Raw genomic sequence first — 53,428 nt, 5'->3', positions numbered from 1 at the left:
TTTTTAATTTTGTCTCTCCTAATAAAGTATGCACACAGTAATAAATATCACAAATGATAAGCGCCATAATATAAATAAACAACACTACACATCCTATAATCTGATTTCTGTCTTTTAGTTTATTAAAAAGTGAAGCACCAAACACTAGTTTGTGTCATTATCCAGATGTACATAAGCATGATTACACAGTTACTAGGAGCGGGTTTTGATTATCGATTAAAATCGATTCTAGCTTGGATAACGTGATATCGATTCATTAAAATGCTGAATCGATTCTTAATATAAATATTACTACATTTCAACAACCACCAAACAGCTAAAACAGTAAATGAGAGCAGGTACATGATTCTGCATAAAGCCGTAAACACAAGGCCGCTGACGGATCAGAATCAGTGAGATGTCGCCTTTCTCACCAGAAAGCACGGACACGGTCGGGGCTGAAAGCCGACAGCTCACTGATTCTGATCCGTCTTTGTGCTTTGTGTTTACGCCTTTTTTGCGCTGATTCTGAAGCTGCAGGTTTTATTTCTCTTCAAACAATATTGACCGAACCAGCAGAAAAAGAAGATCCAAACTATGCTTCACATAAACATCGTCATGGATTTCCTCTAACTTTTGCTGTTTTGCTTTCACCAGGACATAATAACACTTCATGCACAGCTATCTCTCTTTCACACACACACACACACACACACACACACACACACACACACACACACACACACACACACACAGTATACTTCAAGAACAGTTTCCCGTCTAAAAATCTGTTTTCTGCATTATTCGCTTGTTTGTTACGCATAAGACCTCCGTTGTTTGTCAGCCGCTGTTTTTCCCATTTAAATACTTCCGAAAAGGAAACCTAATTTCTGCCGTTCAATAAGCTACTAAAATAATTGAAACTTTTTAACATTATGCAAAATTGCAAAACGCTAAGGTGTGTCTCTAATAAAACCTCTATTTGCTCTGCTTCACTTCAGCAGCATCAGGTAATGTTCATTTGTTGATTGATGGTTTTCTTTCGGTTTTGATCTACTGCTGAATATTTTTTTTATAATCGTTTTTCTGTTTTAGCCTCAGCTACATTGACACAAAGGCATCTGCTGTGATGCTCACACATTGGATAAAGTCTCGAAAGTGTCAGCTTCCTTTTTATAGTTATACAAATATGCAAATGTACAGATCTATGATCTGAATTATACTACTGACTGACTGTCTGAGGCTGACAGTTACACATTCATACCAAAACTCTGTCCTGATAGTTTCCACTTTCTCTTTTGTATCACACATACTGAGACAATATTCGGGATAAATAACCAAGAAAACAATTAATTTATTCAGTTTAGAGGCTTACACATCATTATAATCACAGAGCCCGCTTCACTTGAATTGTCCACTTGATGGCGCAGTAGAGCAAACGAATCATCACAATGCTTCGAACCATGAGTCGACCAATTGGGTGGAAAGCTTCAGTTCATCATGAGGCTTCATCTCACCATCATTAATATTATATTATATATTATATATATTGTGCCATCAGCTTGTCCTCGATCACGGTTTCCTTCCACATATATCTTTGCAAAAACTGCATAAAAAGCGCTTGCAGCAACAAAAACATAATATTCCAGAAACACGCTTTGCCGATCCGATCAGCTGTTCATAACACTTCCTACATTGGAACAGATGTCAGCGCGAACTTTTGCATGTCCGCATTACCTGCCCGAAACCGGAAGTGATGTCATTTTCGCGGAAATGTAGTTTTTTTTTTTTTTTACCATCGTGGCCTTATGAGCCTATACTGGTGTTTTTAAAAGTTATCTTTGACTTTATGCCTTTCTGTGTCGTTTCTGGGATGCTTAGGACTCATATTGCACTGCTGGAAATAGTTTATTTTGATGCATATGCTGCTTTTTTGCAAATTTGCAGTATAATATTTCTTTTCGTTTTTCCTGCAGTGTATAAAAATTGGTGTATTTCAAAAATAAAACTATGAAGACACTCAAAATAAATTTCCTGTGGTGGGAAATTATTTTGTGCAACGTTTTTGTATTTACAGTTTTGAGGGATAAGCCTCTTAAATTTCTCTAACTACAAATATATGTTAAAAAAGCAAAAACCATTTTCAAATTTTTTTTGTAGTTTATTGCACTTTTTTGCAATTTATGTAATTACTATGCACTTAATGCAGACATATTATTAAAATCTGGGCTATAATCGTTGTATTGATGTATAGCAACTTGAAATGCTCCCAAAAATGGCTCCACAGCAGGTAAAAATATAATATAAGCTCTGGCGGACTTGGTTCTATGGTAGGTCTTAAAGGGTTAAAAATAATTGAAAGTAGTGTGGTCACAAAATGTTTTACAGTTACAGTTATTGTTAAAATTATGTTACACATAATTTTAACAAATGGTCCTGCATAATAGTGTGTATGAAGTATATAACACAGAATAAAGTATGTCTGTGTGCATACTGAGCTGCGCTGTGTGGAGTTTTATCATTTGCAGCAGGCACCATGCATTTGAAACTGTTGATGAAATAAACTTTAAAAAAAAGAAACTAATTATGTTTACGTGGACTGTAACTGAAACAGTTTTTCAGAAACATCTGAAAAGAGATTATATATCCACAAACAAACTAGCATGGACTGTGGTCTCCTCCTTATTACTGTGAAGTCCTTAATTTCAGGTAATTGGATGAATTAGCTAAAATGTGAGAGACGGTTGCATGTTAAGCAAGACAGGTCGTTACTGATCCAAAATTACTTGGATTCTAGTAATGTGCTACGTTTACCTTTTAGTTAATTTCTAGGTTTACCTTGCATTTTCTATTAACAATTGGATTCCTGCAGATTTAGAAAACAGCAGGTGTTATACCATTTTTTTTTTTTGTTTTAACATGAAAATCAGTAATTGCATCTCACCTCTTCATAAGTCTCATGAGAAGACAATTTTCCTTTCCACGTCTTGATGTGTACTGCATCTGCAGAGGCATTGCTTCATTACTCTAGTAACAAACCTCCATTGAAGGATCAAATCCTTCTTCCTGAAGGGTTTGAGGCCATGTTGTTAAGCAACAAAGATACCAGATTTCTGACTGCTGACTCAACTGCACCATTGCCATAAAACAGATTTAAATTATTTAGTTAAAACTGCAACAGTCATGAAAGGAGTCACATGATTAGAAACTCGTGAACTTCCTCCATAAGAAAAATATGCTGGTAATTTACCATAGGTTAACTTAAACTTTACAGCTGTAACTACAACATTAAACAACATATTTAATGAAAGGAACTGCAAGAACAAACATCTGAACTCAAATGATGCTGCAGTGTAGTATTTTGGAGCAATTCTTTCATTCTGTTATGTCTTCTTTAGCTGCAGAGGAAATCCAAATCACTCCTTGTGGAAGAAGCTAGGCTGAGGAGGAAACATCCCTTTAGGACTGATTCCTTCAACATCTGTTTCTCGACAATGCGATAGCACTATCATACCACACCAATGATGGTCTTAAAAAATCTATAACTTGAAATAAAAGCATTAAACATACTAACCAAACGTGTTTTTTTGATTTAGTTTACACCAAACACTCCACTGGATTTAGCAACATTGTGTTTCCACAATACTGATTGGAGACCAAAACAGCCAATCAGAATTTTTGCAATTGCAATTTTTGCAAGGGTTCACTGAAAGATATGTATTAACTCTTAAACTATTTTATTCGACAAGTTGAGAATTTCAATTAAAATAAGAATTTTGGTTCTCCAGTGTAGTTTTGAAGTGCTGAACATTTTCTGTGATAATGTCAGTAAATATGTAGTTAAATGCACAACTCACGAGTTTCTACCTGCTCTGAAAAGGTGGTGCAAAAATACCCCATCAGTGTTGTTTCAAACAGTCCAGCTTAAATTGCAAAACTTAAAACTAATCTTAGACTAAAACTAATCTTAGACTAAATCTAATCTTAGACTTATTAAACACAGTCAACTCTGTGTTATCAGTGAGGACACTGGACCTTAAAAGCAATTAAAAACTAGGACAAAATTCCTTAAGTACTGTTGGGGTTGAAAATTTGAGATTTTTGATTTCAATTATTAAATAAACCTGTTGTAATTGTTTTATTTACAATGCAATTGTGCTCATATGAGTTGGCACTCTGTCTTTGGAAGGTCAAGAGCTTTGTTCGGCGTGACTGTCCTTGAGGGTTATCCTTGGTCTGTTCACGTTCCAGCGCTGTAAATTGTAATTTCACCCGCTAAAGCGAATTAAATCTTTTTAAAAGACAGATATTTCTCCAGGAATTATTCTGAAAAATCTGAACATTACAGTACATTCAAACTTATATATGAGATCTATCCTACATATGGATGATTTCAGAGATTTCTGCCTATGACAGCTTAGATAAGCTCCAAGTCCCCTGTGTCTTTACGTTTGAGGCCCAGAGTTAAGATTTATGTGAGTAATAGGTTCTTATCTCAAATATAGAGACATGCTGAAGCTTTAGGTTATCAAACTTAAACATTTTAATCATGGCAGCAGTTTTTAGAGGTTCTTTGTTCAAATGACATTTAATACATGTCAGTCTGCTAATGAGCCTCGTGTCAGCACTGAAGTGGAAGCTGTGGGCTGTAAAGAGTGGCTGTCCCACTGGGCAGTTTCATGTCACATGACTGACTTCCTCTTAAAAACAAAAGTGAACTTTCTTTATGTGCTTACAGCTGAAGAAAAATTGCTGAGTGTTTTTTTTTTTTCTTTGTTCAGTCAGCAGCAGATTTAAAGGACTTTGTGTTTGTTTGAGCTTTTTACAGGAGGATGAAGACGTTGCTGGTGATCCTGCTCCTCATAAATGGTAGGAAACTGAATGCAGATCAATCTGCACTCACACCACAGTTTAAGGCAGATAATCTCACTGTGTGGTGTTTATGTGATGATTTAAATTAATGCACTGTACAAAATACAAATGCAATGACGTGTTCCCTGAGAATCGAGAGAGGCTTCTGTCCAAGACAGAAATAACAGAGAAGTAAGAGCGACTTTACATTTACAGAGTAAAGATTCATGTTTCATGCTTTGTTATATTTGACTTTGACTGTACTTGAGATTAATTACATATTTTTGCATTTAAGAAAATCTTTTCTTTAAAACTTGCAAACACATAAATACAACGCTGGGTTTAGTTGGGTTTTGGGCAGATATTGGTTTAGTTAAACTTTAAAATATTGTTATTTCTAAAATAGAAACGAATTCATTTTGAAAGACCTGTGTTTCTTCAGACAAAAGTAGTTCATGTGTGATTATTCGGTTAATTGATAGATTACTCAATTACTCAGTTTTGGTGCTTTGCGGTCAGGGTGGAGGTCCTGTCAACTGGAATGGCCCAATCCCCAGTTGACAAATCTGGCTATAGTAACAGGGAGAGTCACCCCTCTGATGGGGAAGGACCTATACTGGTGTGTGATGCTGAGAGATCCTGGCTGGATGTAGTCAGGCTCACCATCACACAGCTGTGTTGATCTGCTGTGGTGAAGATCGAGCTGAGCATGAAGGCAAAGCTTCATCCGGTCTATGTTGCTCACAGCCTTGAGCTCTGGACAGTGACTAAAAAAATTAGCTTGCTGATAGAAAAGAACAGAGCTTCCTCTGAAGGGTGGCTGGGCTCTCCCTCAAGCAGGAGGCAGGTGCGTGGTTGCTCCCAAGGGACTAACAGCAGAGCTGCAAATTCTCCACATTTAAAGGAAGCAGCTGAGGTGGTTCAGCCTCCTGACTGGAAATACTCCTCAGACGGAGGCCCTGGGACAGATGTAAGACACAGTGGAGAGATATATCTCTCAGATGGCTTGGGAATGCCTCGTTGTCCTCCACAGGTGAGCTTGAGGAGGTGGAGAGAGATCTCAGGGCATGTGTGCTCAGAGTGCTGCCCCGGCAATCTGGAGTCAGACAGTATTCTCAGTGCGAAGGTTTCTGAATTTTAGAACACTTTAATTTTAAGTCTTGGAGCTAGCTAGAAATGCTAGTGAGCGAATTCCTTAACCTGCTAACTTCCTGCTAACTCCCTAACCTGCTGAGCTTCATGCTGGAAAATGACATGTACAAAATAAATGGAGTATTTCTCTGCAATTACAAACTCTGTGTGAACAATGTTGGTATCAAAATAAAGCTAACACAAAGATTTAATCGGAGGTGAAAATATTGCTCTAGATGTTACTGTTTCAAAGTTATTAGGACAAAGTACTCACAGAAAAAGTAGTAATTTATTTAATCATTATATATTTTTTAGCAGATAAGCCTCAATTCACATTTTAATCCAGAAAATCATTAATCAACATGTAAACATCGTCGGTGGAAAGATTTGTTCTTTTCTTCAAACTTTTTTTTAGTTTTTAATTGTAATTGAAACCAAATATAGAGAGGGCCTAGCCTAACAAATAAAACAGGAAAAGACCGAAACCCATTTATTTCAACAAAGTAACTGTATTCTAAATACCACCGTTTTAAACGGTAACTGTAACGGAATACAGTTACTCATATGTTGTATTTTAAATACGTAACAGCGGTACATGTATTCCGCTACTCCCCAACACTGTCAGTACACTGTGTTTTATACGGTTGTCCAGTCTTGTCCCTCCTTCCTCCGCCTCCCACTCTTACCCCACTATTATTACTTCTAACACTTTTCCACTTCTGTTGTTTTCTGACAGTTTCTCTTCTCGCCGCGGTCTAACTTCCTGATGAGTCACTTAAACACTGATATTGAAAATATAGAAAACTCATTACTCATATTTCTTTGTTTAAAATTCTGATTTGTTTTTAAAGCATTTATCATTTCCTCTGTTCTTACTTGTCTGTAATCTTTATTTCTGTCCAAATTATTAGTGTTGTAATTGGCATCACAGACTGGAGAAACTGGAAGATGGTCACTGATGTCACTAATGAGAAGTCCACTTCCTGTTTTATATTCAATGTCATTTATAAAAACGTGTCTGTGAGAGCTGCAGGATGTGATGTGGTTCTGCTAATCTTAGAGAACAGGTTCACACAGTATGTTGTTTTACTACCTGGAGATTATTACTTAGGTTTAAACTGTTATACATTTAACACATCATCAATCGCTGTCATCACCACGTTCAGTTTCAGACATTTGTCCACATACTGAGGCCACTGCTCCTCCACCTTTATTTCTCTGAATTATACACCTGAGTTCATAACCCTCCAGTTCAAAGTCTGCTCCTTTATCCATATTAATCAAAGTGTCAGATAAGGCAATGACACCGAGTGGATATGAAAACTGGTTTAGATATTCCTTGATATGATTAAAATCTATAGACCTCTACAGTTAAATTGGAAAACTGACCATTTATTCTCAATTTGAATCCCCTGTTTGTTCATTTGTATAATAGCAGCAGTCATTATTGATATTAGAGAAGAAGCTGTTTTCTTGGTGTATTTGATATTCCTGTGTGTGATCCGTATACAGGGAGTGCAGAATTATTAGGCAAGTTGTATTTTTGAGGAATAATGTTATTATTGAACAACAACCATGTTCTCAGTGAACCCAAAAAACTCATTAATATCAAAGCTGAATGTTTTTGGAAGTAGTTTTTAGTTTGTTTTTAGTTTTAGCTATTTTAGGGGGATATCTGTGTGTGCAGGTGACTATTACTGTGCATACTTATTAGGCAACTTAACAAAAAACAAATATATACCCATTTCAATTATTTATTTTTACCAGTGAAACCAATATAACATCTCCACATTCACAAATATACATTTCTGACATTCAAAAACAAAACAAAAACAAATCAGTGACCAATATAGCCACCTTTCTTTGCAAGGACACTCAAAAGCCTGCCATCCATGGATTCTGTCAGTGTTTTGATCTGTTCACCATCAACATTGCGTGCAGCAGCAACCACAGCCTCCCAGACACTGTTCAGAGAGGTGTACTGTTTTCCCTCCTTGTAAATCTCACATTTGATGATGGACCACAGGTTCTCAATGGGGTTCAGATCAGGTGAACAAGGAGGCCATGTCATTAGTTTTTCTTCTTTTATACCCTTTCTTGCCAGCCACGCTGTGGAGTACTTGGACGCGTGTGATGGAGCATTGTCCTGCATGAAAATCACGTTTTTCATGAAGGATGAGGACTTCTTCCTGTACCACTGCTTGAAGAAGGTGTCTTCCAGAAACTGGCAGTAGGACTGGGAGTTGAGCTTGACTCCATCCTCAACCCGAAAAGGCCCCACAAGCTCATCTTTGATGATACCAGCCCAAACCAGTACTCCACCTCCACCTTGCTGGCGTCTGAGTCGGACTGGAGCTCTCTGCCCTTTACCAATCCAGCCACGGGCCCATCCATCTGGCCCATCAAGACTCACTCTCATTTCATCAGTCCATAAAACCTTAGAAAAATCAGTCTTGAGATATTTCTTGGCCCAGTCTTGACGTTTCAGCTTGTGTGTCTTGTTCAGTGGTGGTCGTCTTTCAGCCTTTCTTACCTTGGCCATGTCTCTGAGTATTGCACACCTTGTGCTGTTGGGCACTCCAGTGATGTTGCAGCTCTGAAATATGGCCAAACTGGTGGCAAGTGGCATCTTGGCAGCTGCACGCTTGACTTTTCTCAGTTCATGGGCAGTTATTTTGCGTCTTGGTTTTTCCCACACGCTTCTTGTGACCCTGTTGACTATTTTGAATGAAACGCTTGATTGTTCGATGATCACGCTTCAGAAGCTTTGCAATTTTGAGACTGCTGCATCCCTCTGCAGGATATCTCACTATTTTTGACTTTTCTGAGCCTGTCAAGTCCTTCTTTTGACCCATTTTGCCAAAGGAAAGGACGTTGCCTAATAATTATGCACACCTGATATAGGGTGTTGATGTCAATAGACCACACCCCTTCTCATTACAGAGATGCACATCACCTAATATGCTTAATTGGTAGTAGGCTTTTGAGCCTATACAGCTTGGAGTAAGACAACATGCATGAAGAGGATGATGTGGACAAAATACTCATTTGCCTAATAATTCTGCACTCCCTGTAGTTTAATGTTTTCAATTCTGTCTGATGGATGCAGCTGTTTCTTCCAGATGTAGCTGAGTTGATCCTTTCAGTGTGTTTCATAAGTGATTTGTGTGGTTGTTTGTTAACTCATTTAGAGTCTAGATCATGCTGCTGACTGATATTTTTGGGGCTCCACCATGTTTTTGATGACCAGCACCTTAGCTTCCTCAGATGATCTGTTTAGTTTAATGAATATTTTACAGTTTGTGATTTAGGTACTTTGAATTTTTCCCAGTTTCTTATGGTACAGTACTTTTTTGTGGTTATTTCAGTGTTGTATTTAAGTATTTAAGTCTTTAGATATGAGATTTGTTTTAACTTTTAAGAACAAACTTAAAAATTCAAATTACAAACATTTATTAGAATTAAATATAAAGTTTCTCATTATTCAATTCAATAAAAAAATTTTAATTCAATTTTCTTTTTTATTTTTCTTTCTATTTTTTAACTTTTAGAAAAGAAAAAAAACTAAGAAACAAAGTTGTGTCTTTGAAAAATGACAAGTGTCATGGTGTGTGTTGTGCAGGCAGGAGAAGAGGACCCACACGGTGGACTCATTGAGGCAAAACATGAACTTGAAAGCAGCTTTATTGCTGACCAAGGAAAACCAAACGGAAAACCTAAACTGGAGATAGAACCGAAATACACAAGAAAACATCAGGAAAGACACAGCAGGGCCCTATTTCAGGAAGCCGGTTTAGAAAACTCAGAGTGAAAAACGATACTCAGGGTTGAGTAACCCCGAACTGTCCAACTCGGAATATTCGGTTTCAGAAAGGCTGATAACAATTAGTTCAATCAACGTGGAGTTGCTTTAACCCCAAGTTAAGCGCGCGCACGAGGATACATAAAGCCCTGATTAGTGGAGCACAGATTAAGCGAGTCACCATGGAAACGGAGGGAAAGAAGGCGCGGTCAATGTATTTTACAGCGCTTGAGGCCGAAATTCTGATGGCAGCATATGCCAATAACATGCAAATTTTGCAGAAAAAAAGTAACACAGCCTCAGCTGCAAAAGAAAGGGAGCATGCATGGCAAAACATAGCCGACAGAGTCAATGCGTGAGTGTTAATTTAAACATTGATCGAGGGATTTCCACCCATTTAACACGTTATTTTATTATATTTTATTTTTTATTTTATACATTTTATTTTGTGACGTGATTTGAGCGCAGGTGCAACCCAACAGGCCCCAAACGTTCCTGGCAGCAAGTAAAAATGAAATATAAAAATATAGTCCAAACAGGTAAGGTGTAATTGTATTATGAGCCATAGTGCTTGGTCTGTTTGTCCGATGTAAATCAATTGCAGTTAGAGGCTACATTAATTTTCTTTCTGTAAGCACTTATTGAAATTATCTGAGCACATTACAAGTACATATTTGCTTACTCTGTATGCTCAAATGTGACCCGTTATAGCCACTAGAAAAAAAGCGGAGGCCCGAAAAACAGGTGGGGGTCCTCCACCACCACCACTCACAGAGCCTGGTCACTTGGCTTCCACATTTGTGATAATGTTGGCAGCATCACATATGATCTTCACAGTGCAGAGAACACAAATTAGCATCCATTACTATAATGAAATAATTTGTTAGTTTGAAATGCTACAGGGAACTATGTACCTGTACATTAATGCTGTGGAAAGACTTCCTGTTCACATAGTCTCCTTCATTTACTGAAGGAGCAATGATTGGAATGTGAGTGCCATCTGTACAGCCAATCACGCCTGGGAACCGTGAAAATAAATGTAAAATTTAAGTAGTAGTTCAAGTATCACCACATCATGAATTAAGTTTTGTTCATCCTGATACCTGCAATTTTGTGGGATCCCTCTTTGATAAATCTTGTGGGTCTGTGACCGGGGAACACCACAGACGAGTGCAGGAGACGTTTCAGTGCAACTGTAACATTCCTGACTGCCCGACAGACGGTAGCCTTGGAAACGTGCTCAGCTTCACCAATATTATACAGAAAGCTCCCGTTTGCAAAAAACCGAAGTGCAATACAAATAATATGTACAGAACTGAGAGGATGTCCACGATGTGTCACATGAGCAATATTAGGCCTGAGGATGTTATTCAAATAACTTATAGATTGTGCTGAGAAACGGTAACGTTCACACAGGAAATCATCAGGAAATGATAAAATGTCCAAACGCGCTCTAATTACTCTCTCCCGGCGGAGAGCTCTGCGGAGAATTTGGGCTTCAACATCTACTGGCTCTTCAAGGAAGGGGCACGCCATGTCTGACACTTCCTACTGTCAGGTTTCCGACACAGAGGCGGAGAACGTCAGGGTTAGTTGAAGTAAACCTGCTAGGGGGCAGGTTAGCTTCACGGAGTGTGTCGTCATAGTAACTCACTCAGGATTAATCTAAACTCGCTTTGTGAAACCAAAAACCCAGAGTTTTCGTTAACTCAGGGTATACTTACTCAGAGTTTGCACTAAACCGGCTTCCTGAAACAGGGCCCAGGACAATGGACCCAGGAGGGAGAAATGATGCTAACAACAGGACAACAAGTACTGACTGACAGGGACTAAAATACACTGGCAGGTACAGGAACAGGTGGACAGACAGCTGGAAGTCATTAGGCTAGACAAGACAAGGAAGTAAAGCAGAATACACTAACATGAGACAAGACCTTCAAAGTAAAACAGGAAACAGGACCAGAGTGACATAAGGAGCAAAGGAATCCACAGGCTCGGAAATACAAAACAGACACCAAAAAACTAGCAACCTTGAACAATAGAAGAAAACAGCCTAAAAACAATAATACAAAATCTAAACACTGGGCCACGGGTCCAGGACCGTAACAACAAGTGAGTCAAACAGCTGCACATCCTCGCTGCAGGTGTGAAGAAGGAAATCTCAAATGCAAAACGATGTAAATGTATAAAAATGTTTTGACAAACCTTAAAATCCTACTGTCAGTTTTGTAAAGCTTAAAGTTTAATTTCTAAATTTAAGTTTCAAATGACAGCAGAATATTAATCCCATAGAGCAGCAAACCGCAATCTAGCCATGTTGTTTCTCCTCTAAATTTAATTCTGTCATTTGCTGTAAAAAGAAAAAAATAAATAAATAAATATTTTGAAGGCTCAACAGGAAATGATCAGGTTAAGAGGACCAAACTTTTAATGCATCAACAGCTGCATGTTGTTGTTATCAGGACTTTAACTGGAGATGAAGATGTTGCTGCCACTCCTGCTCCTTGTACTCGGTAAGCGCGCTCTTTGAATGCAAACACAACGACACAACTGTTTGTGCTTTTAGACAACATAAAGTCTAACATGAGTTTACTGGATGTAAACTGACTCTACTTGACTTTATTCCTTATAACCCCCTCTGGGACTTCATGCAGGGCGCTCACAGGGTTACAGCTGAGTTCATATCTGTTTAAGACGAACTATCTGTGTGTTCCAGACGTCTGTTTCTTACTGATAGAACCACAAACCTGCCAGAGAGTAGTGACGTTTGACAAGATTAACGACTATGGCAAAAAAAAAAGAAAAAAACTTGTCCAATGATACAGATGAAAATTGGTTGTGTTGCCAGTTGTGTGTAACATTGTCAGTGGTGACACTTTTATGTGTTGTAACACTAAGATGTTTATTTACTAATAAACTGTTTGTTTTCTGTGTGGTTGTGTTTCTGCCTCATTTGAAGTTGTTGCATGGTGAGGTTATTTGTTACAAATTGATGGACTGCGGTGTCGTTGTTAGCCCTGCTGTCTCATTACAGGAAGGCGTCTGAGCTCAGATCTGCTTGTATCTGTGTTCATTTTCACCCAAATGTAGAAATAAATAAGAGATGGTTTCCTCCTTTCACCTCAGTGTTGTTCAGTCATCCATCAGTTTTCTTTAACATCTTTGATGTCCTTTCAGTCAGTGTTTGTTGGAGAGGAAGAATCCATGGATGTAAACTGACTTGAAACTGACTTGGAGTGTAGTGACGTTTGACAAGATTAATGAAAATGGCGCAAATAAATAAATAAATAAATAAATAAATATATAAACAGGGTTGGGCAAGTTACTTTGAAAAAGTAATTAATTACAGTTACTTCTTCAAAAAAGTAACTGAGTTAGTAACTGAGTTACAAGATTCTAAAAGTAATTAATTACTTGAAAAGTAACTATTGCATTACTTTAAAAAAATGTTTTAACCCTCTGAGGTCCAGGGTATAATTGGCCATTTTTTGATTTTCCCTCCACATTTCACCTTTAAACTATTTACTTTGCCTTGTTTGGTATCGTTCTTTTCAGCACAACCTCACATGTCTGAATTTACAGTAGTTTTTCATTTTGACATACTGTTTTGGAGGAAGGTTCAGAGGAGGTTGGAGATTGTTACCATCAGGGCTCATCCGGTCAGGATGAGAATGAACAGTCAGCAATCATTTGCAGGTTTTGTCGTTTTATTGAATAATGGGTAAAGGAAAGACACACATGGACTGCTATCTCTGAAGGGAAAGTAAAGTATGATTTAAGTAACTCAAAATAATACAGGAACTCATGAGACTCAAACAGAAACTCACCTCGGCTGCCGCCCCATGTGGGAGTGAAGAAAGAGTGAGCTGTATATGAGTGCAGTCCTTATATAACGAGTGACAGGTGAGTGCAATTAAGGCAAGCACCACACCCAATCAAAGGTGAGGAAAAGAAACAAGGAGCATCTGGTGAAGTGAATGTGCTGAAAGGTGAGCCTTTACAACAAAGTATTAACACAATTGATCTAAAATCAGACAAAAAACATAAAATCCGAGTAGAAGTTATATATTTTTTACTGTAACAACCACAAACATGTTTAATGAATCATATTTCATAACTTTAAATGCAAATATAAATTGTCAATTTTAAAATCCTATGCACAAGTTTTGCAAACAACAAAGTTATTTGCATCCATTTACCTTTTACCTTGATTTTTTAAATAACCATTTCAAACTATTTACAGAACAATCAGCTGTTCTTCAATAAGATGCCACACAAATTATCTGTGCCACTCCAAAAAAATAATTTCTGTCCACTATAAAGGAAACATCACAGCCTGATACCTGCAGGTCTGACAGCAGCAGGTGTATCACTCCTGTTTCTACCTGGGGCCCGTTCTTCGTACCTCGCTAAGTAAGTTAGCTGGATTTGATTGTTGACGATTTTGCGTGATCTTGGATCGTTCGGTTCCCCGAAGCTCATCCGGGACTTGCTGTCATAGCAACAGAGCCGTAAGCGTAAACCTGCTCGGGAGCAGGTTTACTTTATGTAAACAGGATTAGATCGCGGCCACGCAGGTATGTCCGCTTCATTTATACGAAAGCAACAGCGATATTCCACCACTGTTTCACCATAAATAAATAACATCAATGTAACTAAAGATAATGCAGCACTTGATCCATTTATTGATGTCACACAGATACATACAGGTCATTTCCTAAAAAAGGGAAATGAACTATTAACATTCTATTACATGTATGTGATTATTACAGATGTAATTCATATTTCAGAGTAGTAATTGTAAATTACTTCGTGTAATCAAGATGGGAGACCACGGCTATAAAAGCGAAGGTGGATTTGGGAAGCCTGTCGCAGCCGTGTCCTGTCCGTATACGCGAGCAACCCATTGCGGAAGGTGCAAGATTGATAAGGAGAGTCCTCAGAATTCAGCGTATATTGCGGGACAGACAGGATCCTTTAGCTCAGCGCGACAGTGTGCTCATAGAGAGATATCGATATTCCCGTGAGGGTATTATTTACTTAACCAACTTGTTGACGAGGGGGTGCAGGACCACCACCTGTCTTTTTTTCCTCTGCCCTTTTCTTGGTTGCTGTTATGAACAAACTAACAGAGTATTACAGGCCAGTATTACCTTGCCAAGAGACTAAAAGCAATCTAAGAGATAAATATTACCATTCTGTAGAATACTCCTGTATTCCACTTTTACTTGTTCCCATGTTCTTGTGGGTCCTGTTGTGGCTCTAATGTGAAAGGGGATATAATATAACATATTATAATATAATATAATGCCATATGATATTGGACAATATAGTGTCATATGATAGATCTACCCTACCGCCTACTGGTGTTGGCCAGAGGGGCCGATGGCGCGATATGGCAGCCTGGCTACAACCGTAGCTGCCTCCACCAGTGTGTGAATGTGGGAGTGAATGAATAGTGGTATCGTAAAGCGCTTTGGGTGCCTTGGAAAGCGCTATATAAACCCAATCCATTATTATTATTATTATTATTATTATTATTAAATTACTTACGAGTTTAATTTGTCAGCAACTTTCTGCCAGCCCTCTCTCCTTGCTTTTGCAGCCTTTGCAGTGTTCCCTTGCGTTTTAATTAAACTCTGAAACTCCTGAAATCCCTCACTCATGAGTTCTTGCTCTGCTGCCGGAAAATACCGAGCACGCCCCTTCGACATTTTCGCCGACCAATCAGCGGGTTGCCGATCAATGTTTCTACTATTGATGCGTAGCCCCTTTTACGACACCCAGTGATGTCACATTACTGCGTCCAGCTGTACTAATCGTCAACAGCAGGTGTGTTCGGGGAACCGGATTAGCGAGCTCACGGTTAGCGCGATGGTTTGGTCTTGGATGTGTCATTTGATCTTGGATGTAGTAAGCGACGTACGAAGAACGGGCCCCTGGAGACAGCAGTCGCCTCATTGTTCTGACACACAACACAAAACTATCCACAACACTACACACTAACTACACAAGACAACACATTAACTACACACCCCAAACACGCTAAACGTCACAAATCTCTCACGTCTCAAAACTCGCTCTCTGTCACATTGTCCATGGTAACACTTTTATGCGTTCTAACATTCATGTTCATTTTTCAACAAAATGTAGATATAAATAAGAGATGGCTTTCCTCATTTCACCGGTTGCAAAATAAACTTTTAGCACATTTTCAGGCGAGAATGTGGCTGTGTAAACTTCAAATATCTGAGCCGACCGACACATCGTCTTCAAACCCCGTGGTCTTTCACTACTCGGGTTAAACATGATATATAAGTCACTTTGATATCCTAAGATGTTATTGTTTGACTTTTTTCAGTGTTTTATTTGTGACTGAGTGCATCAGTTTGGCTGAGATTAAAGTTATTAGATTAGATTAAATTAAACTTTATTAATCCCTCGGTGGGGTTACTCTGGGGTTTTCACACAGCTGAATAAGCGTCAAACAGAAAACTGATTAAACAGAAGAGTGCGATGGTCGAGAATTTACGCCAGCGTAAATTCTTGTTATTTAGATAACATGGAGCAGATGGCACAGTTTCACTTCACCAAGAGAGAGAGCTCGTGACGTAATTCTGAAGGCCGTCACAGTCGCTCACTTCCGGCCTACCCGGCTTTCGGAGGACCCAGCCTACTTAGACCACGAAGGCCGGGTCGTCAGGTGGATACAGCATCTGAATTTGGACAGCCCCGACTGGGGCACAGTAATAATGGTGACATTTAACTTACAACCCCCCCCCCCCCTTTGAATGTCTCCCTAATTCTGAGGTTTCAAGGTTGGCAAGTATGGTTAGTGCTTGTTGGATAGGAAAAATCCATGTTTCAATACTTTTCATAAAACATGGCTGAGATTGACGATACATATTCTACAACTTTCTGAAACTACTTTATGTGGACCCAATGAAAAAATCCACTGCATATACATAACAAGTATTTTTTGTTGTGTGTCCTTGTGTCTCCTTCCAGTTTCCCAGCATGCCATCTCCACAGTGGTGGAGGTGTATGAGGGGGAATTATCTGTCCTGTTGCCTTGCAAGTACTCAGGTTTTATACCTGAAAACCCCACAGTGATGTGGACTCGCAATGATCTCAACCCCAAATCTGTCCACCTACGACGAGAGGAAACAGATGATCTTAAAGGGCAAAACCAGCGTTACAGCGGGCGCACATCAATGAGGCCTGATGCTCTGGACACTTCAGACTTCAGCCTCACTCTGAGAAAACCAACAAAGACTGATAGCAGCATCTACACCTGCTCCATCGGAAATGAAAGAAAAGAACTGAAACTGACAGACATACAGCTGCATGTCAAAGGTAAGAAACTCAACACCTGTTATTATAAAGGTCAGAGGTCAAACTAAAGAGTAACAGAAAAGATCTTTCTAGTTCTGAAAAAACTGATAAAATAGTAAAAATGTTTTCTAGAAGCAACCACTCTGAAACACCAAAGAAGAAAATAGAATCTTATTGGTGTTTCTACTAAATCTGGATGATTTGATCCAGAAATTCTTACATGTGCAGGAAAACCAGCACCTCACCTGCCTAATAGCGAGAGACAATAACAAACCAATATTCTCTTATTTATGTGTAATTACTATAACAGTAGTACTGTGAAGACCTGGCACAGTTTTGGCTCACGAGCTTTCCTGATATTTTTTCATGCAGAATAGAGATTTTAATGACTCGACTATTGATATTTTTTACTGGCAGCAGAGTGAGAGGTCAGTAACACAGATGCTCAGATCTCAGCTCAGATCAATTCTATGATTAAAATCAGTGTGACTGCTTGTTGAGTCTGTGTTTCCACAGGCCCCGCTAGTTTAGAGAGTTATTCCTCATGAAGAAAACAAGACAGTAAGCGATCGATCGATCTGGGAGGCCCCAGTTGGTGTCTCAGGAATGCACTTCGAATCCTACCACCAAATGACCCCTCTGCTTGTTGCCTTTTATTGAAAACACCGTTGCAACACACACAACAGTTTACACAAGCACCTCCCACCGTAAACCCCCCCCCCCCCCCCCCCCCCCCCCCCCCCCCCTTGGTTACAAAAGACAAGGCACTGTGTGTGTGCTTGAACCAAGCAGTAGGATCAAATTATTAAATTCAGTTCTTTGCATTCTTTTGGCAAGGCTCAAAGTGGTCTAACTCAAAAATGATCTTTATTTTGCATTCCCGCAAATGGGGAGCTGTTAGGCGCTCTCATGCACCCACAGCTCTGAAATAAATCACAAGAAACACAATGACAACATTTAACAATTTGACTTAACACTGCTGCTTCTTTAGTTACAGAACATCTGGAAAATACTCTCACCTATTCATTTTTTCCACATTTTGTTATGTAACAGCCTTATTCCAAAATGGATGGAATCAGTTTTTCACCTCCAAATTCTAAAACATTTGCTTAAAATTTGTCCAGGTGTATTTAAAAAAGCTAAAATTAACAGATGTACAGAAGTACTCACAGCCTTTTCTGGGACACTAAAACTTGAGCTCAGTTGAATCTTGTTCCCTCTGATAATCTGTCAGATGTTTCTTGATTGGAGTCCACTTGTGATAGATGCAGTTGATTGGACATGATTTGAAAGGCACACACACCTCTCTGTATAAGGTCCCATATTTGACAGTACATGTCAGAACACAAATCAAGCCTTGAAGTCTGCAGACATTAGTCAGCTCCAGTGTTGCTCAGTGGAGAGAGGAGAACCTTCCAGTAGGAGAGCCATTACTGCAGCACACCCGCAATCAGGGCTGTATGGTACAGCAGCCAGACTGAAGCTGCTCCTCAGTCAAAGGCACATAACAGGCTACCTGGAGTTTGCCAAAAAGCCCCTGAAGGACTCTCAGATCATGAGAAAGAAAATTTCTCTGCTCTGATGAAATCTATATTGAACTCTTTGGCCTGAATGTCAAGTGTCATGTATGAAGAAGACCAGGCACCACCTGGTCAAAACTCTCCCTACAGTGAAACATGATGGTGGCAGCATCATGCTGTGGGATATTTCTCAGTGGACAGAACTAGAACATTTCCTAAATGCACCAACGCATACAGAGACCTTGTTAATAACAACCTCCTCCAGTGCCCTGGATCTTGGACTGGGTGAAGGTTTATCTTCCAACAGGAAAATGATCCTAAACATAGAGACAAGATAACAAAGGAGTGGTTTGGGACCACTTTGTGCTCTTTGTTCTTCAGCGGTCCAGCCAGAGTCTAGGCAAGAACACAATCAAACATCTCTGGAGAGATTAGACAATGCCGTTGCACTGACACTCCTCATTCAGCCTGATGGTGCTTGAGAGGGTCTGCAAAGAAGAATAAAGAAAATGCATAATAATAGGTGCCAAGCTTGCAGCATCATACTGAGAAAGATGCAAGGCTTTAATTGCTGCCAAAGTTGCTTCAACAAAGTTTGCGAATACATGTTATTCTAATTTTTTATTTTTAATATATTTGCAATAATGTAAAGCATTACCCTGTCATTGTGAGGTAAATGAATCATGGGAATCCCAGGTATTGTGTGTGTAGAAATTTGAGGTGAGAATGAATGTTGGAATAACAAAATGTGGAACAACTGAATACTTTCCAGATGCAATTTTAGTTTTTTTGCTTTACTGTCCTCTCAGGCGAGCAGGTGGAGGTAAAGGTGGAGGAAGGGTCAGAGTCTGTGATCCTGCCCTGCAAAACAAAATCTGACCTGCCGGAGGACACCACAGTGGAGTGGACTCACTCTGACCCTGAACTGATGGTGGCCCAAGTGCATTCAAACAATAGTGATCACCCGAAACAGCTGGACAACCTTTACTGCGGCCGTGGAAATATGAACAAAGACCTGCTGAGAACTGGAGACCTCAGTCTGACCCTGAAATACCCCACAGAGAGAGACAGTGGAGGATACATCTGCACCATCTACAGGGACAAAGACATCTTGAGACAGAAAGTAGTGCTGCAGGTCAAAGGTCAGACATGTAGATAAAGACCAAGGGTCAGTGTTAAAACAGCACATCAGAGTTCAGAAATCATGACATTATTTTTGATATTGGTCCACAGAACGGTTTCCATCCTGGGCCAAAGCTCTCCTGGTTCTCCTGGTTCTTCTTGTGGTTTCTGGAGGACTTTTATTTCATTACCGGCACTATTTCATGTCAGGTGAGTGTCTCCTACTACACTACCCATAATGCCGATGGTCAGCAGGTGTCCTCTGGTGGCTCCTTGACTGTGGCTCACACAAACTTGTTCCAGAAGCTGAAAGAGTTGAGAGTTACAAACAGCTGATACAGAGAGCTGAAGAGAAACTTCCAGGTTTGTTCCAGAAGTCAGAAAACCTCCTTCAGACTCAGTCATTGATCAGTGAAACAGCTCCACAACATGACTTTACTAAACAGTGTGTGTGCTTCACTGCATTGATCTGACACAGAGGCTGCATGTGTACTTTATTTATCCCTGTAAAAGTCGTACTAAGAATAAAATCTCTTTCCAAGAGAGGCCAGCAGAGTGCAGCAGATGTGAAAACAACCAATACAAGTGAACAGAAATGTGAATAATATATAATAAGTTTACATTGTTGTAAACCAAGTATTGTTTCAGCATTTTGCTGTTTTCTAATAATATTACAAGTATGCAGAAATGGTCCCAATACAGAAATCTGTGGAAATCCATGCCTAGTTTTACTTTTTGAAGAAAACTCCTCATTTACATGAACAAACTGGAATCTATCAGATGTGATTCAAACCACTGCAGTAAATTTCCTTTAATAACTCTGGTGTGTTCTAGTGTTTGTAGTAAAATGTTGTGGTCTACACTGAGGTCTAACAGGACAAGCACAGAAATAAGTCCACTGTAACAGGTCATGAGGAGAACATTAGTAACCTTCACTACAGCTCATGTTGTGCTTTGTTGTCCTCTCAGTTTACCAGGTGGGGGTGGATTCAGGGGTGGAGTCTGTCTTGTTGCCCTGCAAAGCCACAGTTTGGCTGCCTAAAGATGCTAAAGTGGAGTGGAAGGACAAAAACAACAGGAAGGTCCACGTGTATGAGAACGGCTCTGACCAGCCTGAAGAACAGGACGATAAATACAAGAACCGAACAAAGACGAAGAGAAACTTACTGGAACCTGGAGACCTCAGTCTGACCCTGCAATACCCCACAGATGGAGACAACTCCACCTATACCTGCACCGTCTACAACAGGGAGGGAAACATGCTGATGACGAAACAAGTGGAGCTAAAAGTCAGAGGTCAGTGCTGTAGATACAGATACAGGCTGCATCAAAGTGTCACATGTAGTTCTCTCACATCAGTTGGATTATATCTATAGCAGCAAACAGCAGCTGAGACACAAATCTTTGTCTGTGTTAATAAAGTTGGATCAGTTCAAATAGTTTGTTGCTCTGCACTTGAAAGCTGTAGTTTTTCTAATGCACCACCTTCATGTTTCCTTCATATTTGAATCCCCCTGTAGATACTGACAGGTAACCATGTCACACAGAGCTCAAGCCTTTGAATCCAGCTGTGATTGTTGAGTTTCTATTGAATGCCATCCATCCATCTTCATCCGCTTTATGGGTCGCGGGGGCAGCAGCCTAAGCAAAGAGGCCCAGACCTCCCTCTCCCCAGCCACCTCCTCCAGCTTATCCGGGGGAACACCAAGGCGTTCCCAGGCCAGCCGAGAGATATAATCTCTCCAGCGTGTCCTGGGTCTGCCCCGGGGCCTCCTCCCGGTGGGACATGCCCGTAACACCCAGGAGGCATCCTTGTCAGATGCCCGAACCACCTCAGCTGGCTCCTTTCGATGCGGAGCAGCAGCTGCTCTACTCTGAGCCCCTCCCGGATGGCCGAACTTCTCACCCTATCTCTAAGGGAGAGGCCAGCCACCCTTCGGAGGAAGCTCATTTCCGCCACATGTATCCGCGATCTCGTTCTTTCGGTCACTACCCACAGCTCGTGGCCATAGGTGAGGGTAGGGACGTAGATCGACCGGTAAATTGAGAGCTTCGCTTTTACACTCAGCTCCCTCTTCACCACGACGGACCGGTGAAGCGTCCGCATTACTGCAGCTGCAGCCCCAATCCGTCTGTCGATCTCCGGCTCCCTTCTCCCATCACTCGCGAACAAGACCCCGAGATACTTGAACTCCTCCACTTGGGGCAGGAACTCATCCCCGACCCGGAGTGGGCACTCCACCCTTTTCCGGCTGAGAACCATGGCCTCAGATTTGGAGGTGCTGATCCTCATTCCCGCTGCTTCACACTCGGCTGTGAACCGTTCCAGTGCGAGCTGGAGGCCCTCACCCGATGAAGCCAACAGAACCACATCATCCGCAAAAAGCAGAGATGAGATTCTGAGGCCACCAAAGCGAAAGCCCACCGCCACTTGGCTGCGCCTAGAAATCCTGTCCATAAAAATTATGAACAGAACCAGAGAAAAAGGGCAGCCCTGGCAGAGCCCATCACCCACCGGGAACGAGTCCGACTTATTGCGGGCAATGCGAACCAAGCTCTTGCAACGGTTGTATAGGGATCGAATGGCCCGTAGCAATGGGCCAGACACCCCATACTCCCGCAACACCTCCCACAGGACACCCCGAGGGACACGGTCGAATGCCTTCTCCAAGTCCACAAAACACATGTAGACTGGTTGGGCAAACTCCCATGCACCCTCAAGTATCCTTGAGAGGATAAAGAGCTGGTCCAGTGTTCCGCGACCAGGACGAAAACCGCATTGTTCCTCCTGTATCCGAGGTTCGACTAGCGGACGAACTCTCCTTTCCAGCACCCTGGCATAGACTTTCCCAGGGAGGCTGAGGAGTGTGATCCCCCTGTAGTTGGAACACACCCTCCGGTCCCCCTTCTTAAAGATGGGGACCACCACCCCGGTCATTCTTTCTATTGAATGGACTTTTTCAAATCCAGCTGTAGGCCTGTGTTTGTGAGCTCATTAACAGCTGTTTGTTTAGAGAGACATGGTCCTCACAGGACAGCCACTACAAACATATGATTTTATAGAATATGATGCATTACTGCAGATTCAACACAATAGAAAGGATTTGAAATGAGCTCAGCCTTAAACATGTGCAGCAGTAATATTGATCCACAGACACTGATGGGAACATTTTTCTGCACAATAAGTACTTTGACTTTTCATACTTTATGTACAATTTGCTAGTACTGCAGTTTTGTGTGTAGTGAGGTGTTTTCATGGTGTTTTATTGGTGCTTTTACTAAAGGAAGGCTTCTATCAAATTCTTCCAAATGTTGTCAAACTGAGCTGTGTGATGAAGTGAGTGTGACAGAAACACTCAGACTGTGTTTCTTACTTTGTTGTCCTCTCAGTCCCCCAGGTGGAGGTGGATTCAGGGGTGGAGTCTGTCCAGCTGCCCTTAAAGACCACACTTCACCTGCCTGAAGATGTTACAGTGGAGTGGAAGGATAACAATGCAAAGGTCCACGTGTATGAGAACAGCTCTGACCAGCCTGAAGAACAGGACCAGGTTTACAGAGACCAAACGAAGATGAATGAAGACCTGCTGAAAACTGGAGACCTCAGTCTGACCCTGAAACACCCCACAGATGGAGACAACTCCACCTACACCTGCACCGTCTACAGCAGGGAGGGAAACATCCTGATGATGAAACAAGTGGAGCTGAAAGTCAGAGGTCAGTGCAGTAGATACAGGTCAAAGGTCAGACTCATGATGGTGGTTCAGTCTCAGTGGGCTCCATCCAATAATGTTACAGTGTTAGCATGTCTGATGTTTGTGGCTGTTTTGGTTTTTATTTGATTTCCTCCCAAATGTAAAAGCTTCAGCAGATGAACTGTAGGAGCAAAGTTCATGTGTGAGACTTCATCTGAAAGGTAACATCTTCTAGTTTCTGAACATGTGTTTGTTTAGCATGTGGCTAAAACACAGGCTAAGCTACGTCAGCTCAAATCTCAGTAACAACCTTCTTTGGTCCTCATCTATAATCAGTCGTATCTGAGTCACAATAACTAGAAGATGATTTCTAGCAGAAGTGTGAAAATCTCCACATCCTTTCTCCATGTTATCATCCAAAGCTGTGTGAAGTTTCAGAGCTCTGCAGCTAACAGAGACTTTCAGTTTGCTGCTCTCTTCCTCTGACAGCTCCATTCTTAGGGAGCGTTAGTTCTGTTTCACTTTATTCCATTTATTCAGTCTGATGTTCTCTGATCTGTTTCTCTTGTTTAGTGTCTTAAAGGCTGCCAGTGCCTCTCTTTGCTTTAACCAACCTTTCTCTTCATTTCTGAACTTTTTAAGGACTTTAACTGATGCATCAACCTTTGAAAATGAAAAGAAATCAGTCAGATTCATGGCTGCATCAAAGTGTCAACGCCGCCAAGGATGGTCCCAAGCCCGGCTGCAAAAGGAGGGTGGTCCCCTGCCGAATCGACCAGAACCAGCTTTCTGGGGAAATGGGGCATGAAACTGTATAGATCCAAATCGATCAACGTCGCACATTCAAGATACTGCTCGAGGGACTCAGGATGCTAGTGAGAAGTGGACTACTGTCCAAGGTAATATTCGAATTTCACTGAAAGTGGCAATCAACATTGGTGTATGGAATGTCCGCAAGGGACATCACGTTGGCCAGAACGAGATCATCGTGCAAGAGATCCAGCGCTGAAACATCCAAATTGCAGCTTTGTCTGAACTTCGTCTAATGGGATCAGGTACTACCAGCATCAAGCCCTCTTCCTCCAATGAACCCATGACACTCTATTATTCTGGGGTAGAAAAGTGTTAAGCAAGCGACGGCTTCAACCAGTGTCCTCGCTTTCCAACCCATTTCAGAACGCCTTGCCACCCTAACCATCAAAGGAACGATCACGACGCACAACACCTCTGCCTATGCATCAACAGAGACCAGCTTGGATGCGGCCAAGGACAACTTCTATAACAGTCTTTGACTCATCTTGGACGCAACTCAAAAGACTGACCTCATCATTATTGCCGGTGATCTGTGTGCCCACGTTGGATCTGAACGACTTGGCTGGGAGGCTACCTTGGGTCATTCCCGCCATGGAGAGATCAACTACAACGGACTTCATCTTTTCTCCTCTGCTGCGACCAACAAAATGGTCATCGGGAATACCATCTTCCAGCACCCCATTAAACACCAGCTCAGCTGGAGAAATCCTAGTGGAAAGGATTCGGCAATGCAAGACTATGTGCTAATAAATGCCCGATTCTGATCATCCCTTCAAGATGTCTGTGCAATGAGGGGCTGTGGCTTTGATCACTACCTTGTTTGTGCTCAACTACAATTGAAACTCGAGCACATGAAGCAGACGCCATCCAAGTTTACAAATTTACATTTGAAAATTTGCGATAACGATATAACTGACGATATAATTTACACAAGATAAAATACTTAACAACTCCACAACTTTATTAGTGCAAAAAAAAACCCATCAGTGTATTTTCACTTAAAAAAGCAGCTGTTTTTTATGTCCATTAAAAGTTATATAAACATTTAACAGTGCAAATGCAAATTCCTCGCTGACAGTGTAACCAAAAGGCATTTCCAGTAGAAACTGTCCGACATATCCTCAGCATAACCATGTATAATATCCACAAAACTTAAAAAGAGGTTATACACAACACAATACAGTAATATTATGGTGAAGCACAGTATGTATCACTCCGCCAGGCCCCTGACTATGATAGCCATAATGCTCCGACAATCCATCAAGCTGTGCGGCTTCGTAGCTTAGCAATGTCGTACTAAAACATTTGACAGATTTCCGAGCGCTGTGTACCTCATAAATCGTTTCGGGGTCAGTAAGCACAACTAGAATTCATATGTAAGGCACACGGGATTATAAGGGGCACTGTCGATTTTCAGAAAAATCAAAGGATTGGTTTTAAGTGTGCCGTATTTTCCAAAAAACACAGTAATAACGACGGCCTGCTAGTATGCTCTACCAAACATTTTGCTTTGGTGTGTATCTGACGGACGAAAGCTAAACCAGTTCCACACCGCTGAAGTTGCAGCGTTTTTACAAACCAACTCTGGTTCATCTGTTTCATTCAATGATCTGCTTTCTCCCTTCTCATTCTCCGTCGCCGCCATGCTTTTTCCACCATGTGCGTATGAAAACAAAGGCACTGCACATGCGCGTTTTACCCATATTCTATTGCAATATTTCATTTCCTTATCATTGCCTAACATTATACCGGTATTACCGTGAACGGTATGATATGGCCCAGCCCTAATTCCAACACGCCTTTTTGAATTGTTTTGCACTGCTGGCTGATTCAGACAATGTGGATAAAGAAGAGCAAAAAATTGCTAAGGCCATCCTTGAAAGTGCCCGCCTACTCTGTCCCCCAACCCGGCACCACACCCAGTTATGGATATCCGACAAACGTCTCGATCTGGTAGCAGAGCGCAAGAAAGGAGAACTGGTAGACCTTGAGCGTTACCGGCTGCTCAATCAAGAAGTATGCAGGATGATGAAGAGGGACCGGAAAGCTTACTGGAACCAAGTGGCTGAAGACCTGGAAGTGGCATCGTCGAGACATGACTACCCCACACTTTACTGCTCATTGCGTCGTCTAAGCAGCAAATCGAAGTCCACAAATGACAAGATCAAGAAGGCTGATGCTACCTTTGTGCGCTCAGTAACTGAACACCTGCATTGTTGGAAGGAATTCTTTGATGGCCTCTACAATAATGACATGCTGCAAGGCCGAACTGAAGTGCCTCCCGAAATCGACCCCCCCCCCATGCACCAATGTCAGATGCCGAACCAACAATTGAAGAAGTTAAACATGCAGTCCATGCATGCTATCTTTTCCAAAAATGATGCTGGACCAAGTAACTGTGGAATCAATTAAAACAGCCTCCTTTCTCAACTTAATGGACTAATTCAACAGATCTAGAGAACAGATGAGATACCGAAAAGGTGGAGGAAGGTAATTACCATCTCACTTTACAAGAAAGGTGACACCCGAGAGTGCGAGAACTATCGTGGAATCAGCCTTCTTTCCATCACTGGTGAGGTCTTAATGAAAATCGTTCAGTCATGCCTACAAAAGCATCATGAGCAGGCAAGCAGAGAAGAGCAAGCCAGCTTTCGACCTGGGCGCCGATGCTGTGATCAGATCATCGTTCTTCACCAGCTGATTGAGCGAAGGGTTCGATGTGGACAGTCGACAGTGATTGCCTTCATTGACCTAAGGTCTGCTTTCGATTGCATCAATCAGACTGCCCTGTGGAGAATGTTGGAAGCAGAACATGTCCCCAAGAAGACCTTTACCCTCCTCAAATCAGCCTATCACGGCTTGCCTTTTGATGTAGCAGAACCCCGCCCACCGGAGAGTGCATGATGCACCCAAGAAGACTTGGATCAAGCAATTTGAAGACTATCTTAAACAACGACGTCTAACACTCGAGCAAGCGAAGGTGAGGGCAAGAGACCACAAGGCCTTGATATGCATCGTTGATCAAGATGGAGACCCTACGGCACACACAGTGACATATATGGCTTCGTGGACAACCTCCCCTGCCAAGTTCCAGCTAGGGACAAAAGACCGAGAAGAAGAATCAAAGTATCACATGTAGTTCTCCCAAATCACCTGGATTATATCCATAGCAGCAAACAGCAGCCAATATACAAATCTTTGTCTGTGTTAATAAAGTTGGATCAGTTCAAATAGTTTGTTGCTCTGCACTTGAAAGCAGCAGTTTTTCTAATGCACCACCTTCATGCTTCCTTCATATTTGAATCCCCCTGTAGATGCTGACAGGTAACCATGTCACACAGAGCTCAAGCCTTTGAATCCAGCTGTGACTGTTGATTTTCTATTGAATGGACTTTTTCAAATCCAGCTGTAGGCCTGTGTTTGTGAGCTCATTAACAGCTGTTTGTTTAGAGAGACGTGGTCCTCACAGGACAGCCACTACAAACATATGATTTTATAGAATATGATGCATTACTGCAGATTCAACACAATAGAAAGGATTTGAAATGAGCTCAGCCTTAAACATGTGCAGCAGTAATATTGATCCACAGACACTGATGGGAACATTTTTCTGCACAATAAGTACTTTGACTTTTCATACTTTATGTACAATTTGCCAGTACTGCAGTTTTGTGTGTAGTGAGGTGTTTTCATGGTGTTTTCTTGGTGCTTTTACTAAAGGAAGGCTTCTATCAAATTCTTCCACATGTTGTCAAACTGAGCTGTGTGATGAAGTGAGTGTGACAGAAACACTCAGACTGTGTTTCTCTGCTTCATCAAGTCAAATCTGGTCCTCAGAGACTGAATAAAGTCCTGTCCCACTAACAGCAGCTCCAACAGTCTGTTCACTGCTTTCTTCCTGTCAGTCTTCATCTTTCTGCTGCGTCTCCTCTTCACACTGACCACTTTCTATCTAACAGTGAGCTCCCAGTGAAGCAGCAGCATTCAGCCTGTTAGAGTCAACACAAATGTCTCCATCCAAGCTCATGTTGTGCTTTGTTGTCCTCTCAGTCCCCCAGGTGGAGGCGGATTCAGGGGTGGAGTCTGTCCAGCTGCCCTTAAACACCACACTTCACCTGCCTGAAGATGCTAAAGTGGAGTGGATGGATAACAATGCAAAGGTCCACGTGTATGAGAACGGCTCTGACCAGCCTGAAGAACAGCACCAGGTTTTCAGAGACCGAACGAAGATGAATGAAGACCTGCTGAAAACTGGAGACCTCAGTCTGACCCTGAAATACCCCACAGACTGGGACAACTGGACCTACACCTGCACCGTCTACAGCAGGGAGGGAAACATCCTGCTGAAGAAACAAGTGCAGCTGACAGTCAGAGGTCAGTGCTATAGATACAGGTCAAAGGTCAGAGGTCATGCAGGAGTTTATTCTCTAAAACCTTTTAGTTTGAATCTATTTTCAGTTCATTCAAATAAAACAAATTCTTTAATGTTTTGATCTATAAGCCAAAAATGTCAGGCGGAGCAACTGTGTGTTTAAATGAACAGACTAAGAAGACCATTAAAATGATCCTACCTTCAAAATAAAAGCCTCTGGCATGACGTGAGTTTGGATCAAATCAATAGTTTTGCTAGTTTAGTCCAAATCAATGTAAATGTATAAATATCAATAGTTTTAAAGCTGCTGAGATCATTCAAACACTTTGATCCAGTCATTTTGATGTTGTCAAATGTCAACCAACCAACACCTGGGTGGAGTCCCAGCTGAAGCTGAGAGAAACTCAGAGGTCAGAGACAGAAGCAGCTGTATGTAAGCGTTCTACAGGACGGCAGACACAAACCTGATGTTACTGATGTCTCCTAGATAGATCTCATGGACCAAAGGCTCTCTGTGTCATCTCGGCTCCAGCTGAACTAAACTGAGAGTGAATTTGGGCTTTCAGGGAGGGGTGAAAGCAGAGCGCTGTAAAGGAAAGGGCTGTGATTGGTTCAGAACACGTCAATGAGAAGAAAGGAAAGCTTCAGAGCAACATGAATGAAACAAAGTGTTTTGATGATGACTGAAAGCCAAAACTGTCCCTGAAATCAGAATCCAGTTCATCTCCAGCCCTGTCAGCAGTTCCAGCTGCAGTGCTGTTACAATAATAGTCATCACTTCTAGTTTCACAGCAGCAAACTGGGAACATTCAGCGTCTCAAAGATTGACCTGTTAGCACCTGCAGACATTGTTGAGCTGGCTCTGCTGATCTTGTCTTCATTTCTCCACTATTTGGAGAAGCTTCAGCAGGATCCACAGTCAGAGTCAAAGTGGAGTTCTAGCATGGACGTGACGCTTCAAGAAGCTTCAGACAGACAGTGTTCTCCAAAAGTTCTGCTCTAAAAGGAAACTTTGAGCTGGCTCTGTGATTGTTGTAGTCAGAAGGATGGAGGCTGGATCTTTGAAGAGCGTCAGCGTACTGACACAGCTGCTTCTGCCTGATCACTTGGAACAGGGCTGCCCAATCCCAGTCCTCGAGAGCTACTATCCTGCAGCTTTTAGATGCATCCCTACTCCAACACAGCTGAATCAAATGAATGGCTTGTTATCAGGCCTTTGCCAAACACGATGGCATGCTGAAGAGGTAATCAAACCATTTGATTCAGCTGTGTTGGAGTAGGGATGCATCTAAAAGCTGCAGGACGGTAGCTCTCGAGGACCGGGATTGGGCACCCCTGACTTGGAAAAATGATCTCAAACAGAATCCATCAATGATCAGAGAAACACATCAGCTCAAAGCCTGGAGTTCATACTGAAGCCCACAGTTATATGTAGGCCAACAACACGCTGTTTGAAACCAATGAATTTACTGTACTGAGGAACTCAAATGAGTCAGTAAGATCATCAACATGGATCTTAAAATCAGCAGCTCAGATCATGTGATCACACATAAGAACCATGGAACAGGAAACATCTGAGAGTTCAGCTGCAACTCTGATGGAGTCTTAGGAGGGCGGACATACCTGTACAGATAGGAGCTGTTTCACACTTTACTTTAACAAGCAGCACCTCCAAACTACACCCTTCATCCACCTTAATAGGGGAGCATTTGAAGTGTCGAAAATGTCCCAGAGGGTCGGGCCGGGAAAAGACAGAGCGCACGCCTCCTTTATTGTGAAATTCCTCACCATGGTAACTGAACACATCAGCTGGTCTGCAGCAGGTCATGTTCAGAGTTTGAGGCTCAAAGTGTCCCATTTTCACTGATTGTTTCCCGACGACATGCTTCAAGTGTGATATGGATCCTCTGCTGAAGGAATCTGCTTTCTATCCACAACCTGTTGAGCCGTGTCTGACTAACAGCAGCGCAGGAAGCCCTGCAGTTACAGAGAAACTGTCTGAGTCGCATTGTTGCTGCAGTTTACCTGCAACTACTGTGAAGAAAATGTTACGGTTGGGAGGAGGACTCAAGCGCAGGACTCCGGTACTGATGCTTACAAGAAGAGTTTATTTACAAGTCACCAGGTGTATATACAAGAATGTGCGGGAGGGTGTTATATACAGCTGAGTGGGGGGAGAAGGGGTCTCCAGGAAAGTCCAAGGGAAGCATACGTTCTTCAGAATATCCACTCACACGATCACAGGCTCACACTCCGACACTGCCACACGGGAAACACACGGGGAAAAATCCAGGAAGCTCTGTAGACAGGGAGACAGGGTTAAGGACGACGCACAGAGGAAAACACTCTTCACTAAACTTGCTGTAGCTTGACTTCACTAACGCGTGGTAGACAACGATCCAGCGACGAACAGCAGTCACCTCCTGGCTTAAATGCTGCTCCCCTTAATGAGACCCAGGTGTCTCATCTCCCGAGGGCGTGGGCCGAGGGCGTGAACCCACAGTGAGTTCCGCCCCGGCGAGAGAGGAGAGGAAGAGAAAGAGACAGAGAGGGCTGATCAGCGTGCAGCTGATCCGCCTGGCCGTGACAGTAGCCTCCCAGACGGGAGCCCCTTGGCGACCCCCAGGCTTGTCAGGGTGAGCCGCATGGAACACCCGCACCATACCCCGATCCAAGAGGGCCGCCCGCGGGATCCAAGAACGCTCCTCCATCCCATAGCCCTCCCAATCCACGAGATACTGCAGACCGCGCCCCAGGCACCGGATTTCCATGATCCTCGACACGGTGAAAGCCGAGTGGCCAGCAATGACCCGGGCGGGCGGAGGGGGTACGGAAGGAGGGCACAGAGGACTAGAGAGGCACGGCTTCACCTGCGACATGTGGAAGGTGTTATGGATCTTCATATTCCGGGGCAGTTTAAGACGGACAGAGACAGGGTTAATCACAGAGTCGACCTCAAAGGGGCCAATGAAAGTGGGAGACAGCTTCTTGGATTCAGACCTGAGCGGAACAAATCTGGTAGACAGCCTCTGTCCAGGTGTGTAGGTGGGAGCAGGGGTCCGGTGGCGATCCGCCAGGCGCTTATTGCGTTCCGCCGTGCGGAGAAGGGAGGCCCGAGTCGCTCTCCAGGCGTGCCGACACCTCCGAAGATGCTGCTGGACAGAGGGAACAAAGTGCTCACCCTCGACGGCTGGAAAGAGCGGCAGTTGATAGCCCAAGGACGCCTCGAAAGGGGACACACCGGTGGCAGAGGAGGTAAGGCTGTTATGAGCATACTCGATCCATGACAGTTGCTCGCTCCAAGTCGACTGGTTAGAGGAGACCAGGCACCGGAGAGCCGCTTCGAGCTCCTGGTTTGCACGCTCCATTTGGCCATTTGTCTGTGGGTGGAAACCAGAGGAGAGGCTGACCTGGGCTCCGAGGGCATTGCAGAACTCCTTCCAGACCCGCGACGTGAACTGCGGTCCCCTGTCCGACACAATGTCCGCGGGGATTCCATGGAGGCGAAACACGTGGTCAGTTAGTAGCCGGGCGGTTTCCAGAGCAGTGGGGAGCTTAGGAAGGGCGACAAAATGAGCAGCTTTGGAGAAGCGGTCCACAATGGCGAGAATAACAGAGTTACCTGATGAGGCGGGCAGACCTGTGATGAAGTCGACAGCGATGTGTGACCAAGGGCGACTCAGAGTCGGCAGAGGGCGAAGGAGGCCAGAGGGGGTTGATGGACGCTCTTGTTTTGAGCGCAGGTCGAGCATGCGGAAACATATTCGCGGACGTCCTTGGCAAGGGAAGGCCACCAGGCGAAACGTTGGAGGAAAGTAACAGTGCGGTGGACCCCCGGGTGGCAGGTGAATCTGGCAGTATGAGCCCAATGTAACACTCATGACCTTACTGAGGAGGGGACGAAGAGCAACCCTGGAGGTCCCGTTCCGGGGTCCGGTTCCGTCCGCTGAGCCTCTCGAATAGCCGACTCGATCTCCCAGGTCAGGACCCCGATTACACAAGTGGGCGGTAGAATGGAAGAGTCCCGGGTCGCGTCTTCGGAGGCGGCGAATTGGCGTGAGAGGGCGTCTGGCTTGACATTGCGGGAACTGGGTCTGTAAGTGATCGTGAACTGGAATCTAGTAAAAAACAAGGCCCACCTGGCTTGCCTGGCGTTGAGGCGTTTTGCCGATCGAATGTACTCCAGGTTCTTGTGATCGGTCCAGACCACAAATGGCTGGACAGCACCCTCCAGCCAATGGTGCCACTCCTCCAGGGCTAGCTTGATGGCCAGTAGCTCTCGATCTCCCACATCGTAGTTGCTCTCTGCGGAGGTGAGACGGCATGAAAAGTAGGCACAGGGATGCAGCTTACCTCCGTGCCGCTGGGAAAGCACCACTCCAGCGTCCGCGGCGTCCACCTCCACAACGAACTGCCGGTCGAGATCGGGTTGGACGAGGATGGGCGCCGAGGCAAAGCGGTCCTTCAGACGGGTGAATGCTCGTTGAGCCGGCCCATCCCAGCAGAAGGGAACCTTGGGGGAAGTAAGACGGGTCAGAGGCAGGGCAAGTGTACTGTAGTCGCGAACAAAGCGCCGATAAAAGTTCGCGAACCCCAGAAAGCTTTGAAGCTGTCTACGGTTGGAAGGGGTCGGCCAGGCCACAACGGCTTGAACCTTCGCGGGATCAGTCTTGAGGTTACCCCGATCGATGACGTGGCCCAGGAAGGCAATAGTTGAGACATGAAACTCACACTTCTCCCCTTTAACAAAGAGACGGTTTTCAAGGAGACGCTGAAGGACTTGCCTGACATGGCGTTGGTGGTCGGCGACAGATTGGGAGAAGATGAGGATGTCATTCAAGTAAACGAAAACGAAATGGTCGATGAAATCCCGGAGCACGTCATTCACAAGAGCCTGAAACACAGCCGGAGCATTGGAGAGACCGAAAGGCATCACAAGATATTCGAAATGACCCAGGTGAGTGTTGAAAGCCGTCTTCCACTCGTCTCCCTAATCCTCACCAGACGGTAGGCGTTGCGCAGGTCCGACTTTGTGAAGATGGTGGCACCCTGGAGAAGCTCGAACGCGGAACTCAGCAGAGGGAGGGGATACTTGTTTTTAACTGTGATGGAGTTGAGGCCGCGATAGTCAATACAGGGCCGTAAACTTTTATCTTTCTTGGTGACAAAAAAGAAACCGGCGGCAACAGGCAAGGACGAGGGGCGAATGAGACCAGCGGCAAGTGACTCATTGATGTAATTTTCCATGCTTTCCCGCTCTGGTCGAGACAAGCTATACAACCTACTGGTCGGGAGCGGCGCGCCTGGGAGGAGGTCAATCCCACAATCGTACGGCCGGTGAGGGGGAAGGGAGCGTGCCTTATCTTTACAAAACACTTGCGCCAGGTCATGATAAACAGATGGTATGGAGGACAAATCAGGCGGTTCTGAAGTAGTTCTACTGGGCAGTAGACTCATGGCGGGGGTGGCAGCTCTTAAACAGGACATGTGACACTCCTTCCCCCACCCCGAAATACGTCCTTTCCCCCAATCAATCACTGGGTTATGTCGACATAGCCAGGGAAAACCCAGGACTAGTGGTGTGAGTGGGGCTTTAAAGACGTACAACTGTACGGTTTCAACATGATTGCCAGAAAGAGACAGGGAAATCGGTTCCGTGACATGAGTAATGTCAGGAAGACGCTGGCCACTAAGGGCTGTGACCTGGAGTGAATGAGACAGAGGCTCCGTGCCAAAACCTAATTTTAGCGCAAGCGAGGCATCAATAAAATTCTGTTCTGCCCCGGAATTGATCAGAGCGTCGAGAGAATGAGTCTTGAGACGAACCGTGAGCTTAGCCGCAATCATGAGACGAGGAGGAGACTGAGAACAGGTGACCTCGCCCACCCGTACACTCCTCACTACCGGCGGGCGCTGTCTTTTGGCCGTGCCTGGCAATCCATGGCAATATGGCCCTTGCGGCCACAATAATAGCACTCACCGGCTCTCCAGCGACGATACCGCTCCTCGGCGACAGACTGGAGCGGCCCAGTTGCATGGGCTGTTCACTCTCTTCCGTGCTGTCCAACGAGTGACTGCCGCTAAGCGCGCCCCCACCTGACGTCCCCATGCGCCCCGGGGGCCTCTGGGAAATGTAGTTTCCGGTTCCCCGATGCGCCCGTAGGTGCTCATCCAACTTCACACATAGTGTAATCACATCAGACAAGGTCTTAGGAACATCTCTCATCATCAGTTCTCTCTTTAACTCTTCACAAACATTATTCAAGAGAGTACTTATCAATGCCAACTGGCCCCAGCCAGTCTCTTCGGCCAAGGTCCAGAATTCGACCGAAAAATCCGCCATACTCCGCCTCCCCTGCTTCAGATTTAACAGTCTGTGGGCAGCCGCCTCCGCTCCGGTGCCCCTTTCGAAAACGCTTTTAAATTTGGTGAGGAAATCCTCATAAGAAATGTCCGGGGCCGTTCTTAAAACAGCTTGCGCCCAGTTTAAAGCCTGCCCACGTAACAGTTGAACCATAAAGGCGATTTTGGCCCCATCTGTCTCGTATATTCTTCGTAACTGACGGAATTGTAGTGTGATCTGAGTCAGAAATCCACCACATTTATCGAACTCACCCGAGAAAGGCTCCAGCACTGGCAACGATCGCTCGGGTGGTTCCGTGGGGGCCGGCGTGGGGGAAACAGGCGGAGCGGCTGCAGAGGGACCGGGAGCCGATAGCTGAGGAGAAACAGACGGAGGGGGTGAGGGAGGGCTTACCAACGGTAGACGTTGAGCGAGGGCTTGAGTGAGTGCGGCCAGTTGTTGATTTATGTGCCGAAGCATGTGTTCGTGGCGTTCCAGAATTGCCTCCGGGGTGAGGACGGGTTGCTGGGTGGGGTTTGAGTCCGCTGAGTCCATGAGGGCTGGATCGTTATTGTTACGGTTGGGAGGAGGACTCAAGCGCAGGACTCCGGTACAGATGCTTACAAGAAGAGTTTATTTACAAGTCACTAGGTGTATATACAAGAATGTGCGGGGGGGTGTTATATACAGCTGAGTTGGGGGAGAAGGGGTCTCCAGGAAAGTCCAAGGGAAGCATACGTTCTTCAGAACATCCACTCACACGATCACAGGCTCACACTCCGACACTGCCACACGGGAAACACACGGGGAAAAATCCAAGAGGTTCTGTAGACAGGGAGACAGGGTTAAGGACGACGCACAGAGGAAAACACTCTTCACTAAACTTGCTGTAGCTTGACTTCACTAACGTGTGGTAGACAACGATCCAGCGACAAACAGCAGTCACCTCCTGGCTTAAATGCTGCTCCCCTTAATGAGACCCAGGTGTCTCATCTCCCGAGGGCGTGGGCCGAGGGCGTGAACCCACAATGAGTTCCTCCCCGGCGAGAGAGGAGAGGAAGAGAAAGAGACAGAGAGGGCTGATCAGCGTGCAGCTGATCCGCCTGGCCGTGACAGAAAAAGTCCCCATGTGTTTGTGTTTGGTCCTAATCTGCTGCCTGTCTGTTTGACATGCTGGATTTCCAGCTGATAGATGACAGATTAGAAACTGATCAGTCTATTGATCACACAATATTCCATCAATAGAATTGATTGGACTTTGATTTGTGTAACAAAGTGATTTCCACGTCTCCTTCATGATGTGACAGTGTCAGAGCTGAATGCACTTGTAGAGCATCATGTTTTTATGGCTCACATTTAAAGTGTTGCAGCTCTAATGTACAGCTGTCATATTAGAAATAGAAGCAGCTCTGATTTTAGTGCTCAAAGAAATCTATGAAGTGATGAATTCACACATGAACAGTGTTCTGCAGCGTTCCTCTCGGCCTTATTTGCAGCTCCACTCTTGTTTTTGCTCTAATAATTATTTCTCTCCATGAGCTGTTTCTCTGCCTGAAGGAGGCGCCACTCCATCGCTTCATTTAGTGCAGAACAAGAGTCACATGATGCTGCTCTGAACACCAATCACACTTTGTACAGCTCATGTTGTGTTTGTTGTCCTCTCAGTCTGTCAGGTGGAGGTGGAGGAGGGGGCGGAGTCTGTCCAGCTGCCCTTCAAAACCACACACAACCTGCCTGAAAATGCTGAGGTGGAGTGGGAACGTAAAGAACCTGAATACAGGAGGGTTCACCTGTATAAGAATGGCTCTGACCAGCCTGAAGAACAGCACCAGGTTTACAGAGACCGAACAAAGATGAATGAAGACCTGCTGAAAACTGGAGACCTCAGTCTGACCCTGAAACAGCCCACAGAGAGAGACAGTGGGAGATATGAATGTGATGTCAGGAGGAACGGACGGGTTAGATTCAAAACTGTGCAGCTCAAAGTTAAAGGTTTGTGCTTGTGTGTGTGTGTGTGTGTGTGTGTGTGTGTGTGTGTGTGTGTGTGTGTGTGTCTGACTGCCTTGTGTCTCCTCTGCAGGGAGAGTTCAGGTCCAGGATCAAACAGGGGACATCAGGAACAGAAGCAGCTCCATTGATCCGACTCCTCTGATGGCTGATCAATCAGTTTGATCTGTGTGTTCTTTGATTATTGATCAGTGATGTCAGAGTGGAGTCAGTGTGATGTTGTTGTTGTGTGTTTGAGACTTTTAGTGTCCATGAAGGTCTCTGCTGCCGTAGATCCTCTGAACTGTGACAGAGGTCTCACTCTGGAGGAAACTCTCAGCACTTTCCAGCAGCTCCTCCATCATGGAGGACGTTCCCTCACTGTAACAGGTGGAGGAGAGAGGAGAGGAAGCACAGGTGGATCCTCTGAGGAAGAGGAGCGTCCTACAAACCACATGATCACATGACCAGAGGACAAGCATGTGCAGAAACACATTAAAGTCAGCCTGTAAACACGTTTGTGTAAATTCTAGTCGTGTTTTTCTGTTACATTCAAATAAAAACAGAGAAAGCAGAACAAATGCTGAAGCTGTCTGTGTGGAATAAAGGAGTTACAGTACTCACACACACACACACACACACACACACACACACACACACACACACACACACACACACACACACACACACATCTGTCCAGCAGCTGTCTGAGCTGCAGTCTGTATTGTGTGTGTAATATCTTCATGTTTCTAACATTACAGTTTTATCTTCATGTCTAAAATCAGCTGCTCTGCTGTCTTCTCTCCTGATCCTGTGTGATTGATTCGATCCTGCAAACGCCACAAATTTCATTCCAGCTTTGATTTGAAAGCCAGCGAGTAAAAGGATCAGCGATAGTTTTCAGAGCGATGCCAAAGCTTGGGTTCCTCTCCTACAGCAGCTTTTCTTTTCTTTCTTTCTCTCCCTGTGAAATACAGCAGCTGGACCTTTGGCTGCAACACACTGTGAGACAAACTGCACACAAACAGTTTGTGTGTTTGCTGATGTTTGTTGAGCTGATAGAAACGCTGCATTTGAAATTAGCTGACACTTCAAAAACGTTCCTCCCTTTATGCTCGCTGCTCTTCAGCAGGGCTAGCTAGATGCTAAAGTAGCGCTAAAACAACTTACAGTTGAGACCAGCCGTTCGAATAAAAACAAAAAATCTCCTCAACTTTGAAAGTCTCTGTGTGGCCAACAGCAGACAACATTATACCCCCATCATGACCCAAACCAATCATGAAGGTGCTGCTTAGAGTAGCTGAACGCACCGCTAAAGTGTTGCACCACCGGCTCCGTGCTGCTGCTGTTTGCTCGATTTGTGTATCATGCGGGTGTCTCTGCACAGACGCACAGAAAGGGAAAATGACGTAGGGAATTCCCACAATAATCTAATTGCGCACAGCGACACCTGCACATTCCACCAGTGTTCTGCCAAAAAAATCATAGACCAGCCATTCGAATGAAAAAAAAGAAAGAAAAGTCTTTGCAACTCTGAAAGTCTCTGTGTGGTCAACAACAGACACACATTGTGCCCATATCGTGGTCTAAACTTAAGGGTTCAAATATTGAGGAGGGATACAGGAGGGATTCAAAATCACAACACTGGTCCAGGAGAGTCGGTCAAACGATGATTTTAATGAACACACGTGTGGGAGATGAACACTGTACGCAGACAGCATCGATCTCACTCGAACACAATCAGTTGTTTTTATACCATCAGGGTATTGTTTATGACGCCCCCTCATGCGCCAAGCAGATACAATACATGCATAAGTTGCAAAAAGTCTACCTAAGATGTGTGTGTGTATATGTCTCCCGACCTCAATTCCACTTTGTTTCACCTCTCACCTCACCTACTAAAGCTCACAACCAGACAGAGGCCACTCTCATATGTGTAACAATCTACTCAAATTATATATGTAATATATTGAATAAATGCTTTAATTAAATGCCACTACTCAAAGCTTAATATTAATATTATCAATGAATAAAAGACAGTAATGAATATCCTGGTTATTCAAATAGCCTCATCCAGACAGCTCCTCAAAATAACCACCAAAAAATGCACACTTTACAGAGGAAACAAAGACATTTTAGAAGTACACTTCCTGACTTATTATTGTTACATTCAGAGATAGTCAGGGAGGGACCTCTGATGCCTGTGCCCAAGGTAAGATGTGCATTTATTTAGATGTTCAGTTCAAAGCCTTTGAGGTATTTTTAATTTTGACTTTCTTTTTATTTTATGTATCTTGAGATATTTTAAATTTAAGCTCAGTGAAGCACTTTAAGCACAATAACTTCAGTGCCGCATTTTTTCAGACTATAAGGTGTGCTTAAAATCCTTTCATTTCCTCAAAAGAGTTCCAGGGATCTTTCTTAAAGCCTGATTGATATTCAGATAAAATTGCATTGGTGTCTAAAAACTCCTTTAACTGCTGAAACAAAGGAGCTTCAAGAACTTTGGCCAGCACAGATAGTTTAGATTTTGGTCTGTTATTAGTTAACACTGCTGGGCCGCCCCCTTTAACAGAGGGACAACAAAAGCTGATTTCCACACTGAGGGAATTTCATTCATATCGAGTGTGAGGTTGAAAAGTGTTGTGAGAGGCTCTGCCACAAAATCAGCTGCCAGTTTCAAGAAGTAAGGATCTAGTAAGTCTGGCCCTGGAGATTTTCTATGATCTAACACTTTAAGAGCTATTATTTTGATTGATTTGGATGGGGAACATGTCACTATTTCATTGGTCAGGAAAATTCATTCAAGTTTTCACCAATAAATTTCAAGTGAAAAAGTTTTTTTTGGTTTTTTTTATAATAATAAAATAACAATAAGAATAATAATCATCATTACTATTAATAATAATTGTTCTTGGCTTCATTTTTCCTTCCAGTCTTAGAACGCTTCCATTCAATGATTTGGGGGAAACATGAGACATTTAAAGACCTTCATTTGTTTTTAATATCAGAGTTTTTAATGAGCCACAGCAGCCCTGAATAAACACTTGAATTACTGTCGGAGCTGCTGCAGTTTCCTGCTGCGTCCACTTTATACCACCAGAGATAGAGCAACAAGAAAAGCCATCACCATTTCACCTTTGAGGAGGCCGGCACACGTGTGAAGAGATCAGGGAAATTATTTTGCTGCTATTGTTAATAATCATCATCATTACCATTGCATTAATAATATAATCTACAGCATTGATATTGTAGTAAGATGTTTAAACATATTGGCACCCAATTTATTACAGGTGCAGTTATAACCACTTTAAACTGTTGAGTTGAATCTATAATCTTAAATGCTTTTGAATGCTTGTTATAATATTAAGTGTGTATGTGCTGATTCTGTTGATTCTGAGTACACTCTGTGCAAAGTAGACAGGAACTGCAGGTTTGCAGAGCGTGCCTTTTGCAAAAGTGAAACTAAAAGCAGAGTGCAAGTGCAGGTTATTCTGAGGAGCTGTTGGGATGATGCTATTTGAATAACCAGGTTGTTCATTATTATCTTTTATACTTTTATATTCTTTTATTAAGCTTCTAGTAGAGGTTCTTGATTAAAACATTTATTCAATATATTACACATATAGTTTTCGTAAACTGCTGACACATTTGAGAGTGGCCTCTGTTTGACTGCGAGTGTTAGTAGGTGAGAGGTGACACAGAGTGCCAAGTGAGGTCGTGACACACACACACACACACAAAGTAGATACACTCATTTATAGGTGAGAGGTTAATCATGTTTGCTTGCAACTGCGGGCGTGCAGAAGTGCTGTCTCACTGCAGAGCATGGTCTGTGGTTTCGGAGAAGCGGCAGTCAAAAGGTTGACAGGAAACATCTGCCATGAAGACAGAGACAATGTTCTTTTTAAACTGTGTTAAAAGTCATTGTGGTCTGGGAACCTATGTATGAAATGTATCTGTGACGTTGAAGGGTTGTCATTAAATTCAAACCCTGATGGTATATAATATCTGCTTATGCTTTGATTAGTCGGAGATCAGCGCTGTCTGTGAACGGCGCTGGTCCCCCCACGCGTGTATTCATTAAAATCAATTGTTTGACCAAGCTCTTCTGGACCCTGGTTGTTTGTACTCTCCTCCTCAATTTCTGAACCTTAACAGAAGCTACATGCTAACACAAACCGGCTTTACTGAGTCTCGTCCTCACAAACTCACCAAGTCACTCACCAACATAATGGACATGATGCAGATGAGATGTCTCCAGGACGGACAGGTGTCTAACAATAATCACAGAGAGATGAGATGAGATAGCCTTTATTTGTCAGTTGCAGGTCTTTTGCCCACAACCGAGATGACAGACCTTGCCGGCCGTACATACAATACAAACATCACATTGGGGAGACAGGTCAGGCCAGGTAGCAAGGAAAAAAAACATTGAAATGTGCAACACAAAAGGATAATACAGGAATGCACAGGTATCAACACACCATAACACAATAAACACAGACAGCAACACGGGAAAGAGTCCCAGTGTGTACATCTGATCTGGGACCGCTGCAATCTTCGACTGCGCCTCCAGCTGACCCGATGTCCACATCATGGGGGAGGTAAGCGTTGGAGGTGGCGTTGGATCCAGGGTAGGGAGGGTGATGCGTCAGTGAGTGCTTATCAGTATATGTATGTGTGTGCGTATCCATAGTTCAGCTGAGACAGTGTCCTTCACCCTGCCAGGCTAAGTAAACAGTCTACCAGCCAACCCAGGTGGCCTTGTAGGGAATGGGAAGGAACAGACTCAACACAGTCGTTATCAGGGAGTTGTTGTAGCCGGGTTATGATGGTGATTTTTCTTTTGCAAACAACTCATGAGAATTTCAAGCTGTTTTTAACACTCCGACACTGGTCTCTCAGTCTCCCGTTAATAGCTGCGAGCTTCTCCGTGATGTTATTAGCCGTCGATTCTGTGGTCTTGTCACTCTTTTTGCTCACATAGCAGATTCTGAGACCTCACGACCGCAGCCAACTGATCCGAGATGTAATCCAGCTCCGCCCAGAGATGTTGTTCTGAGTTTATTCTTTCCTGATGTAATCCAACATACATACGCTCAGAGGTGTCATTCTGAGCATTCACTGCAGTCGTAAGCGCCTCCAAGCTCTTAACCATGCTGCCTTCAGTGAGCCCTTTCTGAGAAGTCGCGCCTGTCGTTCCAATCCCAGCGGGCAGCCTTGTGGGGGTTTGAACAGCCGGTTCCGCTCTCTTAATTCTCCGATAAGTCAGGGCCAAGCCAGCTCCGATCAGCAAGAACCCTGTTATCATGGTTCCGAATAGGTAGATATCTTCAGCGTCCTCGATCGACAGTCCCGCCAGGCACACGATCCTCTGCCACCCGTCCATCGTGTATCCGGCAGGGAAAGTCCCTCCAGGGCACTCGGGCTCTCCCGAGCCCAGACTTCTCATTAAAGGGTGTCAATAGCATTCAGAGACCAGTTGATCAAATTCTTAATTCTCTTTTAGGTTTTAGACACAGACTGTGAGAGAGTGTTCCAGGGAAAGTAATACAAAAAAGACACGAGACTAGACAAAGACATAAGAACTAGCAGGAAAGATAAGGGAGAGGAGAAAAAGTGCGTCCGCCTCCTCTGAGAGCCAAAGCAGAGCTGGCTGGATCACAATACTCCCCACACAGCTGTGGAGTCAGAGAGGTGCTCCAGTGTTCGAGTGGACAGGTGTGTGTCCTGTAAAGCTGCAGGTGTGTGTGTCTACATACAGATAAGGTGCTGATGTGAACACATTGCTCACAGGTTTGGAGTATCTGTCAGTAAAATGCAGAGCGGTCTACACACCATGGGGGTTTCTGCCTGTCTGCTCAAAGCTGTTTATATAGCACACAGGCTAATGCTAAGTTAGCACTGCAGGAGCTGTACTGCATGATGAACAGCTGAATGTCAAAGCAGAGTGGGTTGTGACAGTGGCTGGAGACTTTAATTATGTAGAATTGAAAGCAGTACCTCCACCACCACCTCCACCTCCTAAAGGCGATATTTCTGTTCCCTTGGCTCAGCATCACCTTTGTCAGTGTCAGTGATTATGGAGGTCCATCAGGCAGACCTTCAGAGAACCAAGGAGCAAAACAAGCATCTGACTGAGCGCTATTAGATGCCTACACCGAGCTACCAGCCTGTCATGATCTCTCTGTGCTCCTGTGCTGGCTCAACACTTTCTACCTGCCTCTGTCTCTTGATGCTCTTTCTCTCCTCCGTGTGAGTGAGTCAACCTCACCCTGTGTTTCAGGGGCGGGACTTAAAAGAGAGAGAGAGAGAGAGAGAGAGAGCTTACTTTCTGTGGGAGACTCACACAGCTATTATTGTTCAGTAAATGATGTTTGTTCAGCTTGAACTTTACTGAGGAAACTTCCATGTGGCACCATGAACCGTACCCAGCTGTGACTTTTCTTACAGCAGATACAAAGCAGTGAGCAGAGTAATAAAGCTGGTGTAGTTAGAGCAGCTCCAAGGATAACACTTGTTACATCCCCTGGCTAATCTAGAGGGTTTGAAGGGACTAACATAAAGGTAAGTAGTGAAGGAGGAGCCCAGATGGTAATTTTAAAAGGTTTATTTCATGCTCGTGTTGAAATTCTGGTTCAGACTGAGGGTTAACTTCAGGAAGAGCCAAGGCCAACATAACAAACAAAACATCCCAGATATGAAAATAAAAGAAACTTCCCCAACTCTAAAGAAAACAAAATATACAACCTATAACCATAACCTACCTAACAACACATAAACAGGAGAAAACAGGGTGTCAAAACAAAAGGCAGCTCTCTCCTACAGGCAGTCTGAACATGAAAACACAAAAATGCACATATAAGTCAAAAGGCATGCAAGCCTGCACAGATATGGCAATTAAAATGGCCAGAGGGCCCAGAAACACAGCTCCACAGGCCTTAAGTAACTCTGCTGATTGACAATTAGCTGGATTCTGTGAGCAGCATCCAATCAGGACAGAGGAGGTGGAGCCTAGACAAAACATAAGCAGTTAGTTGAAAGAAGAAAACCAACATCCTCCTGGGGGATGTAACACACTGGTTTCCTTTAACTATCCAGCTGCCAGATTAGATGCAGAGACAGACTGGAAATGATCACAAGCTGTAAGTTAAGTGTTCAAAGAAGAAGAGTTATTATACATCAATACTCCGTGTAGTTAGTGAAGCACATGTGTGCAGATGCCTGTTTTCCCATTAGTGGAGACGTTCATGTAGAGCAGTGTGGGATCCATGGGGATAGTTTACCTGCAGCAGGTTATTAACACTCACTAATACTACAACAGGACAGTACTCCTGTGTGTGAACACCACAGCGTTTACAGACTTTTAAAAGCTTTGTAAGAAAAACTATTTAAACATGGAGAAAGTATAAAAACTAACATTGTTCAGAAACATGATTCTTACTGTTCTGTCATCTGTCAGAATAAATGCTACAGCAGCTTTATTATTATCCATGCTGCAGTTTGTTTAAGGTTGGGCTAATTTAATAACTTTTACTGTAGACTGTTGGGAAGCTTCATCCACAGCAAATCATCACATCAGACAAAGCTGTCATGTTTGTAGTGTCCTGTACTGTGACTGAGCTCAGGCCTGTTTCAGGATTTTAGAGCTTATCTGACAGAAACATGATTAACGTTATGCAACAGTCTCTACAGTAAGCTGAAGGAACGTCTCTAATTTTTTAAAACATTTATTTATTTAGGACAGTGCATGTTAATGAACATACATGTAAAAAAAGAAATTACATGAATGTAAACATACCAGATTATAGCCAAAGGCTGATTTCCATCTGTTGTCCAAAAATATATTAAAAATAGACATAATAGTACATTTAAAAAAAATCCTAATTCATACATAATAAGAGTAGCAGAAATGCCCCGGCGAGCACTCACATAGACGTTCACTGTGTTTGCCTTTACTTCCATCACAGTAAATAAACATGTATGACCTTGTTACTCTGTGTGTCTCACTTCATACGAGAGTTTTTCTAACACACTCTCACTCCACCACATCTCCTCAGGAGGTCTAACTCCAGGCAGCAGCCATGTTTGGGACAGAGTCACTCACACACAAACATGGACACATGACTGAGGAATAAGTACGTTTATAAAGTGAAACATTAAAACGACAATATTGATCGAAACTATGGCGAACAACCAGAAACAGGAGCTTCTGCAACAGGCTGCCACTGTCACGGCGCCTCAGTGACACAATAATAATGTTGACAATAATGGAAACAGGAAACCAACTGATGTAAAATAATATGATGCTGTGGGCTGGATTTGGTTGTGTTATGTTGTGAGATACCAGCCACAGCTAACATGTAGATAAATTTATTCTTATATTTAAAAAGCCTGCCCGGTAACACTTCCTGTGTATCTGGAGTAGACGACGTGTGGCTGACGGATCAAAACTAATTAAAATGTCAAATGTTTGTCGTCTGAACCTAATTTGAGTTTTTATTGCCATGAAACAGGAAACTGCTCAGTGAGAAGAGTCCAGACCTCATGGATGAAACTGAGAACCTGCCTCATAACTGTAGTGAGTAGAAATGATCTGCGCCATGTTGACTGGATGAAACAAAACAGGCTCAGAAGGAAATTTAGCAAAGCAGCTTCAGAAGGAAGATCTATCTTTGTGGTCTTTGTCTTGGTTTCAGACTTCAGTGATCTCTGGATGCTGTGATCTGATCTGATTTGGATTTATGTGACACATGGAGCCATAAGAGCTTCTTATGGCGATGGCCAGAGGGGCCGATGGTGCGATATGGCAGCCTCGCTTCTGTCAGTCTGCCCCAGGGCAGCTGTGGCTACAACTATAGCTGCCTCCACCAGTGTGTGAATGTGAGAGTGAATGAATAGTGGAATTATAAAGTGCTTTGGGTGCCTAGAGAGCGCTATATAAATGAAATCCATTATTATTATTATTATTATTAAATCTAAAACTCAGAGACCTTTAGATATAAAACATCAGCTGCATACTGTCCTTAATCTAAAGTGAAATCTTCTGTTCTTAAACTTAGATTTGATATCTTAGACCTGAAAACCTGCACAGCTTCATTGTTCAAAATTTACTGCAGTTCAGCTTTAGACTCATACACAGCTGGTTCATGTTTCTGTCTCTGTGTCCTCACTTTCCCAGCATGCCTCGGCTCTGGAGGTGTATGAGGGGGTGGAGTCTGTCCTGCTGACCTGTCAGGACTCTTCTGTACCTGCATGTCCCACTTTGGTGTGGAGCTGCCACGACCTTAGTCCTCCAATCATCCACCAGCGTAACCTGGCAGGAGATGAACTGAGAAGAGCTGTGGAGAGTGGGCAGGCAGGTGAGTCACAGGTAGGCTTTTCTCTCTTCAGCAGAAGCTCAAACCAGCTCAAAGACTCAGGTGAGCAGGATTTGCAGGACTCACCATGAGTTCTTCCACATGAACGTATTTCCAGCTGTCAGAACACAAAAGAAAACAGGTGAGAAAATTCCTGAGGAACAAACAGGGAGGAAAACACTGGACGGCAATTACCACCACTGACAGGGCAACAGTCTGTTAGAGAGTGGAGGTGCCTGTTAGTCTTTAAATTCTACTGAGTGAATGAGCTGATGACAAACAGCCAGAGCCCAGGAAAACTGGAGATCAAGCCAGCCACCCGAGAGGAAAGAGAGAGGGAAGGAGACACAGAGAGGAAGCAGAGGAAGGAAAGAAGGAGAACAAACCTGACCTGCCAGGACCATCACGAGTTTCTACCTGCTCTGAAAAGGTGGTGCAAAAATACCCCAGCAGTGTTGTTTCAAACAGTCCAGCTTAAATTGCAAAACTTAAAACTAATCTTAGACTAAACTCTGAAATAATTCTGACACATTATTTATTAAACACAGTCAACTCTGTGAGGGCATTGATGAGCCTACACTTACATAGATAATATATCACAAACATAGAGACAAGCTGGAGCTTTGGGTTATTAAACTTACGCTTTTTAAGCATGGCAACACTTTTTTATTGTTCTTTATTCAAATGACATTTAATACATGTCAGTCTGCTGATGAGCCTTGTGTCAGCACTGAGGTGGAAGCTGTGGGCTGTAAAGAGGATTTTTCACAGTGGACAGTTTCATGTCACATGACTGACTTCCTCTTAAAAACAAAAGTGAACTTTCCTTGTGTACTTTCAGCTGGAAAGAAACTGCTGAGTGTTTGTTTCTTTGTTCAGTCAGCAGCAGATTTAAAGGACTTTGTGTTTGTTTGAGCTTTTTACAGGAGGATGAAGACGTTGCTGGTGATCCTGCTCCTCATAAATGGTAAGAAACTGAATGCAGATCAATCTGCACTCACACCACAGTTTAAGGCAGATAATCTGACCGTGTGGTGTTTATGTGATGATTTTAATTCATTGCTACAAAATACAAATGCAATGATGTGTGCTCTGTGAGAGTCGAGAGAAGCTTCTGTTCAAGACAGAAGCAACAGAGAAGTAAGAGCGACTTTACATTTACAGAGTAAAGATTCATGTTTTATGCTTTGTTACATTTGACTAAGACTGTACTTGAGAAATTACATATTTTTGCATTTAAGAAAATGTTTTCTTTAAAACTCGTAAACATGCAAATACAATGATGGGTTTAGTTGGGTTTTAATTCAACTTTAAAATCCTGAAAGTTCCAAAACAGAAAGCAGTTATTCTGAAACACCTGAGATTCTTCACTTTTGAAGATTTATTATTTATCATTAATCAGACAAAAGCATTTTACAATAATTGACAGATGACTAAGTTTCAAAAATTACAAATGGCTGCAGTTTTAGATGAGTGGTGTACTGAGTGTCCTCTCTGTTAGGCTGCATCAAAAACCACACAGGGTGACCCCTCGGAATAAAGAGCTTATGAATCCAGAAATATTTGCTTCATCTATCTCCCAAAAAATCTAAAACCCAAGTCCAACATAACAGGTATTATAAGTATTAAAGTGACTGGAACGTCACCCATGGACCATATGGTACAAAAACCTTACAACACACTTTCAGGATTGTAGGATTGTGGTGCTTTGTGGATGGTTGTGGTCAGGGCGGAGCTGCCAACAGATAGTGTGTCACTTTTAACTCTTTATGTCACGACCCTGTACCTTACATTTATTGACTTATTTTGTTACGTGAAACCTCTCAGTGTTGAGTGAAATAAGGAGCAGCAGAGGATTGGACCTAAGACCAATATCATTTTTATGCATGTTTAAAAAACAATATTTTTTTAAAAATTGTGTATGTACAAGAATATCTGAGGTGTATTTGTAGTTGTTTAAAGATTCATATTCAGTTTCTTTTTTATAAAATGTCTCTTTTTGCGTTCTTGCCTCGGGGCAACATTATGCAGTTAACTACACGTTATCTGTTAGCAGTGGTCATGGTGAAAGTAGCCATTCATTTTACCTCAGTCCTTCAATCTGCCCCTTCTTACTTGTATTCCTCACTTGTCCCCAGCTGGTGCAGCAGCCTGCTGTGACTGTGGGGCCTGGTTAGTAAGTGAGCGAGGGGGAGGGGCCAGTTGCACTAAGAGCTTTGATTGGACAATCCAGTGTCAGTAATGAAAATAAACAAATGGGCTGTTTTTCATTCTTGTAGGGCCGACTGTGTAGCAGCCACCAGTAAAATGCATGGTGTACCAGATTATCAGTCCATCCCTGATTCCAGTAAAAACGTTAGTTTGCATGGTGGTAACTTTGTGGTGGAAAACACCTCTGCGTGCACGATAAGCAAACTGGAGTGGGTCCATCAGGGGGTCAGTTGCTCTTACGATGTGCTGTTTTATGATCTTCTCCATGGCCTTCATCACCAGGGAGCTGAGGGCCACAGGACGAAGATCATTCAGAGACTTTGGGTAGTTTCTTTTGGGGATGGTGGTGACTGTGGAGTGTTTCCACAGCTGGGGACGGTGTGACTGTCAACTGAGTGTTGAAATGGAGTCTGGAACACACTTCCTAGTTGCCCTGCACAGTGCCTCAGAACTCGACTGCTGATGTTGACCCTCTCCCTGGTCGTCCTGAGGGCTCTCACCACGTCCTCAGTCCTGAAGGTGAGTGCAGAGCTGCCAGGTTCGAGTGAGGATCTGGACTCCTCCAGCTGGGCCATGTTGTCCGTCTCACACCAGGGGCCTGTTCTTCGTACCTCGCTAAGTAAGTTAGCTGGATTAGATTGTTGACGATTTTGCGTGATCCTGGATCGTTCGGTTCCCCGAAGCTCATCCGGGACTTGCTGTCATAGCAACAAAGCCGTAAGCGTAAACCTGCTCGGGAGCAGGTTTACTTTATGTAAACAGGATTAGATCGCGGCCACGCAGGTATGTCCGCTTCATTTATACGAAAGCAACAGCGATATTCCACCACTGTTTCACCATAAATAAATAACATCAATGTAACTAAAGATAATGCAGCACTTGATCCTTTTATTGATGTCACACAGATACATACAGGTCATTTCCTAAAAAAGGGAAATGAACTATTAACATTCTATTACATGTATGTGATTATTACAGATGTAATTCATATTTCAGAGTAGTAATTGTAAATTACTTCGTGTAATCAAGATGAGAGACCACGGCTATAAAAGCGAAGGTGGATTTGGGAAGTCTGTCGCAGCCATGTCCTGTCCGTATACGCGACCAACCCATTGCGGAAGGTGCAAGATTGATAAGGAGAGTCCTCAGAATTCAGCGTATATTGCGGGATAGACAGGATCCTTTAGCTCAGCGCGACAGTGTGCTCATTGAGAGATATCGACATTCCCGTGAGGGTATTATTTACTTAACCAACTTGTTGACGAGGGGGTGCAGGACCACCACCTGTCTTTTTTTCCTCTGCCCTTTTCTTGGTTGCTGTTATGAACAAACTAACAGAGTATTACAGGCCAGTATTACCTTGCCAAGAGACGAAAAGCAATCTAAGAGATAAATATTACCATTCTGTAGAATATTCTTATATTTCACTTTTACTTGTTCCCATGTTCTTGTGGGTCCTGTTGTGGCTCTAATGTGAAAGGGGATATAATATAACATATTATAATATAATATAATGCCATATGATATTGGACAATATAGTGTCATATGATAGATCTACCCTACCGCCTACTGGTGTTGGCCAGAGGGGCCGATGGCGCGATATGGCAGCCTGGCTACAACCGTAGCTGCCTCCACCAGTGTGTGAATGTGGGAGTGAATGAATAGTGGTATCGTAAAGCGCTTTGGGTGCCTTGGAAAGCGCTATATGAACCCAATCCATTATTATTATTATTATTAAATTACCTACGAGTTTGATTTGTCAGCAACTTTCTGCCAGCCCTCTCTCCTTGCTTCTGCAGCCTTTGCAGTGTTCTCTTGCGTTTTAATTAAACTCTGAAACTCCTGAAATCCCTCACTCATGAGTTCTTGCTCTGCTGCCGGAAAATACCGAGCACGCCCCTTCGACATTTTCGCCGACCAATCAGCGGGTTGCCGATCAATGTTTCTACTATCGATGCGTAGCCCCTTTTACGACACCCAGTGATGTCACATTACTGCGTCCAGCTGTACTAATCGTCAACAGCAGGCGTGTTCGGGGAACTGGATTAGCGAGCTCACGGTTAGCGCGATGGTTTGGTCTTGGATGTGTCATTTGATCTTGGATGTAGTAAGCGACGTACGAAGAACAGGCCCCTGGTGTAGAAAGCATTGAGGTTGTCAGGGAGGGAGGAGGGGTTGCTGCTCTCTTCCTGGGGGTGGTGACTGCAGTATTCACAGAGGCCATGGTTTGAGGCCCTGCCAGGCTGAGCGGAGGTCCCCTGTGGTGAATTTTTTTCCAGCTGTGTTTTTGTACTCCAGTTTAGCAGTTTTTATGGCCCTGTTGACGTCCTTTTTATCCAGAGCAGAGCCGGTGAAGAAAATCCTCCTTGTAGTGTGAGGATACTTTCCGCTGTCCACTCTATGATGTCTTTGGTGGCCTTTTTAATCCTCTTGATGACTTGAGTGTAAGCAGGGGCCAGCAGGATGGTGTGGTGGTCTGCTGAGCTGAGAGGAGGGAGGGGTAGGGCTTTAAATGCATCTGGTACAGAGCCATAGCTTTTATCCAGAGTCTTCCCCTCACGTGTGCTGCATGTAACATACTGTTGGTATCCTCTAAGATAAGATAAGATAAGATAAGATAAGATAAGATAAGATAAGATAAGATAAGATAAGATAAGATAAGATAACCTTTATTAGTCCCACGTGGGAAATTTGTTTTGTCACAGCAGAAAGTGGACAGTGCAAAAGTTATATAGCAAAAATTAGAGAACACTGGAATACAATAAGAATAATATACTGTGCACAACTGTACAGAATAGAAAAGAATAAACTAAAATACTATATACAATAGAATAAAATAAAATATACAATGGGATAAAAATAGAATACAAATGCTTTATACAACTAAGTAAAAATACAACTTTGCACATGTGTGGGTTTGTGTGGTAAATGGTAAATGGCCTGTATTTGTATAGCGCTTTACTAGTCCCTAAGGACCCCAAAGCGCTTTACACATTCAGTTAAAGTCTTTGTTGTGGAGTCTGACATCAGTGGGGAGGAAAGACCTGTGAAATCTCTCCGTCCCACACTGTGGGTGCTGCAGCCACTGAAGGAGCTGCTCAGTGCTGTCAGAGTCTCCTGCATGAGGTGGGAGATGTTGTCCAACAGGGATGACTGCTTAGCCACCATTCTCCTGTCACTCATCACCTCCACTGGGTCCAGAGGGCATCCTAGAACTGAGCTGGCCCTGCGGATCAGCCTGTTCAGTCTCTTCCTGTCCCGGCAGAGATGCTGCCGCCCCAGCAGACCAGACTTTAAGTGACTTGTCAGGGGAACAGTGGTTTAAATCTCCCAGGATGAACTTGGGAGAGTCCGGTGATAATTGTTCCAGTTTGTACAGATTGTTGGTGAAGTACTCTGTGGCTTTAGCTGCATCAGCTCTGGGGTTGATGTAAACCAAGATGATGAAAAGCTGTGGGAATTCTCGGGTGAGGTAGTAGAGGCGCAGGGAAACAGCCAGAAGCTTGATGTCTGTGGTGTACAGTTTCTCCCTCACAGTGACTGTAGAGGACCAGCTGTTGTTTAAATACAGACACACGCCGCCGCCTGTCCAGACGAAGAAGTGGTGAAAAGCCATCAATGTTCAGGCTGCAGCCGCAGCTAGATGAGGGAGTCACTGGTGTAGGTGAGCCTTGGGGTCATGTCGAGTGTCGGAAACAAAATCACAAAAATTAGGAAAAAGAAAATAATACAAATATACTGAGTAGACGGTGAAAAACAACAACGAAAACAGCATTAAAGTTAGAAAAAGAACGCAAAACTGCTCAGCTGACTGGCCGGTCGACGGCAAGAGCAGTGACCCAAAACCGAGACAGTCTGACCTCCCTAACTAACTCAAAACAGGAGAAAACTGGTGATCAAAAGAAACAGCAGCTCACCTCTACCCACTCCAATCCTCATCTCTTTCCGTACTTTTTATTTAGACTTTTTGTTTAGACTATTTAGACTATTCGGGTCTCCCTTAAAGCCTTATTTAAGGCACATGCTGTGGCTAACTCCTCTGTGATTTCCATTCACCTCCCATGGCCGGCCATCCTTTAACTGCTCAGCCATTGCTGGATCTGCCCTATTGGACTTCATTTTTATCCGACCTTTCCAGTTGTGTACTCGCCGCTTCGGACCTGGATTGGAACCTCTGAGACTCCTAAGCAAGCTGAGACGCGCCTCTGTCAGGGATGACGTGGCTAAGAGCCGGATGGCATTGTTTAACTCAAGATCGCTGGCGAATAAAACCTTCATCCTAAATGATCTTTTCCTCACCCTGCAGCTGGATGTTTTGCTCCTGACCAAACCTTGGATTCACCCCGGTGAACTTTTCTCCTTCTCTGAACTCCTTCCCCCTGACTGTTTTTTTTCCCAGCTCACCGAGACTTCCAGGGAAGGTTGGAGGCCAAGCCACAGTTTTCAAAAATAAACTTAAACTTCAGCGACCGCCTACTCCTACTTTCTCTTGCGTCGAGGCTCAATTATTTGACCTGACTGGCCCCCCTGTGACTCTCTGTGCTGTGATTTATCAGCCACCCAAATACAATAAGTCTTTTATTTCCGGATTTGCAGATTTCCCAGCTTCTCTTTTTTAAAATTATAACCGTGTTCATATTTCTGGTGATTTTAATATACATATCTGCTGCAAGAGGGACTCCTTTATGGAGGACCACAAGAGTCGTGCGCATTGAAATAAAGTATTCTGTGTTTAAATAATGAATTGTAGAATAAATTCTGCATTTGTAAATTCATTTTTGAATTCCACTTTAATAAACTGATTTTCAAAATGCTTTTTAAAATGGTGATTCCACTCCTCATATCAAAATCCATTTCCCGTTCCTGTTTGCTCAGGGATTAACATTTGGATTAGCTACTTCATTTTAAA

The 53,428-nt window shown here is 43.4% G+C and overlaps 1 protein-coding gene across 1 annotated transcript; it reads left to right on the top strand.

The window, feature by feature from the left end:
- Nucleotides 1-12,239: 12,239 nt before the first annotated feature.
- LOC308403353 (uncharacterized protein) lies at nt 12,240-37,132 on the top strand (the record flags this gene model as incomplete). Its single annotated transcript, XM_080892680.1, has 6 exons — nt 12,240-12,276; nt 16,772-17,119; nt 19,428-19,760; nt 19,852-19,950; nt 36,626-36,956; nt 37,045-37,132. 6 exons carry the CDS (start codon nt 12,240-12,242, stop codon nt 37,130-37,132), a joined length of 1,236 nt encoding a protein of 411 aa, XP_080748806.1.
- Nucleotides 37,133-53,428: the final 16,296 nt, after the last annotated feature.

This window comes from Rhamphochromis sp. 'chilingali', assembly GCF_963969265.1.
Source record: "Rhamphochromis sp. 'chilingali' genome assembly, chromosome: 1".
In the NCBI taxonomy this organism is placed as follows: Eukaryota; Metazoa; Chordata; class Actinopteri; order Cichliformes; family Cichlidae; genus Rhamphochromis; species Rhamphochromis sp. 'chilingali'.
Note: the sequence above shows the minus strand (reverse complement) of the source record. Positions and strands in the feature narration are given on the sequence as shown.